We start from the raw sequence: 72,089 nt of genomic DNA, 5'->3' as shown, positions 1-72,089 counted from the left end.
CCAAAACCAGCATCCCAGTTTCTGTTGGGGTCAGTTCCAATGCAGGAAGAGCCAGGGTTGGGCTTCCTGGTCTTACGCCACATACGGTTCTGTGGAACACGAAAGGTTGATGATGTCAGAGCGAAGTCAAATGACAAAACAGGATACAACACTGAGGTTTGTGAAAGTTAGATTCGATAGTTGATATTCGGTACAGATGTAGGATCTTCATTTGATCATCCTGTAGCAGGAGAACTTTCCTGCAACGCAGGAAATTAAAAATGTGCAGAGTATTTGAGGTTTGAAAAGACTTCTGAAGTTTCTAATTTCCACTTTGACATTTCAGATTTCATTTTCAATTGCAAAAAACATATCAACCCTTACAAAAATCTCCATTAATTATAATCCACATAATTATTCAAATGTCCTGTTGCTGCAGGATTATTTTCATGCTGTAGCAAACTGGCTCAAATTAAGATCCTACATATGTATAAGAGATTCAGATCACGCACACGTGTAACATGTAGTTAATAATCAAAGAGGTGGAGCGATATAACATGATGTAAACAAAATCTGACATTTAGTAATCATAGCGATCAAGTACGGAACATTAACCTAAAATGTACCGTAAATGACACATTTTCTGTTGTGAGCGACTCACACTAGTGTGCGTGTAGTAGTAGCCGTCAGGGTTGGTCACAATCTCCAGGAAGATGTCCATCTTGTCCAGGATGGCGGTGAGGGCGGCGTCACTTCCGTAGTCGGTCACAATCTGGACATTGAAACAGAAAAATTATATCATAAATCTTCAATCATGACTGCCCATACATAGTGAGTAATAGTGAGAGTGATACAGTGGTTTGGTGAACAGATGCATAGATGAAGAGAGGGGAAAGGTTTAAAGACTGTCAGGGAGTTAGTGCTGATGCACCTTCTTAGCGAACCAGGTGCCGCAAGCCTGTGTGACCCATTCCCTGGAGTGGATTCCAATGTCAAGCCAGATACCAGGTTTGTTAGTTCCACCAGTGCTGAACTAGAAAAGAGAGAAGGAGGGGGGTGTAAAGAACATCTACCGTAATCCTCAAATACTGTAAACTTGAGACATTTAACATACAACCAAGCACTTAATTAACATGTACCAAAAAATGGTGTCTCATCCAGGATCAGGCAAAAACTAGGCTTGTATGTCTCTATTAGATGTATATTTCACGTGTAAAGAGTACTAGTTAGTAATATGACAAGGCCCACTGTGGTCAGGAACTTACCTTGAGCACATTCAAGGGGCGTCCCTGGTAGCTCTGGCCAATCACGATCTTGCTGACCAGGTTGGGATTCTCAGCCACCAGCATGTCCTGGAAAGCGTAGATCTGGAGAGAGGGAAAGAGAGAGAGAGAGAGAGAGAGATGTTACAGTCAACTCAAACAATTCTCTAGGTGTCATGTCAGACCATGTCACTGTCATGTCACTCTTATGTGGATCTTATAATAACAGTTAATAGTGTCTGCCTGAATGTGTGCTGCTCTGAGTGGTCATGTGAAATGGGCTGTCCCATTTCTCCTTGCCGCTTGCGTTTCGGGATACAGAATTTACGTCGGCTATGGTGTGGTAGTTGGAGTAGTCGTAGTCATCACTTGTTCTGGGGGCAGTGGCACGGGCAGAACTCAGCATCTGCTCCTTCTCCTCATCCAGCATAACCTGTGGGCAAAAGGGCGGTCAAAAGTCACTACAAGGCTTATTCAACCATCTTATTTATTTACTGTAAGTCATGACATGGATTTACACATTTCAAGATCAGCCAAGATGAAGTAAGACTGAAGTAATCACCCTGACCTCAGTCACTTTCTCCCTGACTCAGAAAGCAGTCCTACCTGCAGGTCCTTGATCATGATGAAGTACTCAATGTCCTCGGTCTCCAGGAAGGCCTTTACGGTCTGCAGGCTGGTGAAGGGAACTCTGATGTCCACTGAAGTGGAGAGGTCAGTGGTCTCCATCCACACATCCAACTGGGACAGAGGAGAGGAATGACACGTTAGGTCAACAAACCAACACAATGGTCTGGTCTCCCAGACACAGATTCAGCCTAGTCCTGGACTCAAATGTATGCCGATATAAGTGTTTTGAGCAGCTGTAGTGAAAGGGAAATGGCCTGGTCAAGGCTCTACAGTGGTGATGATCATGTCACACACCTGGAGATATTCCATCTCAGACAGATCCTTCAGAAGAGTGAGCTGGACCTCATCCCTCGCAGTGATACGAAGGACCTGGTCCCTACAAAGACAGGAGAAACATTCAACTTTCAACAACTATGCTTGGAGTTGAGAAAGGGAGAGAAAAATGTTACCCAACAAAGACTGTGGCTAAACGCCTGCTTACAGCATCACTTACGGTTTTATTCAACATTAACCATAAGCTTTGCTTCCTCTTTACAGTTATGATTGAAGATATCTGTCCGTTCCTCCCCATGAGTAGTAATTTCTAATGATTCCGTTGAAGTGATGATTGTAAAGTAATAAAGCCTGACTGTCGTTCAGTCTAAAGAAGCAACTCATGTCTCCAGAATTACAGGGGCAAGCATGACATATGGCATTACTACCCTTCCTATGGTTCCTCAATCTTTACATAGCAACTACTGGTGATATATCAAACATGACACCAAATATTGGTGTGTCCACTCACCCCTCAAAAGTCTCCTTGCCGAAAACGGCCGCAAACAGTGCAGTCAAAACAAGCAGCCCCGTCATCGTGTAAATCACCAACTGCTAACAGTCAGTATCTGGATAACGTGTGAAAAGCTTGATAATGTATGTGATATCAACAGAGAGGTATATTTTCTGGGTGATTTAAATATTGACTGTATTTCATCATGCTGCCCAGTCAAGAGGAAGCTTCAAACTGTAACTAGTGCCTGCAACCTGGTTCAGGTTATCAATCAATCTACCAGGATAGTTACAAACAGCACAGAAATGAAATCATCAACATGTATTGATCACATCTTTACTAATGCTGCAGAAATGAGCTTGAAAGCAGTATCTAAATCCATTGGATGTAGTGATGACAATATAGTAGTCAAATCTAGGAAAACCAAAGATCCAAAGCCTGGGCCTAATTAGACAACAGGTGTAGACTAACAGTGAAATGCTTACTTATGGGTCCTTTTCCATCAATGCAGAGTTAAAGATGAGGTAAAAAAAAGAAATAGTGACACTAGGAATAAATACACAGTGAATAACTAATAAAAATACACATTTAAAATAACAGGGCTATATACAGGAAGTACAAGTACCGAGTCGATGTGCAGGGGTACGAGGTAATTGAGGTAACTATGTACAACACATATAGGTAGGGGTAAAGTGACTAGGCAACAGGCTAGATAACAGTTGCAGCACCGTACATGGTGAGTGTGAAATTGTGTGTGTGTGTGTGTGTGTGTGTGTGTGTGTGTGTGTGTGTGTGTGTGTGTGTGTGTGTGCGGCGTCGGTATGCAAGTGTGTGCATGTTATGTGTAAGTGTTTGTATGTATGCATGTACTGTGTGTGTGTGTTGTGCATCCACACACATCCAGTGTGAAAGTTTGTGTGTCTGTGTGGCGTCAGTATGCATGTGTGTGCATGTTATGTTGTGTGTGTGTGTGTGTGTGTGTGTTGTGCATCCACACACATCCAGACTGAAAGTTTGTGTGTCTGTGTGGCGTCAGTATGCATGTGTGTGCATGTTATGTGTGTGTGTGTGTGTGTGTTGTGCATCCACACACATCCAGACTGAAAGTTTGTGTGTCTGTGTGGCGTCAGTATTCATGTGTGTGTATGTTATGTATGTGTGTGTGTGTTGTGCATCCACACACATCCAGACTGAAAGTTTATGTGTCTGTGTGGCGTCAGTATTCATGTGTGTGTATGTTATGTATGTGTGTGTGTGTGTTGTGCATCCACACACATCCAGCTGGCAAAGAAGAGAGGAGAGGAACATGCAGATTAATTTAAAGCAAAACAAGGGAAAAGAGAAAATGGAGTGAACATTTATTATGAGACGAGGAATAAGTGAACTCAATGACTTACATCAAAGAGCATTTTGTTTGTTTGTTTGTTTGATTGTGTTTGAATGTGTTTATAAACTGAACAAAAATATAAACGCAACAATTTTTATGATTTTACTGAGTTACAGTTCATATAAGATAATCAGTCAATTTAAATAAATTTGGCCCTGATCTATGGATTTCACATGACTGGAAAGGCGCAGCCTTGGGTCGGGCTGGGAGGGCATAGGCCCACCCACTTGGGAGCCAGGCCCACCCACTAGGGAGCCAGGCCCAGCCAATCAGAATTAGTTTTTCCCCACAAAAGGGCTTTATTACAGACAGAAATACTCCTGTTTCATCAGCTGTCCGGGTGTCTGGTGTCAGATGATCCTGCAGATGAAGAAGCCGGAAGAGGAGGTCCTTGGCTGTCGTGGTTACATGTGTTTTGCGGTTGTGAGGCCAGTTAGACGTACTGCAAAATTCACTAAAACGACATTGGAGGTGGCATATGGTAGAGAAATTAACATTCAATTCTCTGACAACAGCTTTTGTGGACATTCCTCCAGTCAGCATATACATTTGAGACTCCCTCAAAACTTGAGATATCAGTGGCATTGTGCTGTGTGAGCTTTTATTGTCCCCAGCACAAGGTGCACCTGTGTAATGATCATGCTGTTTAATCAGATTCTTGATATGCCACACCTATAATGGCACAAGGTTAGACCCAGATGCAGACACAGGAGGCAGATGGTTAGAGTCTTTGTTTATTAATATCCAAAAGGAGTATGAAAGAGAATGGTCGTGGACAGGCAAAAGGTCAAAACCAGATTCTTAATCCAAGAGGTAAAGAGTGGCAGACAGGCTCAATGTCAGGGCAGGCAGAAGGATCAGGCAGGCGGGTACAGAGTCCAGAAAGGCAAGGGTCAAAAGCGGGAAGACAAGAAAAAGAGAATAGAAAACAGGAGCACGGTAAAAACCACGCTGGTTGACTTGAAAACATACAAGACGAACTTGCACTGAGAGAGAGGAAACACAGGGATAAATACACTGGGGAAAATAAGCGACACCTGGAGGGGGTGAAGACAATCACAAGAACAGGTGAAACAGATCTGAGCGTGACACATGTCTGGTGGGTGGATTATCTTGGCAAAAGAGTAATACTCTCTAACAGGGTTGTAAACTAATTTGTGCGCAACATTTGAGAGAGATAAGCTTGTTGTGCATATAGAACATTTCTGGGATCTTTTATTTCAGCTCATGAAACATCGGACCAACACTTTACATGCCCTGCACATCTCCTTTAAAGACATTCATGTCAGAGATTATTTGCAGTTTAACAATCTAACTAATTCAAACCAACATATGTGTACATTAAACCAGGTGAAATGATCCAATGGGTTTATCACACCCATTACCCTTCTAAACCACATGACCTGGGAAACCTTGCTGAACGTCTTTAGACATGTGTTAGGCCACAAACCTTGGAGACAGAGAGACACCAAAACTGCTTTAGAAGCCACATGACTCCCTAGAAATATTTGTCAGGTCCATATTTCCCACCCCCACAGGGGACTTCTTTTCATTTAGAAGACATTTTAAAACAACACGTTTTTGCATTTTCTCATTTTGTTATGTTACTGAAGTCCTTTAGTTTTGACATACAATTTCAAATTCACTACATGACCAAAGGTATGTGGACACCTGCTCGTCGAATATCTCCTTCCAAAATCATGGGCATTAATACAGAGTTGGTCCCCCGTTTGCTGCTATAACAGCCTACACTCTTCTAGGAAGGCTTTCCACTAGATGTTGGAACATGTCTGCGGGGGCTTCCATTCAGCCACAAGAGCATTAGTGAGGTCAGGCACTGATGTTGGGCAATTAGGCCTGGCTCGCAGTTGGCGTTCCAATTCATCCCAGAGATTTTCGATGGGTTTGAGGTCAGGGCTCTGTGCAGACCAGTCAAATTCTTCCACACTGATCTCGACAAACCCTTTCTGTATGGACCTCGCTTTGTGCACGGGGGCATTGTCATGCTGAAACAGGAAAAGGCCTTCCCCAAACTGTTGCCACAAAGTTGGAAGCAAGAATCGTCTAGAATGTCATTGTGTGCTGTAGTGTTAAGATTTCCCTTCGCTGGAACTAAGGGGCCTAGGCCGAACCATGAAAAACAACCCCAGACCATTAGTCCATCTCCACCAAACTTTACAGTTGGCACTATGCATTTGGGCAGATGGCGTTCTCCTGGCATCTGCCAAACCTAGATTTGTCCATCGGACTTCAGCACTCGGGTGTTCCGTTCTGTGATCTTGTGTGGCCTACCACTTTGTGGCTGAGCCGTTGTTGCTCCTAGACATTTTCACTTCACAATAACAGCACTTACATTTGACCGGGGCAACTCTAGCAGGGAAGAAATTTGACGAACTGACTTGTTGCAAAGGTGGCATCCTAGGTGGCCATTCTACTGCCAATGTTTTTGTCTATGGAGATTGCATGGCTGTGTGCCTGATTTTATACACCTGTCAGCAACGGTTGTGGCTAAACTAGCCAAATCCAATTTGAACAGAACTGATTTGAAGGGGTGTCCACATACTTTTGTATATACTGTGTAGTGTATATAGCTAATAATCTTGTGTATGCGGTACGGCATCAGAATTAAAATAAAAACACTTCATACCTTTTTGTAGTTAATAAATGTAATGTGAAACTATAATATTCTTAACTAGCATTGAAAAGGTTAATCCATTAAATTTATTAAAAATTGAATTTCTGAATCAGTAGACTAGACTATACTTTGGGGGGGAGGGGCGGGTTTTCAGCTGGCAGAGGCAGAGTGAGCACTTTGCATTGGCGCTTTGTTGCGTTTTTTTTTTGTGGAACTGGAAAGAAAGAACGTTATTAACCGGTACCCATGCTTTTAAAATAACGGTTCTATTCCGGAACAGTAAAGATAACTTTCATTTGCGGTTCTGATTCTGTTCCTTTGAAATATGTTATTTTCCGTTTTTTTGGTTCTGTTCCCTGAATCGGTTCCAACCCCTGGCTGGCTACTCAATTCTGTTGATAATTCATGTCACACATGTTAATGTATTAATATCTTAAGTATTATCCACAACACGTGTTATTCAGATGGGTCTTTACATATTTTTTGTCTCATATTGACTCCATACATTATGTATGGTGTTGATACACTACATAAACAGCTACATTGAAAATAGTGTTGATCAATCCACAAGCTTCTTAATGGGCATGTATTCACAAGACATAGAAAGCAAAACCAAGCAATAAATCCATCATGCCCACCCTCACACCTTTCCGCTTTGATTCTTCCGCCATGAATCCAGTCCTGTACTGTTTCATAGGTCAGAGCTTTATTGGCGCCTCCGTAATGGCCAATCTCTTTAATGCAGGCTATTGGACAGTGACAATGTCTATGCAATACAAAGACAATACATATATAGTCTATGCCAGATTTAAATTTGCTCTGGTCAACAATTAATGTCCTATTTTAAGTAAGGACATTGAAGGAGAAAATATTATACAAAATAATATGTAAACTCAGCAAAAAAAGAAACGTCCCTCTCACTGTCAACTGTGTCTATTTTCAGCAAACTTAACATGTGTAAATATTTGTATGAACATAACAAGATCCAACAACTGAGACATAAACTGAACAAGATCCACAGACATGTGACTAACAGAAATGGAATAATGTGTCCCTGAACAAAGGGGGGGGGGGGGGGGGGGGGGGGGGGTTCAAAATCTAAAGTAACAGTCAGAATCTGGTGTGGCCACCAGCTTAAGTACTGCAGTGCATCTCCTCCTCATGGACTGCACCAGATTTGTCGGTTCTTGCTGTGAGATGTTACCCCACTCTTCCACTAAGGCACCTGCAAGTTCCCAGACATTTCTGGGGGGAATGGCCCTAGCCCTCACCCTCCGATCCAACAGGTCCCAGACATGCTCAATGGAATTGAGAGCTGGGCTCTTCACTGGCCATGGCAGAACACTGACATTCCTGTCTTGCAGGAAATCACACACAGAACGAGCAGTATGGCTGGTGGCATTGTCATGCTGGAGGGTCATGTCAGGATGAGCCTGCAGGAAGGGTACCACATGAGGGAGGAGAATGTCTTCCCTGTAACGCACAGCGTTGAGATTGCCTGCAATGACAACAAGCTCAGTCCGATGATGCTGTGACACACCGCCCCAGACCAAGTTGGACCCTCCACCTCCAAATCGATCCAGCTCCAGAGTACAGGCCTCGGTGTAACACTCACTCCCTCGACGATAAATACGAATCCGACCATCACCCCTGGTGAGACAAAACCGCGACTCGCTAGTGAAGAGCACTTTTTGCCAGTCCTGTCTGATCCAGCGACGGTGGGTTTGTGCCCATAGGCAACGTTGTTGCCGGTGATGTCTGGTGAGGACCTGCCTTGCAACAGGCCTACAAGCCCTCAGTCCAGCCTCTCTCAGCCTATTGCGGATAGTCTGAGCACTGATGGAGGGATTGTGCGTTCCTGGTGTAACTCGGGCAGTTGTTGTTGCCATCCTGTACCTGTCGCGCAGGTGTGATGTTCGGATGTACCAATCCTGTGCAGGTGTTGTTACACGTGGTCTGCCACTGCAAGGACAATCAGCTGTCCGTCCTGTCGCCCTGTAGCGCTGTCTTACGCCTCTCACAGTAGGGACATTGTAATGTATTGCCCTGGCCACATCTGCAGTCCTCATGCCTCCTTGCAGCATGCCTAAGGCACGTTCATGCAGATGAGCAGGGACCCTGGGCATCTTTCTTTTGGTGTTTTTCAGTGTCAATAGAAAGGCCTCTTTAGTGTCCTAAGTTTGCATAACTGTGACCTTAATTGCCTACCATCTGTAGCTGTTAGTGTCTTAACGACCGTTCCACAGGTGCATGTTCATTAATTGTTTATGGTTCATTGAACAAGCATGGGAAACAGTGTTTAAACCCTTTACAATGAATATCTGTGAAGTTATTTGGATTTTTACGAATTATCTTTGAAAGACAGGGTCCTGAAAAAGAGACGTTTCTTTTTTTGCTTAGTTTATAATAATATCACTTATGATTCCATTGGGAAGTCAAATAGATATTGTCCAACTAAGACTAAATGAGATAGAATATACACTACCATTCAAAAGTTTGGGGTCACTTAGAATTGTCCTTGTTTTTGAAAGAAAATCAAAAAATGTTGTCCAATAAAATAACATCAAATTGATCAGAAATACAGTGTAGATATTGTTAATGTTGTAAAGAACTATTGTAGCTGGAAACTGCAGATGAGGATGTGCAAGTAGAAATACTGGTGTGCAAAAGAGCAGAAAAACGTCTATTGGTTCCTGACGTGTCTGCCTTCATCGCCACATGCACGGTGTGTGCCCAGAACAAGACTCCACGGCAAGCTCCTTCTGGCCTTCTTCAGCCACTACCGGCCCCTCATCGTCCCTGGTCCCATATCTCTCTGGACTTTGTCACTGGGATTCCCCCGTCTGATGGCAACACTGTCATTCTGGCGGTGATGGATCGGTTTTCTAAGGCCGCTCATTTCATCCCTCTCCCTAAACTACCCTCTGCCAAAGAAACGGCCCAGCTCATGGTGCAGCACATTTTCCGGATCCATGGTCTCCCGGTGGATATGGTTTCCGACCGGGGTCCTCAATTCTCATGTCAGTTTTGGAAGGCGTTCTGCACCCTTATTGGGGCATCGGCCAATCTATCCTCCGGATTCCATCCCCAATCAAACGGCCAGTCAGAGCGAGCTAATCAGGACCTGAAGACCACCTTAAGATGCCTGGTCTCAACCAACCCCACTACCTGGAGCCGTCAACTGGTCTGGATGGAGTATCCCCGGAACCTTCCCTGTTCTGCCATGGGACTCTCCCCTTTCGAGTGCTCCATGGGGTATCAGCCTCCGCTCTTCCCGGAACAAGAGCAGGAGGTCAGCATACCGTTGGTCCAGTTGTTTGTCCGCCGCTGTCGATGTACCTGGAGAAGAGCCACTGTCACACCCTGATCTGTTTCACCTGTCCTTGTTATTGTCTCCACCCCCTCCAGGTGTCGCTTGTTTTCCCCAGTGTATTTATCCCTGTGTTTCCTGTCTCTCTATGCCAGTTCGTCTTGTATGTTCCAAGTCAACCAGCATTTTTTCCCGTTCTCCTGCCTTTGCTATTCTCCTTTTCTAGTCCTCACAGTTTTGACGTTTGCCTGTTTCTGGACTCTGTACCCGCCTGCCTGACCATTCCTCATTCCCCTTGACCCCAAGCCTGTCTGCCACTCTGTACTTCCTGGACTCTGAACTGGTTTTGACCTTTTGCCTGTTCACGGCCATTCTCTTTCCTACTCCTTTTTGGATTATTAAACATCTTAAACTCCAACCATCTGCCTCCTGTGTCTTCATTTGGGTCTCGTCTTGTATCATGATAGATAGATGAGACACTTCTAAAGTATACATTCATAATTTGTCCTGGCCAGCGTGATAGGCAGTGGTGTAAAGTTTTTAAGTACAAATACTTTTAAGTACTACTTAAGTCATTTTTTAGGGTATCTGTACTTTACTTTACTATTCATATTTTTGACTACTTTACTTCTACTTCACTGCATTCCTGAAGAAAATATTGTACTTTTTACTCCATACATTCCCTGACAACCAAGTATACTCGTTACATTTTGAATGCAGGACAGAAAGTCAAATTCACAAACTAATCAAGAGAACACTGCCTCTGTCCTTGTCGACTCACTAAACACAAATGCATATTTTGTAAATATTTATTTAGTGTTGGAATGTGCCCCTGGCTATCCATACGTCTTAAAAACAAGAAAATGGTGCTTTGCTTAATATGAGGAATTTAAAATGATTTATACTTTTGATACTTAAGTATCAAAAGTAAATGTAATTGCTAAAATACACAAGTATATTTAAAACCAAATACTTTCAGACTTTTACTCAAGTAGTATTTTACTGGCTGACTTTCACTTTTACTTGAGTAACTTTCTATTAAGGTACATATACTTTTGCTCAAGTATGACAATTGTTCCACCACTGGTGATAGGCCTACCTCTTCTTTTTGTTTTTAAACCATAGGAAAGGAATAGGTTATCCCTCTCAGGGTCAATAATAAGAGAAAAACAACATAAAAAGCACTTGCCATCATTGTGTTAATTGAGAATAGATATAGTATTTGCCATAACATGCAGTTGCCAACATAACATTTCAGTTATTCCTTGACTTGTCAAGTTATTTTCTATTTAACAGGCATATTTTTTGTAAAGAAAGGGAATTCCAATACCTCACGGTCACCATACCAGAAATCAAGTCTGACAATGATTGATTTTTTTTTATATGGTTAATAAAACAGCTGTAACGTTTGATCGGTAGGACATATTTGTTTTCCAACTTCAGATTTGAATAGTAGAGAAGTAGATGAAGATGTCATACAATCTAACTTTTTGTCTGACTTGTTGGGAAAGTGGCCCAAATGTCAGTTGTTTATAAACAGTTAGAAAACGTTTTGTTAATGCGGTAACTTAAACAGCTGTAACGTTTGAAGTGGATTTAACAAGCCTTAAGACAATTAAAGCATGGATTGTTTATAAGTGCCATTCAGTGGTTGAATGGGCAAGACAAAATATTTAAGTGGCTTTGAACGGGGTATGGTGGTAGGTCCCAAGCACACCTGTTTGAGTGCGTCAAGAACTGCAAAGCTGCTGGGTTTTTCCACACTCAACAGTTTCCCGTGAGTATCAAGAATGGTTCACCACCCAAAGGACATCCAGCCAACATGATACAACTGTGGGAAGCATTGGAGTCAACATAAGCCAGCATCCCTGTGGAACGCATTTTGATGCCTTATAGAGTTCATGACCCGATGAATTGATGCTGTTCTGAGAGCAAATGGGTGGGCAACTCAATATTAGGAAGATGTTCCTAATATTTTGTACATAGTTGTTTTGATATAGTTTATAAAAGTTTGAAACAATTTGAAGTTAGGATAACCTGAACATGTGAAAGTTGGCTTGGTGTATCTAGCTTGAACGGTTCAAGAGTTACTGTTGTTGAGTTATTTTATGCAAATGTATGTGTATATTTACAATCGCTAAAATTTTTCAAGAACTTGATGTTAGTATAGCCTTAACATGTTAAAGTTGGTTTGGTGTGTCTAGCTTGAAGGCTTCAAAAGTTACTGTTGGTGAGTTATTTTATATGATCAGACCGAAACATGAGCTCAGAAGTGATCGGGTGAAATATGAAGCTAGTGGACGGAGACAGCTTCAATCAGAACAGCAGTATCAATTTATAGCCTGCCCTTCTCATTACAGACACACAAATATCATACATCGAAGACATGCTAAAGTTCACCATTACAAAAAAATGAAAGGGGAGGTTAGCATTGTCCTGGGGGTTATGATATTTCTGTGTCTAACTTTCTCACTCATTATTCACGATTCATTCAGGATTATCCGTGATCATGGTAGCATCCACATTAATGTAGAAGTGTTTAGAGACATATTATATTCCTATTTACAATAAAAGTGACTCCAAAATGACACAATACATTATTTACCATACATTTGTATTGGGCACAAAATAATCTGAAACACAACCAAAACAAACAGAAAATGCATCCAACAAGTGTGTGGAGTCACAAGCTTGTTGTGGTCATTGTGTGCTATGAATATGGGCCCACATACTTTACATTTTACTACTTGAATACACATACTATACACTGTTGGGCTCCCGAGTGGCACAGCGGTCTAAGGCACTGCATCTCAGTGCAAGAGAGGTCACTGCAGTCCCTGGTTCAAATCCAGGCTGCATTACATCTGGCTGTGATTGGGAGTCCTATAGGGTGGCACACAATTGGCCCAGTGTCACTGGGGTAGGTCATTGGAAATAAGAATTTGTTTTTAACTGACATGCCTAGTAAAAAAATAAAATAAATTAGAAGGGAATTAGTCCCAAAACTTTTGCTCCCCTAAAATGTGGAGACTATGTATAAAAAGTGCTGCAATTTCTAAACTGTTCACCTGATATGGATGAAAATACCTTAAAATTAAAGCTGACAGTGCACTTTAAACCACATTGTCATTGTATCTGGAGTACAGAGCCAAAATAAAAATAAAAATTGTCACTCTCCCAATACTTTTGGAGCACACTGTATATATAAAAAAAATTGGGGGTCAGGGGCCCCCTAGCGGTCAGGGGCTCTAAGTGATCATTATGTTGCTTATGTCTGGAACCGGCCCTGAAACTATATATGTTTGTTTCAGATTTATTCATAAAGACATGTATAAATGTATAAAACTGCTGGCAGAACTGATGCAAAAGGTGCAGAAACCAGCCGTCTGATACTTCCAAATATCTCCGAGCTAGCGTGGGAAGGAAAGCAGCAGGCATAACACGTAAGTACCCTTAAGCAAGGTCGTGGTTAGGTCATGTGATCTGGCGTGTAGCATAAAAGGTGGAGGCTACTGCCTGTGGCTCTACTCCATTGGTAATGATGAAGAGGCTGCTCGTTTTGACTGCGCTGTTTGTGGCCGTTTTCGGCAAGGAGACTTTTGAGGGGTGAGTGGACACACCAATATTTGGTGTCATGTTTGATATATCACCAGTAGTTGCTATGTAAAGATTGAGGAGCCATAGGAAGGGTAATAATGCCATATGTCATGCTTGCCCCTGTGATTCTGGAGACATGAGTTGCTTCTTTAGACTGAACGACAGTCAGGCCTTATTACTTTACAATCATCACTTCAACTGAATCATTAGAAATGACTACTCATGGGGGGAACGGACAGATATCTTCAATGATTACTGTAAAGAGGAAGCAAAGCTTATGGTTAATGTTGAATAAAACCGTAAGTGATGCTGTAAGCAGACGTTTAGCCACAGTCTTTGTTGGGTAACATTTTTCTCTCCCTTTCTCAACTCCAAGCATAGTTGTTGAAAGCTGAATGTTTCTCCTGTCTTTGTAGGGACCAGGTCCTTCGTATCACTGCGAGGGATGAGGTCCAGCTCACTCTTCTGAAGGATCTGTCTGAGATGGAATATCTCCAGGTGTGTGACATGATCATCACCACTGTAGAGCCTTGACCAGAACATTTCCCTTTCACTATAGCTGCTCAAAACACTTATATCGGCATACATTTTAGTCCAGGACTAGGCTGAATCTGTGTCTGGGCCGGTCTGGCCCATTGTGTTGGTTTGTTGACCTAACGTGTCATTCCTCTCCTCTGTCCCAGTTGGATGTGTGGATGGAGACCACTGACCTCCCCACTTCAGTGGACATCAGAGTTCCCTTCACCAGCCTGCAGACCGTAAAGGCCTTCCTGGAGACCGAGGACATTGAGTACTTCATCATGATCAAGGACCTGCAGGTAGGACTGCTTTCTGAGTCAGGGAGAAAGTGACTGAGGTCAGGGTGATTACTTCAGTCTTACATCATCTTGGCTGATCTTTAAATGTGTAAATCCATGTCATGACTTACAGTAAATAAATAAGATGGTTGAATAAGCCTTGTAGTGACTTTTGACCGCCCTTTTGCCCACAGGTTATGCTGGATGAGGAGAAGGAGCAGATGCTGAGTTCTGCCCGTGCCACTGCCCCCAGAACCAGTGATGACTACGACTACTCCAACTACCACACCATAGCCGACGTAAGTTCTGCATCCCGAAACGCAAGCGGCAAGGAGAAATGGGACAGCCCATTTCACATGACCACTCAGAGCAGCACACATTCAGGCAGACACTATTAACTGTTATCATAAGATCCACATAAGAGTGACATGACAGTGACATGGTCTGACATGACACCTAGAGAATTGTTTGAGTTGACTGTAACATCTCTCTCTCTCTCTCTCTCTTTCCCTCTCTCCAGATCTACGCTTTCCAGGACATGCTGGTGGCTGAGAATCCCAACCTGGTCAGCAAGATCGTGATTGGCCAGAGCTACCAGGGACGCCCCTTGAATGTGCTCAAGGTAAGTTCCTGACCACAGTGGGCCTTGTCATATTACTAACTAGTACTCTTTACACGTGAAATATACATCTAATAGAGACATACAAGCCTAGTTTTTGCCTGATCCTGGATGAGACACCATTTTTTGGTACATGTTAATTAAGTGCTTGGTTGTATGTTAAATGTCTCACGTTTACAGTATTTGAGGATTACGGTAGATGTTCTTTACACCCCCCTCCTTCTCTCTTTTCTAGTTCAGCACTGGTGGAACCAACAAACCTGGTATCTGGCTTGACACTGGAATCCACTCCAGGGAATGGGTCACACAGGCTAGCGGCACCTGGTTCGCCAAGAAGGTGCATCAGCGCTAACTCCCTGACAGTCTTTAAACCTTTCCCCTCTCTTCATCTACGCATCTGTTCACCAAACCACTGTATCACTCTCACTATTACTCACTATGTATGGGCAGTCATGATTGAAGATTTATGATATCATTTTTCTGTTTCAATGTCCAGATTGTGACCGACTACGGACGTGACGCCGCCCTCACCGCCATCCTGGACAAGATGGACATCTTCCTGGAGATTGTGACCAACCCTGACGGCTACTACTACACGCACACTAGCGTGAGTCGCTCACAACAGAAAATGTGTCATTTACGGTACATTTTAGGTTAATGTTCCGTACTTGATCGCTATGATTACTAAATGTCAGATTTTGTTTACATCATGTTATATCGCTCCACCTCTTTGATTATTAACTACATGTTACACGTGTGCGTGATCTGAATCTCTTATACATATGTAAGATCTTAATTTGAGCCAGTTTCCTACAGCATGAAAATAATCCTGCAGCAACAGGAAATTTGAATAATTGTGTGGATTATAATTAATGGAGATTTTTGTAAGGGTTGATATGTTTTTTGCAATCGAAAATTAAATCTGAAATGTCAAAGTGGAAATTAGAAACTTCAGAAGTCTTTTCAAACCTCAAATACACTGCACATTTTAAATTTCCTGCGTTGCAGGAAAGTTCTCCTGCTACAGGGTGATAAAATGAAGATCCTACATCTGTACCGAATATCAACTATCGAATCTAACTTTCACAAATCTCAGTGTTGTATCCTGTTTTGTCATTTGACTTCGCTCTGACATCATCAACCTTTCATGTTCCACAGAACCGTATGTGGCGTAAGACCAGGAAGCCCAACCCTGGTTCTTCCTGCATTGGAACTGACCCCAACAGAAACTGGGATGCTGGTTTTGGAGGTATATTTTCCAGTTCACTTGAATGTTGACTCAAATACAAAAGAGTCAGATGTCACAAACACAAATCTTAATTTTTTGTCAAATAAAGAGGTATCTCCTTGCAACTGGTGAGACAGTATTTTACTGTGGAAAATGTGCATTGTTATTTTTTAGTCTGGCACTAATCTTTTTTTATCCTGTTGTCTATCTCCTCTGTTATCTTTGGTAGGTCCCGGTGCCAGTGACAGCCCCTGCTCTGAGACTTACCGTGGACCCAAGGCTAACTCTGAGTCTGAGGTCAAGTCCATCGTGGACTTTGTCAAGTCTCATGGCAACCTGAAGGCTTTCGTGTCCATCCATTCCTATTCCCAGATGCTCCTCTACCCCTATGGTTACACCAGGACCCCCTGCAAGGACGAGAGCGAACTGGTGAGTTCAGCATCCATCAACTAGTTGTCTTTGACATGTTTGGTAACAACTTGTGGCATCCGTGCCTATAGGCAGCACCCTGCCTGCATTCTCCACTACATGTGGCCTCAGCTGGGGAAGTGTGGCTCCAACAGGGTACTTTAACATTACGTTACTTGTATTATCTGCCCACAGCACAACCTGGCCAGGAAGGCTATCACTGATCTGGCTTCCCTGTACGGAACCTCCTACAGATACGGCAGCATAATCAACACCATCTGTAAGTGTCAAAACCCGGCTTAACCTATTCATTGCTTTAAATGGATCCCATCGCATGCCATTCCAGTCCACTCTAGTCCACCACGGTCTATCAACATGAGCACACGCCATCTGAATAATATAAACAATGCTGTTATATACTCTGTGACATTAATACAGAAACTATTGTCAATTCCCTTTTTTCTTGTCAATTCCAGATCAGGCTAGTGGTGGTACCATTGATTGGACCTACAACCAGGGCATCAAGTACTCCTACACATTTGAGCTGAGAGACACCGGTCGCTATGGTTTCATCCTGCCAGCTAATCAGATCCTTCCTACTGCCAAGGAGACTTGGCTGGCTCTGATGGCCATCATGGAGCATACCAAGGACAACACCAACTAGATGGGTCACCACGACAACCTACAGGACACTGTGTCATTGTACTGTTGTACATATATAGGAAAAGTTACCATTAAGTCTACCATGGCTCTTTCCAGGGCACAATGAGATCAATAAATGTCAACCGTTATACCTGATTTTGTCTATTTCATTTTTCATACTCTGCCAAGCTCTTTGGGTGATGCCAAAATGAAGCAGAGAGAAAGGTTGTTATGGTTGAAGTAATCTCTCTTGGAGAGGTACAAACTGTATACGAAAAAACATATTTGAACTTGTATGTCAAAAATAAAGGACTTTAGTAACATAAGAAAATGCAAAAACATGTTGTTTTAAAATGACTTCTAAACAAAAAGAAGTCCCCTGTGGGGGTGGGAAATATGGACCTGACAAATATTTCTAGGGAGTGATGTGGCTTCTAAAGCAGTTTTGGTGTCTCTCTGTCTCCAAGGTTTGTGGCCTAACACATGTCTAAAGAGGTTCAGCAAGGTTTCCCAGGTCATGTGGTTTAGAAGGGTAATGGGTGTGATAAACCCATTGGATCATTTCACCTGGTTTAATGTACACATATGTTGGTTTGAATTAGTTAGATTGTTAAACTGCAAATAATCTCTGACATGAATGTCTTTAAAGGAGATGTGCAGGGCATGCAAAGTGTTGGTCCGATGTTTCATGAGCTGAAATAAAAGATCCCAGAAATGTTCTATATGCACAACAAGCTTATTTCTCTCAAATGTTGTGCGCAAATTAGGTTACAACCCTGTTAGAGAGCATTACTCTTTTGCCAAGATAATCCATCCACCAGACATGTGTCACGCTCAGATCTGTTTCACCTGTTCTTGTGATTGTCTTCACCCCCTCCAGGTGTCGCTTATTTTCCCCAGTGTATTTATCCCTGTGTTTCCTGTCTCTCAGTGCAAGTTCGACTTGTATGTTTTCAAGTCAACCAGCGTGGTTTTTACCGTGCTCCTGTTTTCTATTCTCTTTTTCTAGTCTTCCCGCTTTTGACCCTTGCCTGTTTTTCTGGACTCTGTACCCGCCTGCCTGACCCTTCTGCCTGCCTTGACATCGAGCCTGTCTGCCACTCTTTACCTCTTGGACAAAGAATCTGATTTTGACCTTTTGCCTGTCCACGACCATTCTCTTTCATACTCCTTTTGGATATTAATAAACAAAGACTCTAACCATCTGCCTCTTGTGTCTGCATCTGGGTCTAACCTTGTGCCCTTATAGGTGTGGCATATCAAGAATCTGATTAAACAGCATGCTAATTACACAGGTTCACCTTGTGCTGGGGACAATAAAAGGTCACACAGCACAATGCCACTGATATTTCAAGTTTTGAGGGAGTGTCAAATGTATATGCTGACTGGAGGAATGTCCACCAAAGCTGTAGTCAGAGAATTGAATGTTAATTTCTCTACCATATGCCACCTCCAATGTCGTTTTAGAGAATTTTGCAGTACGTCCAACTGGCCTCACACCCGCAAACCACATGTAACCACGACAGCCAAGGACCTCCTCTTCCGGCTTCTTCATCTGCGGGATCATCATATCTCAATTACCTCGTACCCCTGCACATCGACTCGGTACTGGTATTCCCTGTACATAGCCATGTTAGTTTAAATGTGTATTTTTATTAGTTATTCACTGTGTATTTATTCCTAGTGTCACTATTTCTTTTTTTTACCTCATCTTTAACTCTGCATTGATGGAAAATGACCCGTAAGTAAGCATTTCACTGTTAGTCTACACCTGTTCTCTAATTAGGCCCAGCCTTTGGATCTTTGGTTTTCCTAGATTTGACTACTATATTGTCATCACTACATCCAATGGATTTAGATACTGCTTTCAAGCTTATTTCTGCAGCATTAGTAAAGATGTGATCAATACATGTTGATGATTTCATTTCTGTGCTGTTTGTAACTATCCTGGTAGATTGATTGATAACCTGAACCAGGTTGCAGGCACTAGTTACAGTTTGAAGCTTCCTCTTGACTGGGCAGCATGATGAAAGCCAGTCAATATTTAAATCACCCAGAAAATATACCTCTCTGTTGATATCACATACATTATCAAGCTTTTCACAAGCTTTTTTAGCAGTTGGTGGTCTATAGCAGCAGCCCTATTACTTCAGCAGTATTAACATGAGATCCTCTGTAAGCTTTACAGGAATGTGGTTCTGAATATAAACGTCCACACCTCCACATTTGGCATTTCTGTAAATCTTATAACCATGTATTGTTACCATTGTATCATCAAAGGTATAATCTAAGTGAGTTTCAGAGATTGTCAGAATATGAATGTCATCCGTACTAGCAAATCATTGATTTCATGAAGCTTGCTTCTTAAGCTACATATGTTAATGTGGGCTATTTGTTAGCACTTTTCTGTGATGCCTGATTGCTAAGCTTCCCAGTAAAGCAATAAAAACAGAGGTGGACATGCTCCGGTTATTTACGTTAGTGCAGGGTGAGCTGCACACGGTGGACTTTCTGCTAGGGCACACTGTCTTAGTGCTAACAGTATAACTCTGCTTTATAGGCACATGATTACTGCATACAATACCTGTAGGATCAGCAGAGGCATTCAGGGCAGTAAGAGGGACATAAATTAGGTTACTTACATTGTGTTTTCCGGCGCCCCTAGATGATGTAAATGTTTTAAAGCATTATGACAACTCAGCGACACAATGGTAGGGATTAAATGGGCTGGGCATGCGGCCATAAAAGGGCAGGTAACTCCCACGAGCCTATTTCCAGATGGCTGCGACTCATGGTCCGTTAGAGTGGAGAAGTGAAAACTATATGAATCTTTAACAATGTTGATATGTGGTGAAAGCGAAAACTCCACAGATGATAAGGATATGCTATTTGTTGGCCTATGACATTATCGATTCACAGCCCAGAAAATCAAGAATTTCATTTTATATATTGTTTTCACTAAATAACAAACATCTTACATGGTAGGCTAAGCTTCGATTTGGCCTGTGACTGAGCTAAGTTTTATCCACATTTCTGCAAAACCACCCAGCCAGTTACACCATTCCTCAAGAGCCAGCTTAACTGCCAGGAGTTCCCGGTTACCGATGTCAACATTTTTCTCTGCAGGTGAGAGCTTACGGGAAAAGAATGCACATGGGTGGAGCTTCTGATCACAGGGGGAACGTTGAGACAGAACAGCACCTACCCTGGTGTCGGAGGCGTCCACCTCCACGGTGAACTTGAGTTCTGAGTCTGGCTGAGTGAGGACCAAGAAATGAAGCGGCGCTTGAGTTCCAGGAATGCTGCCTCTGACTCAGGGGTCCAGTGGAACCGAGTGGAGGTGAGAGTGGTTAGAGGTGCTGCCAGATGGCTGTAGTTGCGAATGAAACATCTGTATAAATTGGCAAACCCCAGGAAACGCTGTAGCTGCTTCAGGTTAGAGGGTGCACCTCTACATAGCCTCGTGCTCGGGGCGAGCGAGGTTATACAACCAGATACTGGGGAGAGGAGCTCCAGGCTGGAAGTCAATGGCGCAGTCGTACTGCCGAGCAGGCGGCAGAGACAGGGCATGGTGCTTGCTGAACACAGGATCGTGATACTCGAGAGGAACTGATGACAGGTCCGGAGGATCTGTAATGGACTGGTGCACAGACAAGGCAGGGGCAAGGGCAGAATGTAGACAATCTGAGGGACAAAATTAACTCCAAGTGGTTTACCTTTCCGGCAGTCCAGTCGATCTGTGGGTTGTGCAGCTTTAACTATGGATGGCCACGAACCAGGGGAGAGTGAGGGCAGTTGATTATGAGGAAACTCATCCTTTCCTGGTGGTTTCCAGAGAGATGCAGGATGACAGGGATGGTTCTCTAACAGACACGGGCGAGGAGCTGTCCGTTGAGAGCGTTGGCATCGATGGGGGAATCGAGTGGAACAGTGTCCAGGACCAACTGGTTAACGACACCACGGTCCAGGAAACACTCGTCGGCTCTCGATGAGATCAGGCAGAGGCAAAGCCTAGCTCTGCCACACGAGTGTGCCGTCAAGCAGGGGTCTGGGGGGAGAGGGGCAGGCGATTTGGCTCCACAGTATATCCCCCACTGCTGCCGAGCCACCTGTTTTGCTGGACGCAGGGAGCAAGGGGAGACAAAGTAACCAACCTGGCCACAGTATAGGCAGCTCCTAGTGCTGATTCACCGCTGCCTCTCCTCTGGAGAGAGACGAGCCCGGCCGAGCTGCATCGGTTCAGGTTCAGGAAAAGACATGAGAAGGGAGGCAGTCGGGGAAGGAGAACAAGGCAAGGAAGCAGATGTTATTATAGGGCATGCACGGAGAAGGTTGTCGATGAGGATGGCAAGAGGGATGAACTCATTGAGTCCATCAGGCTCATCCCTGGACACCAACTAATCCTAGATAGTCTCAGTGAGAGCGTTTTGGAATGCTCCCTGAAGAGCCTCCTCATTTCAGTCGCTCTCAGCGGCGAGGGTGCGAAACTCAATTGCCATTTCATCGATACTTTCGGAGCCTTGACAGAGGGACAGGAGTCGTTTAGGGCATCCTTACCGCAGACAGGGTGATCGAAGACTCTCTTCATCTCCTCTGTAAAGCTGGAGTAGGAGAAGAAGACGGGGGACTGTTTCTCCCATACCGCTGTGGCCCAGGAAAGTGCTGCAATCAGGAGTGAAATCTTGGCCCGTTCGCTAGCATAAGAGTAGGGCTGTTGCTTGAATACTAGTGAACATTGTACAAAAAAAGCTCCGCAAGCTCCGAGGTTACTATCATAACGCTCAGGAGCTGGAACAAACTGCTCACGGGGCGGAGGAGAAGGACTAGGGGCTGGTTGCAAGCTCTGGGCGAAGGTTCGACCCTTCAGGTTAGAAAGTCTCCATGAAAACTCCTTGACGTGCTCCAGAAGGGTTTTCTGGGCTTGGTCATGTTGCATCGAGCAGTGCTCCCTGGCCGGCGAGGATTTGGTGGAGAGGATCTAAGTCAGCTGGGTTCATATCTATGGCCAGTTCGTACTGTTACGTGGGGCGGAGCAGGTGAACCCAAATGCAGACTCAGATGAGGAGACAGAGATAAGGTAACTAAGGTATTTATTGAAAAGTGGGGGGGGTGTGCAGGCCAGAGGAAGCTCGGGTGGGTAGCATGGAACCAGGAACTGCGTCTGGGGAAAAGGGAGTAGGGGCAGGGTAAGCAGGTCCGGAGCGGAATCCAAGGAAGCAGTAGAGCGGGGGTCCAGGGCAGGGAAGCAGAACTGACGAGACAAGGGACTGGAGACAGGGACCAGAGTCAGCACGGACGGAATGAGCAGAACCTACGAGCTGGCAGTGTGGAAGTGACAGGGCTGAGTATTTGTAGAGGCCTTGATTGTGGAACAGGTTGCAGCTGGTGGGGATCTGCTCTGCCTCCAGCACACCTGTCTCCACTCACACAATCACATACACACACAGAGAGAGGGGGAGAGAGCACTGGGGGAGTGGCAGCAGGTTAGGGAGACACAGGATGAGAAGTTGAGGGTGTGGCAGGAGCAGATGTAACAAGCCATCTGATGTGTTTCCAGCTCTTCTCATCAATAATTGACTTATAGCTTGTCCATGAAAGATGACTTTCAAAATATATATATATATTTTTAAACAGGACATTTATTTTGTGTGTGTTGATCTTCTGAACTATGCCATTGCTATTTAGCTGAACAGACATATTACCTTTTGCATTGAAGTGTGTATGGCTATCACTGTAAGTAGACAATGTCTCAGAATTCAGGCAGTGCAGCATAGGTTAGATAAAAAGTAAAGGCCCCTTTAAATTCAAACTGTGTTTTTACAGGTCCACAGCAATTTGCAATTGTTGTTGTCTTTTCTAAACTTTTTGTCTGTCAGATAGCCTAGGCCTACAGCAAATGTCACTGCAAAAGTTTAACATTCTGCCATCACCTACAAAGACATTTGATCGAGTTCGCTATTGCTAATTTCCTTTAGAACACTGCCTCGGCCTAATTCGAATACATCCAAAATATACAGCAAATAAGGGCATTATTGTCACCATAAAAAGTGAATGGTGTGTGATGGGTGTTTTTCAGGGTGAGTTTTTTAATGCTCGTTCACGCTCGCACAGTTTCAGGACGGATCTGATTTATAAAGTATAAAGGGGACACATGGGTATGTATGGCGTGCGCTAAGTTTATAAATCTCAATATTTTTGTAAGTGCGCAGTCTCTTCAGAAATAGCGCACTCAGATATTTCGAGTGGAATTTACGCAACAGTTATAAATGAGGCCCCAGGTCATTTGAAATGAAATCGGTATGTACTTCCAGTCTCCACATGGTGCATGTTATAAAAAGGGTGACTGCAGTTTGTCTTATGCAATCAAGCTGAAGACAACAATGACAGAGTAAAGATTTTTTTTTTCTCCAGAAATAGAAGTATATACAGTCTGTCTTGTAGAGCAGGGATCTGAATGTGCAACTCTATGTTGTATTTGTATTTATTATGGCCCCCGATGCAGCTACTCTCCTGGAGTCCAGCAAAAGTAAGGCAGTTATACATTACAATACATTAACAACAGATTTAACAACATATTAAATGTCTGCCCTCAGGCCCCTACTCTACTACCACATATCTACAACACAAAACACAAGACTTTAGTATGTTGTGTTTGCTCTATTTGCAACATTCTACATTTTTCACTGAATTCACTCAGGTCACTAAAGTAAACTTAAAAATCCATAAACTTAAAAATCCTCAAATGATGATTACTGTTAACTGTTTTTTTTATACAGTTACCGAGGTACCCGCCTACTGTTTGTCTGTAGCACAGTTACACAAGGTCACAAGTTTTGTGAAACACCCAATGCTTCCTTTGAAAAAGACAGCAAAGCAGATGCACAGGCAGGAAGTCTCTAACCAAATGATTACTACACACTTCCTGCATCTGCATGATAATGAAAACAAGTCGCAGTATGTGTGGGCTTTAGATAGGGAATGGAGGACATATAGTAAATACAGCTGTACATGACTGTATCAAGACTCACCCAATCAGCCCAAGAGGGTCTATGAATCAGCTGTGTGGCAGACATATTGTTCATCTCCATAACAAATGTGAAATGTGTTGCACATGACAGATACATTTAATCAATTTGATATGCCAAGAAGTTGCTGCTCCTCTGTCTGGCATATGATAATATCCCATACAAAATATGAATATTATTGTCAATATTTATTGTCTAATCTTAATTATTTTTATATAAGCCTATAAAAGGACATTTTTATTCAACATATGTAAATTGACTGTAAACACACAAAAAAATGCCTATAATATTTGCTTCACCACACCAGAACCTCAGATAATGCAGCAACAGCCAACAAAAAATATTGAAATGTTCTCAAAGTTAAATGGTCTACTGTAATTTACAGGTTCATTCATTTTATTTTCATTGTTGAGGAGGCCCCCTTCGCTAAATGGTGATTGCCTGTCCTTCACTTTATTGGTTGCTCACTCAATTCCTATTGATCCAGAGTTGGGGAACTGTAGACTCCCGAGTGGCGCAGCGTCCTAAGGCACTGCATCTCAGTGCTAGAGGCATCACTACAGACCCTAGTTTGATTCCAGGCAGTATCACAACCAGCCGTGATTGGGAGTCCCATAGGGCGGCGCACAATTGGCCCAGCGTCATCCGGGTTAGGGTTTGGCTGGGGTAGGCTGTCATAGTAAATAAGAATTTGTTCTTAACTGACTTGCCTAGCTAAACAAAGGTTAAATAAATAGATAGCTGATGTCTTTCAAAGTAACAGTGGGCAGATTTGATTACGCTGAACCGTGTTGCACTGGTCTATGAGTGGTGAGGGAGAAACGCACTTCTCAAATCGAACAGTTGGCTAATCTGAACCGCTCAGTCATTTTGTCAACAAGGCAGCATGGTGCATCGTCCAGAAACATCCATTTTGTTTCCATAAAAAATATTTTGTTTAATTTTCTAACTAGTTTTCATTGGGAAATCACTTTTGCATGTGAAAACAGAATCCTACTCATTACTTCACATGCTTAATTGTGCAGTTGTGTAAAGTACTTAAGTAGTACTTGAAAGTATTTTTACTTAAGTAGTTTTGTTTGGTATCTGTACTTTACTATTTTTTATTTTTGACTACTTTTACTTCACTACATTCCTAAAGAAAATAATGTACTTTTTACTCCATACATTTTCCTTGACACCTAAATGTACTTGTTACATTTTGAATGCTTAGCAGGACAGGAAAATGGTCCAATTCATGTACTTATCAAGACAATATCCCTGGTCATCTTACTGCTCTGATCTAGCAGAATCACTAAACACAAATGCGTCATTTGTAAATTATGTCTGAGTGTTGGAGTGTGTCCCTGCCTATCCGTAAATAAATAAAAAACAAGAAAATGGTGACGTCTGGTTTGCTTAATATAAGGAATTAGAAATTATTTATACTTTTACTTTTGTTAGTTAAGTACATTTTATCAATTACATTTACTTTTGATACTTAAGTATGTTTACAACCAAATAGTTTTAGACTTTTACTCAAGTAGTATTTTACTGGGTGACTTTCACTTGAGTCATTTTCTATTAACGTATCTTTACTTTTACTCAAGTATGACAATTAGGTACTTTTTCCACCACTGTAATTGTGTCACTTTTGTTTTAAACAGACTTTGCAATGGGATTTGAACAGGGAACCTGGCTCACACCTGGGAGGCCAACCTGCTCTCAGAGCATTTAGTAGTATTTTGTACTGAAATCTGAGACCCTCCAAATAGTATGATGTTACATTTCATATGGTATGTATTAATTTGTGGATGTCCATCACTCATTTCGTATGATATGTTATAAAATTACAAATCTTATTATATGTTACGATTTTTCAAAACATACAATAAGTTAAGAATTTTCTAAATGTTTATGATGCGTCACAATTCTAGCTAGGTGGCTAATGTTATCTAGCTCTCTAACGTTAGCTAGGCTAGGGGTTAGGGTTAAGGTTAAGTTTAGGAGTTAGGTTAAAGGGTTAAGGTTAAAGGGTTAGCTAAAAGGGTTAAGGTTAGGGGAAGGGTTAGCTAACATGCTAAATAGTTGAAAAATAGCTAAAAAGTAGTAAGTTGTTGAAAAGTTGCTAATTAGGTAAAATGCTAAAGTTGTCCGTGATGACATTCAAACTCACAACCTTTGGGTTTTTAGATGTTTGCGTTATGTGCCCATCCATCTTCCCACTCTGACAAACCACCATCCTTTTGTTTTTTTGCCAAGTACATCGGTCTTACAGTGCATTCGGAAAGTATTCAAACCCATTGACTTTTTACACAGTTACGTTACAGTCTTATTCTTAAATGTATTAAATCGTTTTTTCCCCCTCAATCTACACACACTACCCCATAATGACAAAGCAAAAACAGGTTTTTAGAAATTTTTGCAAATGTATTAAATTTAAAATGGAAATATCACATTTACATAAGTATTCAGACCCTTTACTCAGTACTTTGTTAAAGCACCTTTGGCAGCATTTACAGCCTCGAGTCTTCTTGGGCCGTACGCTAAAAGCTTGGCACACCTGTATTTGGGGAGTTTCTTCTATTCTTCTCTGCAGATCCTCTCAAACTCTGTCAGGTTGGATATGGAGCGTCGCTGCACAGTTATTTTCAGGTCTCTCCAGAGATGTTCGATAGGGTTCAAGTACGGCCTCTGGCTTCGCCAATCAAGGACATTCAATTCTTGCATTGGCTGTGTGCGTCGGGTCATTATCCTGCTGGAAGGTGAACCTTCACCCAGTCTGAGGTCCTAAGCGCTCTGGAGCAGGTTTTCATCAAGGATCTCTCTGTACTTTGCTCAGTTCTTCTTTCCCTCGATCCTGACTAGTCTCCCAGTCCCTGCCACTGATAAACATGGTGCCAGGTTTCCTCCAGATGTGACGCTTGGCATTCAGGCCAAAGAGTTCAATCTTGGTTTCATCAGACCAGTGAATCTTGTTTCTCATTATCTCAGAGTCCTTTAGGTGCCTTTTCGCAAACTCCAAGCGGGCTATCATGTTTATTTTATTCAGTAGTGGCTTCCGTCTGGCCATTCTACAACAAAGGCCTGATAGGTGGAGTGCTGCAGAGATGGTTGTCCTTCTGGAATGTTCTCCCATCTCCACAGAGGAAATCCGGAGCTCTGTCAGAGCGACCATCGGGTTCTTGGTCATCTCCCTGACCAAGGCCCTTCTCCCCCGATTGCTTAGTTTGGCCAGGAGTCCAGCTCTAGGAAGAGCCTTGGTGGTTCCAAACGTATTCCATTTAAGAATGATGGAGGCCACTGTGTTCTTGGTGACCTTCAATTCTGCAGACATTTTTTGGTACCTTTCCCCATATCTGTGCCTCGACACGATCCTGCCTCGGAGCTCTACGGACAATTCCTTCGACCTCATGGCTTGGTTTTTTATCTGACATGCACTGTCAACTGTGGGACCTTATATAGACAGGTGTGTGCCTTTCCGAATCATGTCCAATCAATTGAATTTAGCACAGCTGGATTCCAATCAAGTTGAAGAAACGTCTCAAGCATGATCAACGGAAACAGGATGAACCTGAGCTGAATTTCGGTTTGTATGCTCATGTAAAGTATTTTGCAAAAAATTGTTTTTGCTTTGTCATTATAGGGTATTGTGTGTAGATTGATGAGGATTTTTATTTAATACATTTTTTAATAAGGCTGTAACATAACAAAATGTGGAAAAGGGAAGGGGTCTGAATACCTTCCTAATGCACTGTATTTAACCATACCAAACATAACATATCATACTAAATAGCTAGTGAGTCAGAGTTATGTACAGAATAATACGAAATGCTATGAGACCATGTTGCAACTGCAGCCCTGTTCCAAAAAGAATGTGATCAACTTTCACCCGGTGCAAAAACGCCTACCCGGGACAGATTATACGAATCCCATCAATGCAATGAACGGGACAGCGGTGCTTTAAGAAGTGGTGGGCGAGTAAAATCGATAAACTCTCGGTTTAGTTTCTGAAGATTGGTGTCAACGTAAAGTCAGTCCAAGTTTTTGGTGTTTATTTGCAAGTTACGGCGGGACTCAAACAACATACGGAGGGGAATTGAAAATGGAGGTAGAAAAGGAAATAAAGAAGGTAAGTCTTCATGCTTGTATAGTTCCAGATAAGACATAACGCCCGAAAAGGTGTATCCTACCAGGTAGCAAAGTCAGCAAGGAAGGTGCCTGCCTAGTCCTGTCAACGTGTAGCCAGCTACAGACTGCTTTTGATACTTTAAAAAATAGATTAGTATGAGCTATATAACCTTTCACATCTTTCTTTGTGTTAGTTATGACATACAAAACTAACAAACCCGGGGTTGTCTTAATATGCATTGACATTATTCGCTTCGTTGGTAGACTACCCTTTTCACAATATTTTCATATTTGAAGGAGGACAGACGTTCCGTCTTGTCTCACACTAGTGATGGGTCGTTCGCGAACGAACGGCTCTTTTTGAACGGATCTTTTGTATCGGTGAAACAGCCGTTCATTTGGCTCCCTGATTTGCATACTGCTGCTACTGCTTTTTGCGTTCAAAATAACGATTATCTGCAGATAAATTACAAACGAATTCTCTAAGAGCTTGAATCCTCACTGCAGAAACAATACTTAGTGGGGAGAGCCCGTAGATTCTGTGCTTAAAAAGAAACACTTTTTTTTTGCAGGTGAGCTAATAATTTGACCAGGTTAACATGCATTTGAACACGTATTTCATGATCTGACATAATTGTAGCCTACTTTTTGTCTTTACATTGGAAATTGGTTCTAGGTTGTTCTAAAAAATCATGGTTCTATGTCGATTTTTTAGCATTTTGAACGAAGAGCAGTTTGGGAGCAAAATGAGCCAACTCTTTTAAGTGAACGGAGCCAAATGAGCCTGCTCACCGAAAAGCCTCGGAATGCCAATTACTATCTTCCACTCGCGAGCACTCAGCAGCAATACCACAATCTCCATTAGCTGCCTGCTGCAGCAGAGAACAATGCAGCATATTTTTTACACAAAAAAAACCATCATCCACACACTGAGTCACTCACATGCATCATCATTTAAATAACATGACTATGATAACTGTTGTTAAGACAAACAGAGCTCTTCTCCACTCAAGGGGATTCATTTCTGCTGTCAAGTCTGGTGGGGTGGGGGGGCTTTATGATTCCAGACAGCCCGTCTGTCAGCTGTCATCAAGGTCCAAGCTCTTGCACAAAGGGATTGCGCCTCGGTTAGTGCAATCCAGGTTCCTTGGCATGTCCCTAACTTTAACCCTTACCTAACCTTAACTTCAATTGGGTGAACGTTATTGGAGAAGTGGGCATACTAAAATTTTGCCCAACATTTCCCAAATGGCCCGCCCGGCGAAGGAAAGTTGCCCTGTGTGAAAAAGTATATGAAAAAGAGTGACATACACTTTGAATGACCTAAAATGATCAATCTCAAATTGGTCTTTCACCTGCAGGTCAGCCCAAGCTGTACTGCAAGTTGTACTGTGCAAGTAGGCTAATTGTAGGCCTACTATTGAAATAGATAAATGAGATTGCCAACTGAGTAATAAATTCACAGGTTTTCGCTCTCAGAGTAACACTTTAATAGAAAAATAACAAAATTGGTTAAACCACACCAGGAGACCACTTTTGAGGTCTGTGAAAAATGTAGTTACCCTTTAATTCAACTGAGCAGGGACTTAGCACTGTTGTTTGGTCAGCAGTATTTCTGAACTGCACATGAGATTGAGTTTGCAAAACAAATGGCCACTGACTCAACCCAGCCCAAAATGGCAAGGATTCTATGGTGTTCCCAAGTGGTTTAAGGAAACAATTCACAAATATTTATATTTTCAGAAGTGATGAACCGTCAGCTGGATATTCTGTTGAATACACAAACAATGAGCTGGACACTTTGGAGAGACTCATGGCTGGCTCAGACCAATATCTAGACCAAAGCCGTTACATTGTAGACCATCTCTGGCTATTCTCCCCGTTCATTATTAACCTAGACAGATATAGTTGGAAACACGTCTATTGTTGGTAAGTGGAGAAGAGGGAGTTGATAGTTAACGTAAATATTATTTACTGAGTCATGCTCTAGTCTGGCTTTAGTTTTGCGTTCCTCCGTGTACATGCCGGCTGCACATTCCCTGAGGCCGAGGGGGGCTCACTGCTTCACATTTAGTGCTCCTCCTGAGCCAAAATAAACAGCTTCTCCAAACAGCAGTGTGTGCTGGAGTCCTGAGGGGCTCTCAGCATCGTGGAATACTTGACCATATAAGGGCGCAGACAGCGTTGACGGGGCAAGACAGACAACACTGGTGTTTGAAGTCCGTCTGAGAAGTGAGGCAGGACTGAATGATGCGAATGTGAGGGAGGAAAGAGTGCTACAGTATGGGCTGTGACTACAAACTCTGGAATTAGCCTCGGCACGCATCCCAAATGACACTCTATTCCCTATGGGCCCTGGTCAAAAGTTGCACACTCTATAGGGAGTATGGTGCCATTTGAGACGCAGGCCTAGTCTAGTGAGTCTGGTTTGATTCGAAAAGGTAGCAAGACAGAATTTTAGAGCTGCTTTATATTTGACCAAAATAGGCACTGAAGTAAAAGAAGTAGAAGAAGAGAATGCATGCAGATGGTTGAGAAAAGTAGGCTTTATATGTTGCTTGAAGTATCAAATCTGGAATATATCCGAGGGGGAGTTTAGGGATTAATGGGACATCAGATTCCGTATTTGAATTTAGTAAGATGTTTTCCCTCTCACATCTCTGTTAGGCATGTTTATACGCAAATGTCAAGCTGTACAGTAATGCCGGTTGTACACTACACGACTTTCAAAATCCTAACATCTCTGAGCCTCTCACCTTAAACAACCATCTTTCCTGTAGTTGTTTGTCTTGCCAATGTAGTGGTACGCACACTAAACAATATGGCAGAGACGGTGTGTCACCCGCTACTAGATTCTTCACTTGGTCGTGAGGATTCTCCATACCACCCCGCAGTCTCGCGAAAACAATGATGCGATTAGATCGTTAACGTAGCTAGAAAAAAAGCAGCCTCCTTGACGTTTTCAGTAACACATTCACACCTGCCATAAAGAGTTGAAATATCTAGCTTGAATAACATTGCTTGTGAAATTCAGAGATGTAACGATTTGACACTTTGGCTTTGGTGAAAGGCAAGTACAAACGTATGCTAGTAGTAGTCATCGCTCCTGCTCGATCGTCTACACATTCCGGGTGATGCGAAACAACGTCATCATCTCACTGGCTTCTTCTCTGCTGAGCTCTCATTGGCTAATGTTGATCACCTTTCTCAAAACGTTTCATTGCACATCTCACACTTAGAAGATCATTGCAGATTTTGTGCCAATGAAATCAAACATGTTTGAAAATATTGGGACGTCTGGGACTGCTCAAAGACGGGATTGGTAGATTGCATCTCTGACCCGCTCACATTAAACAAATGTTGGTGACGGCCACACGCCCTGAGGAAACGACATGGGGATTTTGTCTCTGATCTAAAAAACTTGTCTGGGACAGCTAAATCGGGGCCAAAATTGTGTAGTGTACACCCGGCTTAACAGAACATTGTAGATTCTGCTAACTAGGGTATTTAAAGAGGCCACTCCAAAACAACTAGGCCTAAGTAAGTACTGACTCCACCATATGAACTACAGTAAATACACTACATGACCAAAAGTATGTGGACACCTCGTTGAACATCTCATTCCAAAATCATGGGCATTAATATGGAGTTGGTCTCCCCTTTGCTGCTATAACAGCCTCCACTCTTCTGGGATGGCTTTCCACTAGATGTTGGAACATTACTGCGGGGATTTGTTTCGATTCAGCCACAAGAGCATTAGTGAGGTTGGACACTGATGTTGGGCGATTACAGCGGTTCGTCCTTTAAAAGTTGCAGCATACTACAGCACAGCTTGCATGGTGCCGCAGAATTCTATGGCATGTTACTTAAGTGTCAGCCATTGTAACCATTAAAGCTAGTTAGTGCTAGTTTGACCACCAGAGGGCATCTTTGAGAAGCATTTGATAACCTTCAATAGTGGCTTAATTAATTTGATTAATATTATGGTGTTTCTATTCCAAGAAAAACGAAAAACCCTCAGGGTTTCCGTTAGGATGGAACGGAAAATATGGCGCTGTACAACGTGACGGTCGGGAGTAGGCTACAGTACTAATAGCATAACATTTCCACACCCTACTAGCCAATACCCAAATGGAGATTGTGAAAATAAAAATCTCATTGATTTATCAAGACCAGTCCCCATGCTTGTCTCAGAGCAGCGCGAAACGTTGATAAAATAGTTGACCACAGCATTGCTTCAAATAGGCTATTGCTTTAAATCCTATTACTTCTAACTCCAATATGCTATTTAAATAAATAACATCTACACCACATTACTCAACATTAGTGAGCCTCATGTCGCCTACGGTAGGCCTACAGTATATCAGATTATTTTTTTCTTCCAATGATTACATATGGGTTTCCCGGTGGCGGCCGGCACGGGTATCGAACCTGCATCTGTAGCAACGCATTTTGCACTGCAACGCAGTGTCTTAGACTGGTTCGCCAATCGAGAGGCCCCATCCACAAAGTATCAAAATACAGAGAGGTGTTGGTAAAGGTATATTGTCCTGCTAACAGCCCATAGTGGGCTATTATAATACTGTACATGGTGTCCAGGTCAGGATAACCAAAACATTTCTTTATTAAAGACTATCAGAAAGAATGTTGGTACTTATTTATTTTGATCCAAAGCCATGAATAAGTGAGTCACTCAGCTATATGACTGTGCCATCAACATGATAATATATAAAGATATTTTGGAGGTTATTCCATTTAAAAAAAAAAAAGTGAGCGATTGTAATATGAATAAAGGTCAATATAATATTTGTAAAGGCCAAAACATTTATTTCTGTTTTTAGAGGGAGAGAAACGCTGGGCCAGTTGTGGGAATCCCAGTCATGGGTTGGATGTGATACATAATAATAATAATAACACTTTTTGTTGTATTATTTGTTTTGTCTTTTCTGGTGGATTAAACTGAAATTACAACCAATCACGGCCGGTTGTGATACAGCCAACCTAACTAAGAAATACATTTGACGATAGAATTCTCCCCCTACCCTCCTAGGCAATTCTATTGTCCAGCTAATAGCCATAATGGCGCTGTACAACGTGACCGTGTGTGTTTGAAAGAGTATTCTCCAGTAAACAACAATTTGTTTACCTTCATTAGACAACTTTGTTCCAATACTTCTGTAATTCAGTGATATTTATTCCCATAGTAATTCATTATGGATCCATAACTAAATTAACATCTGCCTTTTGAAAGAGTATTTTTATCAGTATTTTATTAACAAAAGCATAAAGATGCTGATGAAGAAATACAGTACTGTACAGTATATGCTTTTACATTTGGATAATAAAGCATTTTGAAGATATCAGCCACCTGCATTTGTTTGTTAGGCTACTGTGCAGTCTGACAAGTAAACATAGCCTACAGTACATACTGTAGTTAACATGGGAAAGTGCCTAATTCCTTACATAAGAGAGAGCAGGCCATATCCAGACTTTCTCGGTGACCTCAAGTACTCATTAACTCTGACTTGAATGCTTTTTCGGGTTGTACCAGTAATGGTCAGAAACTTCTGAGACACAGTATTAATGGTAATCCATCTCAGTTGGTATTCTGTTCCCATTCGTGGTATCTCCAATGGTGCCGAGCTTTACACCACTCCAGCCGACGCTTGGGATTGCGCATGGTGAATTTAGGCTGTTTTGCGGCTGTTCGGTCATGGGAACCCATTTCATGAAGCTATTGATAAACAGTTATTTGGAACTCGGTAGTGAGTGTTGCAACCGAGGACATATGATTTTAGCACTCGGTCGTCCCGTTCTGTGAGCTTGTGTGGCCTACCACTTCGCGGCTGAGCCGTTGTTGCTCCTAGACATTTACACTTCACAATAACAGCACTTACAGTTGACTGGGGCAGAAATTTTGTAAACTGACTTGTTGGGAAGGTGGCATCCTATGACGGTGCCACGTTGAAAGTCACTGTGCTCTTCAGTATGTCCATTCTGCTGCCAATGTTTATCTATGGTGATTTCATGGCTGCGTGCTTGATTTTACACATCTGTCCATAATGGGTGTGGCTGAAATAGTGGAATCCACTAATTTGAAGGGGTGTCCACATACTTTTGTATATATAGTGTATCAAACCCTGGCCTGAAACTTTCTACTGTATGAAATCATTTCCAGAGACAGTATAAGTATGTTAATCTCATTGATGTGCTGTGTCTGTTGGCAGATGACCCTGGGCCACGAGATTGGTGCCGGAGCCGCGTGCCTGAAATGCAAGGACAAATGCGAGGGGTTCGAGCTGCACTTCTGGAGGTTTGTACTGCTCTCTACTCTGTTGACCCAGCATGGTCAGCACAGGCGGAAACATGTTTTTGCATATTTTTCAGTGCACATGCAAAAAAATATAATTCTATCCGGTGCACATGCAAAAATATTTTTTTTTCTTCTTACTTTTCAATAATATTAAATTCCATATGAACCAGACCCAGTTTGGCAAAAAACAACACTTATTTTCTCTTTGCTACACAACAGGGAAAGCCACAGGCCCCCAAAGCATGTAGCACCGAGCCTTGTTGTGTTTAGTTCAGTTTCCTGTCCTCTTATGTTTGGATTACTGTAGAACTGAAGTGGCCTACATTCCTTTGACTTCCTGTCTGATTCCAGACTTACGATGCAGTCATTATGTGGACCAATGACTCATTAAAATAGTTGTGTCCCCCACTGTCCCCTCTCGCCAATTAAGCCAGCATTCCTGTTTCCCGCTTACCCAGACAATTATCCACACCCGGCTAGCTTTCCTGAGACATCACAACAGGTCATGCCTACTGCAGTGGCCGGTCGCTATGGCAACACCTAACCGCCACACAGACCACTGGGCACAACCTGGTTGAATCAACATTGTTTCAATGTAATTTATCAACGTATTGTGACGTGACATGTACGTGAAAAATACATAGAATTTTCAAAAACAGTTGTTTTGAGGGTTAAATTTCAACACAGGATTATGGCATCATTATAGCCAATTTGAAACAACGTCAGATCTTCAACATTATTACCACTATCATAAGAAATACATAGGCTGGCTAGCACCTCCTACTGGAAAGTTCAACTTTCTACAGCTATCCATTTGGTCTCCCATCCAGGGTTTTAACCAAGCCCAGCTTTGGTAGGTAGTCAGTGACAAATATCAAACCTATGTGCTATCATGAGAATGATTGAGAGATATCTTAATAAGTAAATAGATTTACAGTTGCTATTGAAGTCATTCCAAATTATATGTTTAACACAGCAAATGAAATGTGACCATACTTTATAAGTCATATATCATAAAATGATGATATTTAGGTCGATATAGCATTTGCGAAGTCATCAACAGCTATTGTTTCAAATCAACCCAGGGTTCAACTAAAAATAGAGAATACAAACTTTGGTTGATTTCAAATATGATCTTCAAGTTAATAATTAGTATGTTGGATTCACATCTCCATCTCAACCAAAAATCTAAGTTAAAGAATAGGACTAGGCCTATATCAAATCAAAATTGAAATGTACTATACAATAATACAATAATAGGCCTAAGGTTCAAGCTCTGGTTGGTTTTCAAATGTAAGGACATTTAGTGATATTGAATTTGAAGGAGATGCTACTTGGATAGTTCCATCTGTGCCACTGACTTAGTCTGGCTTTAATTCCAGTTTGTCTACAAATTAATAATTGATATGTTGGATTCACATCTCAATCTCAACCAAAATAAAGAATGGGACTAAATCAAATCAGACTTTATTTAAAGTGCATTTAAAGTTTGATTTGATTTAGCTTTATTCTTTTACTTAGATTTTTGGTTGACACTTGATTGCATTGACACTTTTGTAATACAATAAATAGCCTTAAGTCTTCCAAACTAATGTAACAGTATTTATTCAACCATAAAATGAGTAACACATCCATGGCCACATTTTTGAGTTTACATTGGTCCCCGATTTCAAATATTTTAAGATGGTCTGCGGACCCCAAACTGATCCAAAATTGCATTGGTCAGAAAAGCGATTCCAACATTACGAATCGCCGGTTCACCATTTTTTTCCGATCTTCCAAAAATACCTCATCTTTTGTGACAACTGACGCGTCCTCTCCTTCAGTGTCAAACTAAGCATGTAACTGTGTTGACAGTCATCGATCTACAAAGCATTTTGCATGCCGAACAACCTCAAACTGCACACTGTTCCCAGCTTCATGCGCTGACCAACGCGAGGTAGGCGGCCTGTTCCCGATCTTGCACATCTGCACGGCACCTTCAGCATTCAAATGCTAAAATGGCTTGAACGATACTAGGCTTTATTCGTTAATGGAAGCCTATGTAATTTGCTAGGTTATTGTTATCTACTGTATGCACTGTTGAAAATTGTGTTTTACCGGAATAAAAATAAGCTAACGGAAACACAACTCTCATCTGGCTATGCAGGGCTTAAAATAGATTGTATTTTGATTACTCAGGTTCACCATCAGCAATAGTTTTGGTAGATTTGTTTTAAACAATCAGTGTTTAACATCTGTAGATGTTACTGTAACTATAAATGTCTTATGTAAATCATAGAAAGTGTAAATGTTCAAGATAGCATGCAAAGTTAACAGGTCTGTGGAGATCTTCACATTTGCTATAATCATCTGCAGAATCTCAAACAGCATTGATCACTTGCACTATGTACACTGAACGAAAAATATAAACGCAACATGTAAAGTCCTGGTCCTATGTTTCATGAGCTGAAATAAAAGATCCCAGAGAAATGTTCCCTACTCACAAAGGCTTATTTCTTTCAAATTTTGTTCACAAATTCGTTTACATCCATGTTAGTGAGCATTTCTCATTTGCAAAGATAATCCATCCACCTGATAGGTGTGGCATATCAAGAAAGAAGCGCAGTGACAAGACATTAAGTTTCTTGTATAAATACAAAATATCGGACTGTCACGCCCTGACCTTAGAGATCCTTATTATTCTCTATGTTTGGTTAGGTCAGGGTGTGACTCGGGTGGGAAATTCAATGTTTTCTGTTTCTTTGTTTTTGGCCGAGTGTGGTTCCCAATCAGCGGCAGGTGTCTATCGTTGTCTCTGATTGGAGATCATACTTAGGCAGCCCTGTTTTTCACCTGAGTTTGTGGGATCTTGTTTTCTGTTTAGAGACTATTGCCTGACAGAACTGCGTTTTCGATTTTGTTTGAGTGTTTTTTTTTTATTAAAATCATGAACACTTTCCACTACTCTTTCTACCACCAACGAGAGCCGTTACACTGACATTGTATTCCCATGTGAACTTTGTTGTGCTTTTAAATGGTTGATGAAGACAGCTATTGCATCGTAGCTCCTAGAGTGTGCAGCTTTTCTTTTTCTTTTGAATGCGCAGTGATAACACATAGTCAGACATTGTTTTTCCATTGGAATTTGATTGTGCTTTTAGATTGTTGAAGCATGGCGATAACACATTGGGAATTCAACAAACGTCTGGGTGCCTTTTTGAGTGGGTGAATAAGGGTTGAAATCTCATTGATCAATGCCTCAACCAAATATTACCCACATTTCCATGTTGAAATGACTTGATGTGTCCAATGGGAAGGGTCTTTGGTCTTGGTCATGGTCAGACATGTCTGTGGCAATAAGAACGGAACTGGAAAGCTATTCTGTGTGATTTATTTGTTTTGTACATTTGTTTGGGGGTGTTACAGGTACACTATCCATTTCAAATTATATGTTTAAAAAACATGTAGGCTGCTACTAAATTCATTAAATGTAAGAAATACATACTGAGTTTAAAGCTGCAATATGTAACTTCTTGGGCGATCCAACCAAATTCACATAGAAATGTGAGTTTTCGATCTGTCATTTTCATTGAAAGCAAGTCTAAGAAACAGATCTGTTCTATGTGCGCTATATCTATGCTTCCCGTTCTTATGTTTTCGTTTTTGTGTCTTTTACTTTTGGTTTTGTACACCAGCTTCAAACAGCTGAAAATACAATATTTTTTGCTTATGGAAAATATATTTCACAGCGGTTTAGATGATACAATGAAGCTATACACTATACTTGCTTGTTTTGTCACATAAACTGAAATTAGGTGAACTATTAGCATTTTAGCAACCAGGAAATGGCGGCGCGATTTCTGCATAGTGCATCTTTAAGTGATAATACATTCAATATCAACAGGAAATGAAAATAAAGAAGTGGGCCTCCCACCCAGCCAACATGTCTCCATCTACAAGGCCGCCCTCCAGATCGAAATGCGTTATTATGGAATATGGGCATGCCATTTTGATTCCCATTTACATTGTTTTTCAATTTTGTGCCAAATAGAAATAGTGTGAGCAATAATAGGACTAAAGTGTAGTTTACGTTGTTTAAGGGATACATCAGTGAAGACCACCTCTTCCAGGGAAATAGGAGACACCATATTTCTCTCTCTACTCAGCCAGAGGGCTGAGTATTGTTTAATGGTATCATGTCTAAACCAATGTAGTATGGGACAAAATGCTAGTGCCTGGAAATATAATTTATTGTCTTTCCCTTTGCAAGTGTGTTAATTTTATCCGGTCTCGCGTTACCTTGCCATATACTTTTTGAAGCTGCACTATGGATTTTATTCCAGTAGACAGAAGGGGGAGACAAAGGAAGCAGAAATTCAGCCGTGGCAATATATTCATTTTGACAAATATTCTGTCAGTTAAAGCAACTGGGATATTAGTTCATCTACTGAGGTTGTGTTGAATTTATTTGAGCATTCTGTTAAAGTGTCTGGCAATGGTTTTATCTAAGGAAGGATATCTATTCCAATATATATAAAATGGGAAACGATTGGGATTCCATAAGTAGAGATGGAGTCCTCTATCAGGGTCTTGAGAAGCAGTAGGCCAGATTTGGTGAGATTTATTTTATAACTTGAGATGGAGCTGAATTTGTCTATGATCTTCAAAGCTTTTGGGAGGGATTGTCATTGTCTAGATAAAGTAAGACATCGTCAGCGTATAATGAAATGACGTGATCTGTAGAATTGTGAAATATTGGTGTAATTTCTTTCGATTGTCGAATTACCTGGGCCTGGGGCTCCAGAGACAATACAAATAGAAGAGGTGAGACAAGATCACCTTGCCTGCTACTTCTAGTTATTCTGAACGGAACAGAGCAATCTATTGCCTGTTATTACTATGCCTGAGGGATTGACGTATAGTATTTTAATCATATGAATGAAATTGGAGCCAAGTCCCATATGTTCCAAAACCGACCAAAGATATGACCATTCTAGTTTATAAAAGTCTATCAAAAGCTTTGCGTTGAGAGGTAGAACTGCCCAAGTAGCTTTGGATTCTGCCTAACCCTTTAGGACACATAGCGGCCGTCAACGGCCTTTCTTTAAATTACTATAGCGGCCAGGAACGGCCTTGTTTTTTTTAACAATAATGTCTGTGTCAAGATCTCAAAATTGACTTGCTAACAACCTGTTGTCGTATTCGCGTGGCTGTTGTCATCAACCAAAAACAGGGTATGCTGTTATTTGACCTTTTAAAAAAAAAATATATACTTAATCACTCAAAATGACTGCGCCGAAGCGGCCACCGCATTTCACTGTGGAAGAGGCTGTATCTATGTACACTACCATTTAAAGGTTTGAGGTCAGTTAGAAATGTCCTTATTTTCCATGAAAACATACATGAAATTAGTTGCAAAATGAATAGGAAATATAGGCAAGATGTTGACAAGGTTATAAATAATGTTTTTTTTTTATTGAAATAATAATTGTGTCCTTCAAACTTTGCTTTCGTCAAAGAATCTTCAGCAATTACAGCCTTGCAGACCTTTGGCATTCTTTGTCAATTTGTTGAGGTAATCTGAAGAGATTTCACCTCATGCTTCCTGAAGCACCTCCCACAAGTTGGATTGGCTTGATGGGCACTTCTTACATACCATACGGTCTAGCTTCTCCCACAACAGCTAAATAGGGTTGAGATCCAGTGACTGTGCTGGCCACACCATTATAGACAGAATACCAGCTGACTAGTTCTTGCATAGTTTGGAGCTGTGCTTTGGGTCATTGTCCTGTTGTTGGAGGAAATTGGCTCCAGTTAATCGCCGTCCACAGGGTATGGCATAGTGTTGCAAAATGGAGTGATAGATAGTCTTCCTTCTTCAAGATCCCTTTTACCCTGTACAAATCTCCCACGTTATCTCCACCAAAACACCCCCAGACCATCACATTGCCTCCACCATGCTTGACAGATGGCGTCAAGCACTCCTCCAGCATCTTTTAATTTTTTTTGCGTCTCACGATTGTTCTTCTTTGTGATCCGAACACCTCAAACTTAGATTCGTCTGTCCATAACACATTTTTTCCGATCGTCTTCTGTCCAGTGTCTGTGTTTTTTTGTCCATCTTAATCTTTTCTTTTTTTGGGCCAGTCTGAGATATGGCTTTTTCTTTGCAACTCTGCCTAGAAGGCATCCCGGAGTTGCCTCTTCACTGTTGACGTTGAGACTGGTGTTTTGCGGGTACTATTTAATGAAACTGCCAGTTGAGGACTTGTGAGGTGTCTTTCTCAAACTAGACACTCTAATGTACTTGTCCTCTTTCTCAGTGTTGCACCGGGGCCTCCCACTCCTCTTTCTATTCTGGTTAGAGCCAGTTTGCGCTGTTCTGTGATGGGAGTAGTACACAGAGTTGTACGAGATCTTCAGTTTCTTTGCAATTTCTCGCATTGAAAAGCCCTCATTTTTCAGAACAAGAATAGACTGACGAGTTTCAGAAGAAAGTTGTATGTTTCTGTTATCGAACCTGTAATCGAACCCACAAATGCTGATGCTCCAGATACTCAACTAGTCTAAAGAATGCCAGTTTTATTGCTTCTTTAATCATAACAACAGTTTTCAGCTGTGCTAACATAATTGCCCAAGGGTTTTCTAATGATCAATTAGCCTTTTAAAATGATGAACTTGGATTAGCTAACAGAACATGCCATTGGAACACAGGAGTGATGGTTGCTGATAATGTGCCTCTCCATAAAAAATGATCAGTTTCCAGCTACAATAGGCATTTACAGCATTAACAATGTCTACACTGTATTCCTGATCAATTTTATGTTATTTTAATGGACAAAAAAATAGCTTTCCTTTCAAAAACAAGGACATTTCTAAGTGACCCCAAACTTTTGAACGGTAGTGTATGTTGGTTGGTGACATGGATTTGGACGCGTCGTTGCACTTTGAAAGTGATGATGACGAGGTGAGTGAAATAAGTAAATAGCAGTGGTGTTGTTGATGTTTGATGCTGTGAAAATTGGGAAATAGCTGTGATGATGATCACTTGGTTGGTATAGGTGAACACATCAGCAGTGGAGCAGGAGCTCAAATGATTGCTCTCTGTCTCATGGAAATAGTTGCAATGTTTAGCTGTTTATAGTCAGCTAACTAGTTGGTAATTTTGTCTTATTTCTACCAATGTAATTTAAATGAAAATGGCCCATGCTGCTTGCTATAGGTAGCTAATCTGTCAGGCAAGAAAAGTCGCATGTTGTGGTAAATTTGGCCTGCATTTGCAAAGCGTCAACTTCAGCTGTCACTTTCACTACAGACAACAATCTAACTAGCCACCGAAATGGAGATTAAAGTAATTAGTGTTTATCTGTTGGGCTTGGTCATGGTTTGTCATGTTTGCTAGGTACAGATATTCATTGGCTATACAGTTGAAGTTGGAAGTTTACATACACTTAGATTGGAGTCATTAAAACTCGTTTTTCAACCACTCCTCAAATGTCTTGTTAACAAACTATCGTTTTGGCAAGTCGGTTAGGACATCTACTTTGTGCATGACAAGAATTTTTTCCAACAATTGTTGACAGACAGATTATTTTACTTAGAATTCACTGTATCACAATTCCAGTGGGTCAGAAGTTTACATACACTAAGTTGACTGTGCCTTTAAACAGCTTGGAAAATTCCAGAAAATGATATCATGGCTTTAGAAGCTTCTGACATCATTTGAGTCAATTGGAGGTGTACCTGTGGATGTATTTCAAGGCCTACCTTCAGACTCAGTGCCTCTTTGCTTGACATCATGGGAAAATCAAAATAAATCAGCAAAGACCTCAGAAAGAATATTGTAGACCTCCACAAATCTGGTTCATCCACCTGAAGGTACCACGTTCATCTGTACAAACAATAGTACGCAAGTATAAACACCATGGGACCACGCAGCTGTCATACCGCTCTGGAAGGGGACGCATTCTGTCTCCTAGAGATGAATGTACTTTGGTGCAAAAAGTGCAAATCAATCCCAGAACAACAGCAAAGGACCTTGTGAATATGCTGGAGGAAACAGGTACAAAAGTATCTATATCCTCAGTAAAACGAGTCCTATATCGACATAACCTGAAAGGCCGCTCAGCAAAGAAGAAGCCACTGCTCCAAAACCGCCATGAAAAAGCCAGACTACAGTTTGCAACTGCACATGGGACAAAGATCGTACTTTTTGGAGAATTGTCCTCTGGTCTGATGAAACAAAAATAGAACTGTTTGGAGGAAAAAGGGGGAGGCTTGCTAGACAAAGAACACCATCCCAATTGTGAAGCACAGGGGTGGCAGCATCATGTTGTGGGTGTGCTTTGCTGCAGAAGGGACTGGTGCACTTCACAAAATAGATGGCATCATGAGGCAGGAAAATTATCTGGATATATTGAAGCAACATCTCAAGACTTCAGTCAGGAAGTTAATTACCGCCTCTCAACCCCGGATCCGGGATCACCCCCCACCCCCCCCACACTGATTAGCATCGCTAGCATAGCGTCACAATTAAATAGTAGCATCTAAATATCATTAAATCACAAGTCCAAGACACCAAATGAAAGATACAGATCTTGTGAATAAAGCCACCATTTCAGATTTTTAAAATGTTTTACAGGGAAGACAAAATATGTAAATCTATTAGCTAACCACGTTAGCAAAAGACACCACTTTTCTGACTCCATCAGTTTCTTACTCCATCAGGTGCTATCACCAATTCGGCCAAATAAAGATATTGATAGCCACTAACCAAGAAAAGACCTCATCAGATGACAGTCTGATAACATATTTATTGTATAGGATAGGTTTTGTTAGAAAAATGTGCATATTTCAGGTATAAATCATAGTTTACAATTGCACCCACCATCACAACTCGACTAGAATAAATACAGAGAGCAACGTGTATTACCTAATTACTAATCATAAAACATTTCTTAAAAATACACAGCTCACAGCAATGGAAAGACACAGATCTTGTGAATTCAGACAATATTTCAGATGTTCTAAGTGTTTTACAGCGAAAACACAATAAATCGTTATATTAGCATACCACATGTGCAAACGTTACCAGAGCATTGATTCAAGCCAAAGAGAGCGATAACGTAATCATCGCCAAAATATATTAATTTTTTCACTAACCTTCTCAGAATTCTTCCGATGACACTCCTGTAACATCATATTACAACATACATATAGAGTTTGTTCGAAAATGTGCATATTTAGCCACAAAAAAACGTGGTTATACAATGACAATACTAGCAAAACTAGCCTGAAAATGTCGGGCGCCATATTTGACAGTGATCTTGTCTCATGAAAAACTATTCATAAACTTGACTAAAAAAATATAAGTTGGACAGCTATCGAAAGACAAATTAGTTCTTAATGCAATCGCTGAATTACATTTCTAAAATTATCCTTACTGTGCAATACAGGGTTCGCCAAGCGAAGCTATACCAAAGAAAATGGCGGAATATGCGTTTAACATTTTTCGACAGAACAACGATTTATCATCTTAAATATTTCTTACTATGAGGTGATCTTCCATCAGAATCTTGGGCAATGTATCCTTTCTTGGGTCTAATCTTCTTTTGGTCGAAAGATGTCCTCTTGCCCCGTCGAAATGGCCAATTACGTTCACCATGCACTCAAAGTGCCCAGCTCCTCAAAGTGCATCACACAGAAATGCCATAAAATCGCCCTAAACGGATATAAATTGCTATAAAACGGTTCAAATTAACTACCTTATGATGTTTTTAACACCTATAACGAGTAAAAACATGACCGGAGAAATATTACTGGCTAAACAACAGCTTGGAAGGAGGCAAGTCCGATGTCCATCGTGCGTCAGGCGCAGGCAGGAAAAGAAAGCTACTTCCGGTCTTTGGTGTTTTATAGAGGCCCTGATTGCGCAATCGAATCAAAGCGTCACCACGTACTGACATCCAGAGGAAGACGTAGGCAGTGTTTGTTTCTCCATAGCATTTACAGGGACTTTACAACCGACCTGGGAACAGGGGCCAAGATTTCTGAAATCTCACTCCCTGTCATGAAAAGTGCTGTAGAAGGAGTTCTGTTTCACTCAGAGACAAAATTCCAACGGCTATAGAAACTAGAGAGTGTTTTCTATCCAATAATAACAATAATATGCATATTGTACGAGCAAGAATTGAGTACTAGGCAGTTTAATCTGTAGAGCAAATTATGCTAATGCGAAACAGCACCCCCTATAGTGGCAAGAAGTTAAAGCTTGGTCGCAAATGGGTCTTCCAAATGGACAATGACCCCAAGTATACTTCCAAAGTTGTGGCAAAATGGCTTAAGGACAACAAAGTCAATGTATTGGAGTGGCCATCACAAAGCCCTGACGTCAATCCTATGGAAAATGTGTGGGCAGAACTGAAAAAGTGTGTGCGAGCAAGGAGGCCTACAAACCTGACTCAGTTACACCAGCTCTGTCAGGAGGAATGGGCCAACATTCACCCAACTTATTCTGGGAAGCTTGTGGAAGATTACCTGAAACGTTTGACTAATTGACTGTATGTAAACTTCTGACCCACTGGGAATGTGATGAAAGAAATAAAAGCTGAAATAAATAATTCTCAACTATTATTCAAACATTTCAGTCTTAAAATAAAGTGGTGATCCTAACTGACCTAAGACAGGGAATATTTACTTGTATTACATGTCAGGAATTGTGAAAAACTGAGTTTAAATGTATTTGGCTGAGGTGTACAGTATGTAATCCTCCAACTTCAACTGTACATTGCCTTGTTTTCCTTTTTTTTTTACAGCTTCGCTGTCTTATTAGGTTTTGTGCTCACGCAGTGGAGCTTATATGATATTGAGTTGCATTGATATTTGTTTACATAGACGGCTAAGAAGTTGCTTGTTTTGTCCCGTTTCTACCGATGCAATTCATTTGGATACTTTCCTAGCTACGTAACTAATCAGCTAACATTGGCAAACTCTGTAGTTAGTTGGTCAGGCAAAAAATAGAGAGGAAGCAGGGGGAGAGGAGGAAGCAGAGGGAGAGCACACCCGAGAGGGGAGCCTACGTTTCCATGAAGTGTGTCTGCCCCAAGTCCCACCATTCACCGATGTACCACATAGCCTGGAACTAAAGTGACAGTAGCAAGGGTTTTGGAGTCGTTTTTGAAAGTGGTAGGAGTCTGTTGTTTAACACCAACATGTCCTCCACCACATCCACTGAATCCACATCCACAGTTACTGAATTGTTGTCAAGGTAGCCTACTCTTTCCACATTTTGTGTCTGGCCTAGTTTGTACCTAATCGTATTGAGAGAGGTTATATACATTTTTAAATAGTATCTGAATAGTTGTTTGCATTTTTACATTGTTACGGAAGTAAGAATCGTTGTCAATCAAATAGCCTACTTTGTGTGGGTTTTGAAATACTTTCTGAATATTGTCCACTGGTCACATTTTGGATAATTTTTAACATATTTATATGTAAATAATATTTATAAGTAGAATGTATTTTTCTTGGTACATTTTTGCGTGAGTAATTTAGTCATTTAATACAATTTAAATACTCTAGGGTTTTTTGTTGTTTTGAGTGTTAATGGTTTTTTGATAATGTCTTTACACAATGTCTTTACACGTGACAAAATTACATGAATGTGGTGTCATATTCATTAAAGGTTGAGGTTGTGCTTTTTAAAACTAAGTTAACTTGTAATTGTTCTTTGTTTGTTTGTTTATCTTGAATATTCTCAGTAATCTATAGCGGGGGTTCCCAAACCTTTTCACTCAGGCCCCCCTTCCAGCATTGGGGAACATTCATGGCATAAACTGTTCACACCACTCTTGTTGGCGGAAATAACATTTTGCAGTTTTAAAGCAAATTTTCTTGCAATTGTATAGATTTTGCCATATCTAATGTGTATTCATGTGATATTTGAGTGACTCAAACATTACGACAAAATCTATGGGCAAAAAAACCTAGCTAAAAAAACATTGCTAGAATATCAGGACCTCTGGAATGCTTGATAGGAATATTAAGGCCTTTCAAATTCCACGAGAGAACAGCTAGTGTTGACATTGTTTTTCTAAAATGTAATTGTTATCTTTAGTATTGATAAGCCAATAGATGTCAAATAAAAAGCAGGACCACAGGGAAACCCAACCATTGGTCACTCCCCACCCAGAAGACCCTTTCTATAAATCGTTCCCCCTTACCCAGCCCCCCTCCTCCCTAGCCCTTAGCCCTCCAACCGGGGTTTACCCCACCCTGCACTGTAATTACAGGGTTGTGGCATAACGCCGAGTGGCAGCCTGAGATCTCCTAAGCAACATATTTTTGGTCTTTGAGTAGGTACTGTATATATAATAATATTATTAAAGTAAAACTAAATAAGTAACCAATTTAGACCTTTACAATTAAATTAGCAGACATGAGGATTAGGAGTGGGTAATGAAAAAAAACAACAAGGTATGACAGATATGCAAGCCTGAATGTCTGAACAGTAACACAAAAAATAGGATAGCTGTAGGATCCATATATTGTCCATTGTTCATTAATTGGCATCAATGCTCAGCAATGCTGAGCAATAATAGGAATATTGTTCCTTGTACCCTAACATGAGGGGTATCCTCATCATTCTCTTATGCTTCGTGCAGCATCATAGCCATAGGCTAAGCTGCATGATTGTACATGGAAAGCATACCTGAATAATGAGCCAGTAATGGGGTTCCATCTGGCGGCTTGTCCCCTTGTGGGTTGGGTTTGATGTGCTTCTTGAAGAAGTCTTGAGCTTCATTGGCAGTGGAAAACGTGTGTGTTGTGTTTCTGGAAGGTCAAAATGAGTTTTGCCGGGTGGATGAAGCCACATCTCAGGTTTAGCTGGCATAGCTGGGATCTCACCTCGTTTTAGGTCTCCCTTTGTTTTAGCAGTTCGGACCTCAAGGGGTGCACATTTTGGTTTTTGCCCTAGCACTACACAGCTCATTCAAGTAATCAACTACTCATCAAGCTGTGTAGTGCTAGGGCAAAAAACAAAACCTGCACCCCTTGGTGTCCCGAGGACCGAGTTTGGGAAACGCTGCTAAAGGGCCTACTGTTTTTCCTGGTCAGATGATCATTAAGGAAACCTATACATTTGAGAGTGCTTAGGCACAACCAAAAATATATTCTAACCTAACCCATTCCCTTTCCTTATTGATTTTCCCCTCCACAGAAAAATCTGCCGGAACTGTAAGTGTGGCCTGATGGACCACGATGTTCAGATGAACTCTGAGGATAACAGGAAGGTTGGCAAGCTGTTTGAGGACACCAAGTACACGGGTCTCGTCGCCAAGCTCAAGACAGACGGCGACCCCACATACAAGGGCAACCAGGTCACCTTCTCCATCTCCTCCAGCCCCATGTCAGCCACCGCTGTACCATACAGTCCCCACACTGTGCCAGCCAATGCTGGGGCTGGGGCCGGTGCTGGATCTTGGGGCGAAGTTGGGGCGGGGGCCGTAGCTGGGTCTGGTGCTAGGAATGGTGCTGGAGCTGGTGCCGGTTATGGGGCCAGTGCTGGGGCTGGTGCTGGGCCCGCTACCATGTCTAAACCAGGGGCAATCAGACCTAATGCTGTGTCAGTCAATGTCGTGCCAGTCAGGAAGGATGCCGTGATGTCTGTCACCTACGAGTGGGCACCACCAGGGGTCAAACAGTATATGGTAAGGGTATAACTACTGTATCATAGGATTTTAAATACCTAGGAATCCCAAGAGTAGTGTACACGGGTCTGAATCTGAAAGAATCTGGTGCTGTTCCCTTGGCATGATGCTATTCATTCTAGAAGCAAAGTCATCATAATGTGCTGTACAATGAAATATTATTAAAATCTTGAGGTTGCAATATAATATACTTATGGGTCTGTAGTTGGTCTGGTTCAGTTCACTAAACAAGGCATTGGTGTATTGTAATGGAAGATATTGTCCACTAGAGGTCACTGACTTGAAGTTCTGTGCCACCAGTGCTCATGATCTCTTTGTATCCCTCAACAAGCAAATATGTGTTCTTTAGGGAGAGGTTGTAAGTTGTCCTCTAATAGCTGGCTGCCTCTCCCCAATTCTCCCTTAACTACATCAGTTCATTAACACAGCTTAATTTTAGTCTGTTCCTTTCTGCCTCTTTATCTCTGTATCTCTATCATTTTTGTTTTCACTCTCTCTCTATTTGTGCCTATGACTCTTCCTTCCTCCCTTTTTATGTCCTTTCTGCCCCTCCTCTCATTGTCTCTCTCCCTCTCTTCTCCTATCTTCCCCTCCCTCTCTCTTCTCCTCCCATCTCCTTTACAAAGTCCTGATATCCTCTCTCTCCTCTCCACTTTGCCCTCATCAGGCGGTCCGCTACATTGAGCTCCTGCCCCCAGAGAGGCGTCCCATAGCGGGCACGGAGGGTGCAGCCTACCGCCGGCAACAGATGGCAGTGCAGCTACCGGAGCACGACCAGGACCCGGCCAAGTGCCACGAGCTGACCCCCGCAGAGGTCAAACAGATGCAGCAGTTCGTCCGCAAGTACAAGGACGAGGCCCTGGGAGTGGGAGACATCAAGCTGCCCGAGGAGATGATGGGACAGGGTCTGGGTCAGGAGAGAGGACCAGGACAGGGAGCACCAGGCATGGGAGCACCAGGGATGGGAGCACCAGGGATGGGAGCACCAGGCATGGGAGCACCAGGCATGGGAGCACCAGGGATGGGAGGACCAGGACAGGGAGGACCAGGGATGAGAGGACCAGGGATGAGAGGACCAGGGATGGGAGGACCAGGGATGGGAGCACCAGGCATGGGAGCACCAGGCATGGGAGCACCAGGGATGGGAGGACCAGGACAGGGAGGACCAGGACAGGGAGGACCAGGACAGGGAGGACCAGGCATGGGAGGACCAGGCATGGGAGGACCAGGCATGGGAGGACCAGGGATGGGAGGACCAGGACAGGGAGGACCAGGACAGGGAGGACCAGGACAGGGAGGACCAGGACAGGGAGGACCAGGGATGGGAGGACCAGGACAGGGAGGACCAGGGATGGCAGAACACCCAGGGATGGCAACAGCTGGGGGAGCCTTTGGGCCTGCAGGTCCTGGTCTTCGGACTAGACCCGGGGCTGGGGGTGCACTTGGGCCAGCCGGACCAGTTCAGCCTGGGATGTGGGCTGGGGGTTACCCTGGGGCAGGAAAGGGTGCACCAGAAGACATGGGTACTGCTGCCACCACTACCGCTGGGTCAATGGGCACTCCGGGAGCCCCTGGACCTCATCTGGCTGGGCCCTGTGGACAATACGTAAGTGAGTGAGTGTGAGAGAGAGAGAGAGAATTGTGAATGACTGTGCTGGTTGTAACTTCCCCATCGTGGATTTAAAAGCACTGGCTAGGTTTAATCAATGTGACACCCACCTAGGGCTGGACCGGTTTGGGTTTTTACCTTACCTTCTATAACGGTATTTCAATGTTTTGTTTGTTAAATAAGATACGCAACTCCAGCGCGTGTAATGTCAGTTTATATAGTTTACTCCATTTGTTACTTGCAAGTCGTCGCTCTCCATTTCCTGCATGCCACTTCCCACAACAAGCCCTGCCCCTGAAGGAGAGCAGTTGTTGGTGTTGCTCGACCATGGAGTCATGAGCACTTCACTTGCCGTTCATTCTGCATGGTCAGACGCAACAAGATGTTGGTGACAATGATGCTGCTTTCAAAGCTTTCTATAACTGCACTTCATTTGTGTATCTTACTGTCTGAAAACAGCTAGTTTGTCTTTTCTTAGCAAGTTGTGGCTAAAATAAATTGTGTTAGCTGCTAAAGCTAATTGCTAGTTAGTTGGCTAGCTAGCTAGTTTGTAATCAGAGTCAGAGCAAACCTAACTAGCTAATACAGCCTGATACCAGTGCTGGTGTACCCATACAGAAAAGTAATAAATGGCCTTATACATGTATATCAAAGAACGTGACATATATTTTAAAATATATTCTCATATATTTTAAAACATATATAAATCTCATACAAAACAATATCATATGGATATGTATTTTCATCATGAAAAATTTACTCAGAATATTCCTTTTTATTTGTTCGATGCATTTAATTGCTTTGAAATGTGTTCCAGAAATGTTTTTATTTTTTACATGGCATATAATCTCACATGTGGGATGAATTATTTTCTAATTTAGTGTTAGGCAACCTTGTGACTAATTTGTCGTATCTTTGTATCTACTGTAAATGTTGCCATCTCATTTTGAGATTAGTTTGAGATGGTGTAGACTATTGTAGGTTTATAGTTTCTGTTTTGAAAACGCACAGAAACCTATCTAAGTATGAATGTTTATTTTCATTCACTATAGTTGTGGTTGCCCATAAGGTTATGGAATCACATTGTGTTCATAACACGTGGTTTAGGTATTGTTGTAATCAATGACTGTATATTGTTGTAATCCACTATTATTTTGGGCTGAGTCCTCCAAGGATTTCCATTGGGAATTTTTTATGCCTGTTGCCACCAGCAGGGGGTGAGGAAGCACAGCGGTTTGCGTCTCCCCTCCCCTCAACAACACTTGAAGAAGACGCCTGTGACAACTTTTACTGTTTCTCCTACTCTTAAAAAAAAAAAAATTATCTTAAACAGGTATGTAGTGTACACAAGCACATTGTCTACAGAAAATGTTAGTCAAAATGGTTATCTGAGTGATACTTACCTTTTATGTTGAAATTGTAAAGTTTTTAAATCTGTAAATTGATTGAGGGAAAACTGTTAGCGATCTTGACATAGAGATGACTGGGTTTGTGGTTGCTAAGCAAGGCTAGCCCATAGAATAACATAAGAAAAAATGGCGCCAGATAATATTCTGTTTTGAATTTATTGATTTAGCTATAGCTCCTCTGAGGTAATATTGTAGTTTGATTTCTACTCGTTTGTATGGTCTAGGCCCTGACATCTCCCCATCCAAGTGTTATATATTACAGAGTTGTATTTTTTTGTTTAAACTCTATACACTAACTACGCTAACGCTAGCCTGTTAAGCCTATACGGTATTAGCTTAGCGGCTAACGTAAACTCACCCCATTCCGTACAAATGTGCGCAACCGCAACATTCAAACGAGGCTACAAAGAAAACTAATGGGACTGTAGCGACTGTGTTGACTTCAAAATCGGGGGTGTGAACTAGGTTTCTATTCAAGCATTGATCGACATGGTAATGGCTCTATAGTATTGGAGAAAAGTTGATAACGGACCCTCCGTTACATCGTGACGTGTCATGTCGTAACGTACAGCACGCATAAAGCAACTATTTCTGTCTTACAATCTCTCTCCACCAGGTGTAGCACTTCTCTCATCGTTTAAAAACAAGAAATGGACAGTGACGGGGGTAAGGGGGGATACCTAGTAATTTTTTGCATCATCATTGCATGCGATCATCATTCTCAAAGCCGCTGTTTACTTCTAAGATCACTTTAGCACCGCCCTAAAAACCCGATTCAAATTTGACACAAACCTTCAAATAGGTATGTAATGACACATTATATAAACTCTTTATAGTGTTTTATTTACATTTTAGAGGCGATAAGGTGATAAGTTGGACAGATCGAGTAGAAAAAAAGCAATTTTCCCACACAACATCTCTCCTTCTCACTATCACGCATTAGTTTCGCTTCCCCACCCGCCATTTTTAAAAGACCCGACGGGGCTCATTGCCTGCTTGAATTATGCAGAAACGGGCAGCGTTTAGGTCATGTAATTGATCATGTTGGAAAGGGGAGAAATTGTGCTTTACAATGGTATTGACATTACAGTTGATCTGGAAGTATTACGTTTTTGGGGCGCTAAAATAAGAGCAATTGTACGGACCAAGGCGATGTACGAGTTTACGTGAGTTTACGTTAACGTTAGCTGGCTCAGTATTGAGATGACTACTGGTTTATGGTTCATTTAGCTATTTAAAGGCATTTTTATTGAAACATAGTACATGAGATTAAGATAAATACTGAGAAGGTTTATTTTTTAATACAAGTCAATGTATTAGCTAGTATGACTTTTTAAATACAGAGGATATATTATGTTACAATACTTTTTAGTCTTTTACAACATCTGACTGAATTATTGATGTTTTGCAGATGGAAATTCACCCTGGCTCAAACGTTACAGTCCTAAAGAACGTCTGGAGGGCAGCCATGCAACCAGGCCAACAGTTCCACTACAATGGCAACAGCACTTTTGTGTGGTTTAGATCGGGTTTCCCCAAACTTTTTGCCCAAGCACTACACAGCTGATTCAAATAACTAACTCATAATCGAGCTTTGATTATTTGAATCAGCTGTGTAGTGCTAAGGCAAAAACCAAAGCGTGCACCCAGGGGGGGCCGGGCCCCAGGACCGAGTTTGGGAAACACTGCTTTAGATGTTGACATGTTGCTGAAAAACAACCTGAGAGGTATGTACATATATTATATAGACTGCAGAATTAGAATGATTAGAAGGGGAATAAGCCCTTAGATCATGGCTAGGAGGGGCTCTGCCTTGGAGGTGAGGGAGGAGCTTTCTCAGGCTCAATAGTTTGAAGAAGATAATTTCAGATCATTTTTTGGGGGGGGGTCTCTATCTCAGAATACACATATAAGGATAACAGGTGTTGTGTCAGAGATACATCGCCTATGAAAAGAGGCTACTTACTGTTCACCCAAACCAATGCTGTTTTGGATGGGAATGTCCGCTCCACTCGTTGTAATTCTATGCGACAATGGCTATGGTCCAGTATGTTCAGTGCCTTTGGGAAAATTATTCAGACCCCTTTTTCCACATTTTGTTACATTACAGCCTTATTCTAAAATCAATCTAAACACAATACCCCATAATGATGAATCAAAAACAGGTTTTTAGAAATGTTTGCAAATGTATTACGAATATAAAACTGAAATAGTACATTTACATAAGTATTCAGACCCTTTACTCAGTACTATGTTGAAGCACTTTTGGCAGCGATAACAGCATCGAGTCTTCTTGGGTATGACGCTACAAGCTTGGTACACCTGTATTTGGGGAGTTTCTCCCATTCTCTGCAGATCTTCTCATGCTCTGTCAGGTTGGATGGGGAGCGTTGCTGCACAGCTATTTTCAGGTCTCTCCAGAGATGTTTGATTGGGTTCAAGTCCGGGCTCTAGCTGGGCCACTCAAGGACATTCAGAGACTTGTTCGGAAGCCACTCCTGGGTTGTCTTGGCTGTGTGGTTATGGTCGTTCTCCTGTTGGAAGGTGAACCTTCGCCCCAGTCTGAGGTCCTGAGCACTCTGGAGCAGATTTTCATCAAGGATCTCTCTGTACTTTGGTCTGTTCATCTTTGCCTCGATCCTGACTAGTCTCCCAGTCCTTCCCGCTGAAAAACATCCCCACAGCATGGTGCTGCCACCACCATGCTTCACCGTAGGGATGGTGACCAGGCTTCTCCCAGATGTGACGCTTGGCATTCAGGCCAAAGAGTTCAATCTTGGTTTCATCAGACCAGAGAATCTTGTCCTTTTAGGTGCATTTTGGCAAACTCCAAGTGGCCTGTCATGTGCCTTTTACTGAGGAGTGGCTTCCGTCTGGCCACACTACCATAATGGCCTGATTGATGGAGTGCTACAGAGATGGTTGTCCTTCTGGAAACTTCTGGAAGTTTCTCCCATCTCCACAGAGGAACTCTAGAGCTCTGTCAGAGTGACCATCGGGGTTTTTGGTCACCTCCCTGACCAAGGCTCTTCTCCACTGATTGCTCAGTTCGGCCGGGCGGCCAGCTCTAGGAAGAGCCTTGGTGGTTCCAAACTGCTTCCATTTAAGAATGATGTAGGCCACTGTGTTCTTGGGGACCTTCAGACATGTTTTGGTAACCTTCCCCAGATCTGTGCCTCGACACAATCCTGTCTCGGAGCTGTACGGACAATTCCTTCGACCTCATGGCTTAGTTTTTGCTCTGACATGCACTTTCAACTGTGGGACATTTACATTTAAGTCATTTAGCAGACGCTCTTATCCAGAGCGACTTACAAATTGGAAAGTTCATACATATTCATCCTGGTCCCCCCGTGGGAATTGAACCCTGGTCCCCCCGTGGGAAATGAACCCACAACCCTGGCGTTGCAAGCGCCATGCTCTACCAACTGAGCCACACGGTTTGGGACCTTATATAGACAGATGTGTGCCTTTCCAAATCATGACAAATCAATTGAATTTACCACAGGTGGACTCGAATCAAGTTGTAGAAACATCTCAAGGGTGATCAACGGAAACAGGATGAACTTGAGCTGATTTTCGGTTTGAATACTCATGTAAAGTATTTTGCACCTGAGCTCAATTTCGAGTCTCTTAGCAAAGGATCTAAATAAGGTAATTTTTTTATATACATTTGAAAAAATATGTCAAAAAAATAATTATAATAATTCGCTCTGTCATTATGGAGTATTGTGTGTAGATTGCTGCGTATTTTTTTTCTTCATGTTTTCGAATAAGGCTGTAACGTAACAAAATGTGGAAAAAGTCAACGGTCTGAATACTTTCTGAACGCACTGTATATGTATGTATTATTTGTAGCGTTGTACACATAAGCCAGAGTCATTATCTTCAGACCTAACTAAAATTGTAATATCTGGCTGTGTCATTATACATAACGATGGTATTTATGAGATCATCTGACTCTGGGTAATTAGAAAAACAACCAATAATCTCCAAATCTCTCAGTATCACTTTAAAAATGAATTGCCCATTTAATAAATTGAAGATGATAAAGGGATAGTTAACTAATTTTTACACCTTATAGTCAGTTTTTTTGTTAGCCATCTATGTGGGTGATGGGGGCAATTAGACAAAGTTCAATGTTTGTGGCCAAATCCCCTCAAGTTCAAAGTGGCTATTTGAACAACTCTGAAACATGGATTACAGTTTCTGCTGGCCCATAGACTACTTTCAGGGTAAGGAACCATCTGACTGGCTATGAGCTGTAAAAAAAATAATTACTATCCCTTAATTTAATTTACAATTCAATCATTGCACATAGGGCATTAATGGTCAAGGATTTCTTATTAAACTGAATCTGATAATCTTTTCACAAAATTGTTTCCATAAAAAAATAATATGCATTCATGACCCCAAACCTAACCCCTAACTGTTCTATGTACTCTTTATCTTGTATTTGTTGCTTTCTTTCCACAGATGCTGTCATGAAGCGATTCCCTGGTGCAACAAAGTGGGAACGGCTTAAAACAGTAAAATGGCTGAATTGAGAAGCGAAGAGAACATTTTTAAATGAATAGGATTAAATGTTGTTTTTGTGTCATTTGTTCTAATGTTTTATTACCATCACTACAAGTATCACTGAAATAATTATCCCCTAACATACGGTGCGTTCGGAAGGTATTCAGACCCCTGGACTTTTTCTTCAACGAAGTACTGCATAAAGGGTCTGAATACTTATGTCAAATTGTAGTGTGTCACCATACATGTTAACAATATGTGTTAACATTTACAGTGAATTTTTCCACATTTTGTTACGTTACCCCTTTGCTATGAGACTTGAAACCTGTTTTTACTTTGTCATTATGGGGTATTGTGTGTAAATTGATGAGGAATAAAACAATTCAATCAATTTTAGAATAAGTCTATAACGTAACAAAATGTGGAAAAAGTCAAGGGGCCTGAATTCTTCCCAAATTCACTGTATATGCTAACACATATTGTTAACATGTATTGTGACATACACTACATGGCCAAAAGTATGTGGATACTCCTTCAATGTAGTGGATTAGGCTATTTCAGCAACACCCGTTGCTGACATGTGTATAAAATCAAGCACACAGCCATGCAATGTCCATAGAGAAACATTGACTGTAGAATGGCCTGTGCTGAAGAGCTCTGTGACTTTCAACGTGGCACCATCATAGGATAACACCTTTCCAACAAGTCAGTTCGTCAAATTTCAGCACTAATCAACTGTAAGTGCTGTTATTGTGAAGTTGAAACATCTAGGAGCAACAACGGCTCAGCTGAAAGCCACACAAGCTCACAGAACGGGATCGCCGAGTGCTGAAGTGAGTAAAAATAGTCTGTCCTTGGATGCACCACTCACTACTGAGTTCCAAACTGCCTCTGGAAGCAACGTCAGCACAATAACTGTTTGTCGGGAGCTTCATGAAATGGGTTTCCATGGCCGAGCAACCGTACGCAAGTCTAAGATCACCATGCACAATGCCAAGCTTCGGCTGGAGTGATGTAAAGCTCGCCGCCATTGGACTTTGGAGCAGCGGAAACGCGTTCTCTGGAGCGATGAATCACGCTTCACGATGCGGCAGTCAATTCTGGGTTTGACAGATGCCAAGATAACGCTACCTGCACGAATGCATATTGCCAACTGTAAAGTTTGGTGGAGGAGGAATAATTGTCTGGGGTTGTTTTTCATGGTTCGGGCTAGGCCCCTTAGTTCCAGTGGAGGGAAATCTTAACGCTACAACATACAATGACATTCTAGACAACTTTTTTACTTCGTGGCAACAGTTTTGGGAAGGCCCTTTAATGTTTCAACATAACAATGGCTCTGTGCACAAAGCGAGGTCCATACAACATACAATACAACACCCCATCAAACACCTTTGGGATGAATTGGAACGCTGACTGCGAGCCAGGCCTAATCGTCCAACATCGTTGCCTGACCTCACTAATACTCTTGTGGCTGATTGGTAGCAAGTGCCCGCAGCAGTGTTCTAACATCTAGTGGAAAGTCTTCCCAGAAGACTGTAGGCTGTTAGATCAACAAAGGGGACCAACTCCATTTTTGGGAATGAAACGATATATAACAATATATATATATATCCTTTCCATATATAATATGTTGTAACCAGAAAAGTGATAAACAAATCAAAATCTATTTGAGATTCTTCAAAGTAGCCATCCTTTGCCTTAATGACAGCTTTGCACACTCTTGGCATTCTCTCAACCAGCATCATGAGGTAGTCACCTAGAATGCATTTCAGTTAACAGGTGTGCCTTGTTAAAAGTTAATTTGTGGAATTTCTTTCTTCATGCGTTTGAGACAATCAGTTGTGTTGTGACAAGGTAGGGGTGGTATACAGAAGATAGCCCTATTTGGTAAAAGACCAAGTCCATATTACGGCAAGAACAGCTCAAATAAGCAAAGAGAAATGACAGTCCATCATTACTTTAAGACATGAAGGTCAGTCAATGTGGAAAATTTCAAGAACTTTGAAAGTTTCTTCAAGTGCTGTCACAAAAACCATCAAGCGCTATGATGAAACTGGCTCTCATCAGGACCGCCACAGGAAAGGAAAACCCAGAATTACCTCTGCTGCAGAGGATAAGTTAATTAGAGTTACCAGCCTCAGAAATTGCAGCCCAAATAAATGCTTCACGTAGTTCAAGTAACAGACACATCTCAACATCAAATGTTCAGAGGAGACTGCGCGAGTCAGGCCTTCATGGTCGAATTGCTGCAAAGAAACCACTACTGAAGGACACCAATAATAAGAAGAGACTTGCTTTTACCAAGAAAAACGAGCAATCGACATTAGACCAGTCTAAATCTGTAATTTGGTCTGATGAGTCTAAATTTGAGACTTTTGGATCCAACTGCACGCAGTGTCTTTGTGAAACGCAGATGGATGATCTCCGCATGTGTAGTTCCCACAGTGAAGCATGGAGGAGGTGTGATGGTGTGCGGGTGCTTTGCTGGTGATACTGTCAGTGATTTATGTAGAATTCAAGGCACACTTAACCAGTATGGCTACCACAGCATTCTGCAGTGATATGCCATCCCATCTGGTTTGCGCTCAGTGGGACTATTATTTATTTTTCAACAGAACAATGACACAACACACCTACAGGCTGTGTAAGAGCTATTTAACCAAGAAGGAGAGTGATGGAGTGCTGCATCAGATGACCTGGCCTCCACAATCACCCGAACGTAACCCAATTGAGATGGTTTGGGATGATTTGGACCGCAGAGTGAAGGAGAAGCAGCCAACAAGTGCTCAGCATATGTCGGAATTCCTTCAAGACTGTTGGAAAAGTATTCCAGGTGAAGCTGGTTGAGAGAATGCCAAGAGTGTGCAAAGTTGTCATCAAGGCAAAGGGTGGCTTCTTTGAAGAATCTAAAATATAACATGTTTTTTATTTGTTTAACACTTTTTTGGGTTACTACATGATTCCATATGTGTTATTTCATAGTTTTGATGTCTTCACTATTATTCTACAATGTAGAAAATAGTAAAAATAAAGAAAACCTCTTGAATGAGTAGGTGTGTCCAAACTTTTGACTGGTACTCTATGTGTAGTCACCTTAGGGCCATGAACTACATAAAGCATTTAGAACTTTTATAATTCAAAAACGTCAAATACTGTCATACCCTCAAAAATGTAAACAATATGGTGATATGATATTTTGGCCATATTTCCCAGCCCTACCCCTGAGCCATTTGATAAATGAGGGGTAATTTCTAAGATTGTTTTCCGCCATCCAATGCTTTTAAATCTATGAGTGGGGAATGAGGGAGTGTACGTAGAGTGGACTTAATCAAAGAGCCGGTATGCACTTCCTCAAAATAGTCCAAATGAATCTAAGATAAATCAAGAAATCTGTCATTTTTGACATTTTGCCAAGGAGGTCTTAGTTACGCAATTTTACATCTATGTTTGGTGAAGTATTTGTCAAGTAAAAAAATGTGCATGAAAAATAGTCGTCTCCCATTGAATCACAACAAACACTTAATGGAAGAATCCCGTCATAATATATACGCTAACCATTTCTACTGGGAAGAATGCGACGGGCTTAATTCCCAGCAGAGAATAGTATCTGGTATTTTAGATATAGAACGTAAATTCAACAGGCCACAAGATGGAGCCAGGAGTAAAAATATCAATCACTTTTTGGCGGAAAGTTTTGTACACTTTTACATGGTGATTTGTTTATCGTGGTTTTAATGTACCATTTTTCCATCTAACAGAGATTTGGCTCATGCAAACCCCTGTCTGTCTGTCTCTACTCGTCTCTCCCCATATGCAGTTAGTTATTCAAACTGAATGATTTTTTAAAAATGTATGGGCATTGTCAGGCAGTGTCTTAAACTGCATAATGATAACAATGATTATGATTTAAGTGTATAATGGCAATTGCATAAAATAATAGGATGGGTCTATGCTACAGAGCCATTGTTTTTGTGAGGGCATTGCTAATGAAGGTCTCCTTCCTCCTTTTTATCTCCTCTCCTTCCCTCTCCTCCTTCCTTCCCACTCTCTCCTTCCTCCCCTCTGTTCCTCATACCCCTCTGCCCCTCCTCCAGTCGTGCCACCAGTGCCAACTGCCCATGCGTCAGGGCGAGCCTGCGGTGTACGCAGAGCGTGCTGGCTACGACAAGCTGTGGCACCCAGCCTGCTTTGTATGCTGTACCTGCTCAGAGCTCCTGGTGGACATGATCTACTTCTGGAAGAAGGGACAGCTCTACTGCGGACGCCACTATGGAGACAGCGAGAAGCCCCGCTGTGGAGGCTGTGACGAGGTGAGGGATTTGAGGGGGAGGCAGGGAGGAGAGAGGTGAGGGGGGAGGCAGGGAGAAGAGGGGTGAGGGACGAAGGGACAGGTGCACTAGGATGTCACTACGGAGACAGCGAGAAGGGGGAAGGTGTGACAAGGTGAGGAGGGATGGGGAAGACAGGGGTGTTAAAGGAAGAGAGGTCAACAGGAGAGTAAGATTGTTATTCACACACTTTATGTAGATTCAGGTGTGTAGAGAGGAAAAAACTGCAACGCAAACAAAAATAGATGTACTGTAGGGAAGAGTGGGGTAATTGAACCAAAGTGGTATGTTGAGCCACCCTTGTTTCTAGGAAATCATACACAAAATTCATAATTTGACCACATATTTAGGAAGAGGTCATTGTTTGATGGAGTCTGAAGTTAGAAACCACATGGAAAAAGTGGTAAGCAAGTTAGGTTAAAAAAAACAAATGGATTTTCACCAAGTCAAATGAATGTATTGTTTGAGGTTGCATGATCCTTGTATCTAAACCAATGTAGATCATTTTAAGATTGTACTATACATCAGTTGGAGTCTCTATAAACTTCAGTGTGTGGTTCTAAACCTAGCGTGAATGTGCATCCTTGTAGCTGTATGGGCTAATATAGTCAAAATGTTTACCTTTGGGTAAGTTGGGCCAATGGTTGAGCCAATAGCATGTTGAACAAATTGAAGTATTTTCTTCTCAGGTGTAATGCAAGGCATTATCGCTGGGATATGATGTAAAAACAGGGCCTTGTCTATGTTAAAAGTGTTTTAAAAAAAGTACAAAGCCTGTGATAAAAGATACTTAAAATGATTAAAATACAAACTATTTTGATTCTGTTGAATTGTGTTTGGGAAATAAAGATTGACGTGTTTTAAAAAGTAGTAGTGGTAATATTTAATTCAGTACAGAAATGTGTAGGCGGCTTTACTTAACCTGTCCTGCGGCTCAACCAAACCCCTACCCCATTTTTTGGAAAAGCAATGTTTTCAAAACTTTTAAGTGTTTACATGAATTCTGATTTATTTCCAGGGATACACAACATCCTGAAATATATGTAGATATTGTTTGAAAGAATACTATATTTCCCTTCACGGAGTGATGCTGAATGTAAAAATAAAATGGCTCAACCTGTTTATTGCTCTTCAATGTGTTGAATTAACTGTATCATGATGTGTGTGTGTCTCTACAGCTGATCTTCAGTAATGAGTACACACAGGCCGAGGACCAGAACTGGCACCTGAAACACTTCTGCTGCTTCGACTGTGACTGTGTTCTGGCTGGAGAGACCTACGTTATGGAGAACAACAAGCCTGTCTGCAAGCCCTGCTACATGAAGAGCCACGCAGTAGTAAGGACAGAGAGGGAGAGTGTGTGTGTGTGTGTCTGTGTCAAATCAAATGAAAGTTTATTGGTCGGGCACACAGATTTGCAGATGTTAGCGCAGATGCAGCGAAGACCTTATGTTTCTAGCTCCAACAGTGTAGTAACATCTAGCAATACAACAACAATACACACATAATCCAAAGAGTAAAAAAATATATCAGAACGAGCAATGTCAGAATCCAGAGTATAAATATATACACAGAGTGTACAAAACATTAAGAAGACATGCTCTTTCCATGACATAGACTAACCAGGTGAATCCGGGTGAAAGCTATGATCCCTTATTGATGGAAATTGTTAAATACACTTCAATAAATGTAGATGAATGGGAGGGGATAGGTTAAAGAAGGATTTTTAAGCCTTGAGATAAGCCTGGGATATCTGGAAGGTGTTCCTAATGTTTGGTATACTCACGATGCGTGTATATATACAGTACCAGTCAAAAGTTTGCTGGGTTTTTCCTGGGTTTTTCTTTATTTTTACTATTTTCTACATTGTAGAATAATAGTGAAGACATCAAATCTATGATATAACACATATGGAGTCATGTAGTAACCAAAAAAGTGTTAACCAAATCAAAATATATTTTATATTTGAGATTCTTCAAAGTAGCCACCTTTTGCCTTGATGACAGCTTTGCACACTCTTGGCATTCTCTCAACCAGCTTTATGAGGAATGCTTTTCCAACAGTCTTGAAGGAGTTCCCACATATGCTGAGCACTTGTTGGCTGCTTCTCCTTCACTCTGCGGTCCAACTCATCCCAAACCATCTCAATTGGGTTGAGGTCGGGTGATTGTGGAGGCCAGGTCATCTGATGCAGTACTCCATCACTGTCCTTCTTGGTCAAATAGCCCTTACACAGCCTGGAGGTGTGTTGGGTCATGGTCCTGTTGAAAAACAAATGATTGTCCCACTAAGTGCAAACCAGATGGGATGGCGTATCGCTGCAGAATGCTATGGTAGCCATGCTGGTTGTGTGTCTTGAATTCTAAATAAATCACTGAGTGTCACCAGCAAAGCACACCCACATCATCACACCTTATCCTCCATGCTTCATGGTGAGAACCACACATGCAGAGATCATCCATTCACCTTCTCTGCGTCTCACAGAGACACGGCGGTTGGAACCAAAATATGTGTAATTTCATAGTTTGATGTCTTCACTATTATTCTACAATGTGGAAAATGGTAAAAATAAAGAAAAACCCTTGAATGAGTAGGTGTGTCCAAAATGAAAATGTTGACTGGTACTGTGTGAATATATACAAATATTATACATATATACAAATATTTACACATGTTAAGTTTGCTGAAAATAAACGCAGTTGACTGTTAGAGGACGTTTCTTTTTTTGCTGAGTTTTATATATATATATAATATAACTCAGCAATATACACTGCTCAAAAAAATAAAGGGAACACTTAAACAACACAATGTAACTCCAAGTCAATCACACTTCTGTGAAATTAAACTGTCCACTTAGGAAGCAACACTGATTGACAATAAATTTCACATGCTGTTGTGCAAATGGAATAGACAACAGGTGGAAATTATAGGCAATTAGCAAGACACCCCCAATAAAGGAGTGGTTCTGCAGGTGGTGACCACAGACCACTTCTCAGTTCCTATGCTTCCTGGCTGATGTTTTGGTCACTTTTGAATGCTGGCGGTGCTTTCACTCTAGTGGTAGCATGAGACGGAGTCTACAACCCACACAAGTGGCTCAGGTAGTGCAGCTCATCCAGGATGGCACATCAATGCGAGCTGTGGCAAGAAGGTTTGCTGTGTCTGTCAGCGTAGTGTCCAGAGCATGGAGGCGCTACCAGGAGACAGGCCAGTACATCAGGAGACGTGGAGGAGGCCGTAGGAGGGCAACAACCCAGCAGCAGGACCGCTACCTCCGCCTTTGTGCAAGGAGGAGCAGGAGGAGCACTGCCAGAGCCCTGCAAAATGACATCCAGCAGGCCACAAATGTGCATGTGTCTGCTCAAACGGTCAGAAACAGACTCCATGAGGGTGGTATGAGGGCCCGACGTCCACAGGTGGGGGTTGTGCTTACAGCCCAACACCGTGCAGGACTTTTGGCATTTGCCAGAGAACACCAAGATTGGCAAATTCGCCACTGGTGCCCTGTGCTCTTCACAGATGAAAGCAGGTTCACACTGAGCACATGTGACAGACGTGACAGAGTCTGGAGACGCCGTGGAGAACGTTCTGCTGCCTGCAACATCCTCCAGCATGAACGGTTTGGCGGTGGGTCAGTCATGGTGTGGGGTGGCATTTCTTTGGGGGGCCGCACAGCCCTCCATGTGCTCGCCAGAGGTAGCCTGACTGCCATTAGGTACCTAGATGAGATCCTCAGACCCCTTGTGAGACCATATGCTGGTGCGGTTGGCCCTGGGTTCCTCCTAATGCAAGACAATGCTAGACCTCATGTGGCTGGAGTGTGTCAGCAGTTCCTGCAAGAGGAAGGCATTGATGCTATGGACTGGCCCGCCCGTTCCCCAGACCTGAATCCAATTGAGCACATCTGGGACATCATGTCTCGCTCCATCCACCAACGCCACGTTGCACCACAGACTGTCCAGGAGTTGGCGGATGCTTTAGTCCAGCTCTGGGAGGAGATCCCTCAGGAGACCATCCGCCACCTCATCAGGAGCATGCCCAGGCGTTGTAGGGAGGTCATACAGGCACGTGGAGGCCACACACACTACTGAGCCTCATTTTGACTTGTTTTAAGGACATTACATCAAAGTTGGATCAGCCTGTAGTGTGGTTTTCCACTTTAATTTTGAGTGTGACTCCAAATCCAGACCTCCATGGGTTGATAAATTTGATTTCCATTGATAATTTTTGTGTGATTTTGTTGTCAGCACATTCAACTATGTAAAGAAAAAAGTATTTAATAAGAATATTTCATTCATTCAGATCTAGGATGTGTTATTTTAGTGTTCCCTTTATTTTTTTGAGCAGTGTAATTCAAGGACTACCTTCAAACTCAGTGCCTCTTTGCTTGATATCATGGGAAAATCAAAAGAAATCAGCCAAGGCCTCAGAAAACAATTGTAGACCTCCACAAGTCTGGTTGATCCTTGGCAGCAATTTCCAAATGCCTGAAGGTATCACGTTCATCTGTGCAAACAATAGTACGCAAGTATCAACACCATGAAACCATGCAGTCGTCATACCGCTCAGGAAGGAGACGAGTTCTGTCTCCTAGAGATGAACGTACTTTGGTGCGAAAAGTGCAAATCAGTCCCAGAACAACAGCAAAGGACCCTGTGAAGATGCTGGAGGAAACGGGTACAAAAGTATCTATATATCCACAGTAAAACGAGTACTATATCGACATAACCTGAAAGGCCGCTCAGCAAGGAAGAAGCCACTGCTCCAAAACCACCATAAAAAAGCCAGACTACAGTTTGCAACTGCACATTGGGACAAAGATCGTACTTTCTGGAGAAATGTCCTCTGGTCTGATGAAACAAAAATGGCCATAAAGACCATCATTATGTTTGGAGGAAAAAGGGGGAGGCTTGCAAGCCGAAGAACACCATCCCAACCGTGAAGCACGGGGGTGGCAACATCATGTTGTGGGGGTTCTTTGCTGCAGGAGGGCCTGGTGCACTTCACAAAATAGATGGCATCATGAGGTAGGAAAATGATGTGTATATATTGAAACAACATCTCAAGACATCAGTCAGGAAGTTAAAGCTTGGTCGCAAATGGGTCTTCCAAATGGACAATGACCCCAAGCATACTTCCAAAGTTGTGGCAAAATGGCTTAAGGACAAAAAAGTCAAGGTATTGGAGTGGCCAACACAAAGCCCTGACCTCAATCCTATAGAAAATGTGTGGGCAGAACTGAAAAAGCGTGTGCGAGCAAGGAGGCCTACAAACCTGACTCAGTTACACCAGCTCTGTCAGGAGGAATGGGCCACAATTCACCCAACTTATTGTGGGAAGTTTGTGGAAGGCTACCTGAGACAATTTAAAGGCAATGCTACCAAATAGTAATTGACCCACTGGGAATGTGATGAAAGAAATAAAAGCTGAAATAAATCATTCTCTCTACTATTATTCTGACATTTCACATTCTTAAAACAAAGTGGTGATCCTAACTGACCTAAAACAGGGAATGTTCACTAGGATTTAATGTCAGGAATTGTGAAAAACTGAGTTTAAATGCGCTGTTGTCCCTTCTTCACCTTGGGTGTCGGTGTGGTGGGACCATTTCTGGTCCTTGGTGATGTGAACAGCGTTTGACCCCCTCCACTGCGGCACCATCGATGTGGATGGGCTTGTGCTCTCTATGCTGTCTCCTGTTGTCCCATTCAGCTCCTTTGTTTGAGGGAGAGGTTATTTCCCCGGCACCACTCCTTTCTGTAGGCTGTCTCGTTGGTGATCAGGCAAACTTGATGATCGAGTTGGTGCGTAGCCACGAGGATCAGCGTGGTGTAGGTGTTGTTGCCTACCCTCACCCCCTGGGGGCGACCCGTCAGGAAGTCTAGGACCCAGTTGCACAGGGAGGGGTTCAGTCCCAGGGCCATGAACTTAGTAATGAGCTTGGGCGCACTATGGTGTTGAAAGTCGAGCTGTAGTCGACGAACAGCATTCTCAAATAGGTATTCCTCTTCTCCAGGTGGGATAGGGCGTTGTGCAGTGTAGTGGCTATTGTGCGTGTGCATGCATGTGTACCTGCGCGTGTGTGTGATATGATACCCTGTATTAAATGTGTACAATGTATATTGTATACATGAGATACAACTCTCTGCTACATACTTTTGTCTACGTTGAATATGTGTGTGTGATTTAAACACACATCCTCTCCTCACTCTACAGGTATGTACAGCCTGTCAGAACCCAGTGGAGCCCGAGGCCCAGCGTGTCTCCTACGGGGAGTTCTGCTGGCACGCTGAGCCCCAGTGCTTCCAGTGCTCCTGCTGTGCTAAGTGTCTCATTGGAGAGCGCTTTATGGCCATACAGGGCATGCTCTTCTGCTCTGTCGAGTGCAAGAAGAAGACCATGACCTAAGAAGACTATGGCCCAGAGCAGTGCACCGCAGCTCAACCTGATGACAAAATTATTCAAGTCTGGTCTAGAATGCGAACAATGGTCATTTCCCTTGAGCCTCAAACAACGTGGCTCAGTCTGCAACTGATTATTGCCCAGATCACAATCAACTCTGCTCCTGATGACAACCAACCCCAGTCCTGAACTCAGCTAATTTTAGTTTTCACTCTGCTTATTTCCGCTCAAGACTGCAACCAATCATCTGAATAACAGTTGGGAATAACCTCAATATTGTCTGTTTCTCACTTGACATGCACTGTTTTCTTCTACTGTGTCTCAATGAAACTACTCTAGTTTTATTGAGATACATTTTGTTGAAGTCTTGTTTCAGCACACTTGTAATTTCACAGTCACTTATTCATCCGAGTGTAAATCGGCTTTGGGTTCACTACTCTGTCTAGTACCAAAATAACTACCTTGGGTTGTTCTCATAACATTCGGCCTGTTGCTTTCTCTAGAATGTACGACTGATTACAGATATCCAACTCTAAGCAGCAGTACAATAGCAATAACCTTACAAGAAATGATGCTTTGTGTGCAGTGTTTCTTTTCCGCTAGAAGCAGCTCTTCATTGTTGTTACAGGCGGATAAGTATCTGACTATGCCAAGTGGCTGACTGATTCTCTCCAACACGGTCCTGGAGAACCCAGGGGAACGCAGGTTTTCACAAGTGACACTATTATGGAAAACATCACTGAAATGGGAAGGCAGGTGATGTCATATCTATGTGATCTACAGCGCATCTTCAAATTACGACGACTCTTGAGGACCAACGAAATGATAAGCAGAAATGAGAAAGTGCTGTTCTTTCTACTGTGGTGTCTAATTACCTGCGTCCTCCTTTCTTTCCTGCTGTATTTTATATATTATAATATTGTCTTCACAATAATTTGCCATTTGCTTTCTGTTGTTTCTTGCTCAATGAAAAGCACTTTATGATATTTTCTCCTCACGCTCTTACAACCTAATAAAGATTTTTGCCATGATTAACCCTGTTTGGTTCATACTGGCATACAGGACATAAGTCAACACTCCCACAGGTGTTAACGACATACCATTTAGAACGTAACCTGTGTACTTGTGAGCGCACGTGTGTGTGTGCATCTGTGTGTGATTCAGTTGCCAACATAGCTAGCGCACCCAGTGTCGCTAGCAGGCTAATGTGACGACTACTGTATTTCACACGGGTGGAGCAGCAGCTCCGCCACAGAACCGGACCCTCCTCTCCTGGGGGAAAAAAAGAGCTCAGAGAGTAGCCTTGTTGTGTTTAACCCACTCGGTGGAAGCGGTGCACAATTCAAGGAAGCCCCATTTTCTCTCAGGCCCCATTGTCTTTAGTGGCAGCCGGCCCAAAGCAACGCAGCGGCTTCCCTCGCCATACTGTATGTAGCCTCACCTCTACTAGGCTTATACTTCAATCATACCCTTTCCTTTGATGTCATACTCCTATTGGACTTTTCACTGTACTGCTTTCCATGCCTATGTCCCCCCCCTCTCCCCCGGTTGTACTGTATTTTCCTAGGACCTAGGTAGAGGAGAGGTTTTTATTTTCCCTGCGTTCTGACATGTAGAGATGATCTGTTGATTTGCCTTTGTTTCTCTCTACAATGAGAGCCAGGTGCATGGCACACTGCCCGCAGTGCTCTCTTGTGACTGCCCGCAGTGCTCTCTTGAGCTGGATGATCCCTCCTTCACATGTATGTAATCATTAGTTGGATTTACTTTATATTTCCATTTCGACATCTCTGGATTGTGCTGAGAATGCAGGCTCGTCACCATAGATCATAATCTCGTACATGATTGTATGTGATAGCCAGCCATGCACACTGGATTAACTATATGACTTGCGTAAACTAGCTATGAGTCAACGTCACATGAAGAACCAGGGAGATTAAATCTAAATTTAAAAAATGAAGCTAGCCTTCGAGTCTGCGTCTTGCATGGCAACAATCAGAGGCTCAGACCCAAATAATAGTCTCTTTTAAGATTGTATCTCGATTCTACTAGCTTTGATATTATCCACTATGTTATTCACCAGCATACGCCTATGGAATGCATAAACCACAGCCGAGGACTAACTGGAAATACCACGGCATAGACCTCAATGTGCTCTGTAATAGGAACGTGAGGCACATTCTTTGGTATACCATTGCTGTGACATGTCCCCACACTACCGTCAAAATGAACTTTTTGGATATGAAAAGGACTTATTGAGGGAAAGTTGGGCGTTGGTGGCATATCCATGTCGTCAGTATAAAAACAATCCAGTGAATCCCATGTGAAGTTCTTTAGGACAGTTTGGCTCAGTTCCTGCAGAGGGCACACTTTCCCATTCTATGGTGTTGGTCCATTAGCTCTAACTAACCAGTATGGCCACAGTACATTATCACTCACTTTTTAAGTATATTTAGCTAGCTTTGGCTATGACACTAAATTCTAATGGACACAAGGTCTGTGATGCTATACCATCTTGTCAGCTTCAGTTGTGTGAGAGGGATGCAATGTAGGCACTATAACATGCAGGGTAGATTTGGGGTCTGGTCCAGCTGTGCCAAGTCAAAGCCAGAGGTATGTGAAGGTCTAAACACTGATACTACGTGAGGAGAAACAGCAGCAGCCATCTCTGGATAAATATCAGCAGTCTGGAACCCAGATAACACTCCTCACACGCATTCCTTCACCCTGGAACGAAAGAGAGGTGGAGAACGAGAGAGATGGACAGTGGATGGGAGGGGAAGGAGAGAAGATACACCTTTTAGCAATGTTTTTATGGAAGGACGAGGCCTGGAATGATTATCTACAGTACGTGAATATTTGAAGATATCTTCAATGGGTTGTGATATGCTGAAGTCGGGATGTCTGTAACCTCTCTGTCAGTGTATGATTTAATGTTACTGTACTCTGGTTAAAGCTAGCCTTTGACCTCTTTGGCTTTGTGCTCAAATGCAAGTCATCATGATGTGAGCAATGTGTTCCCCTAAAATGGGTGCCGCAGGTAGTAAAAAACATCAGGGTACGAAAAATGAAACAAAATCATGGGGAATAGTGCGACAGCCCATCCTATGTTATGCAACCTGTACACCTACGGGTGGGGGACTTAGGTGGGGTATGGGAGTGAGGCAGCCCCTTAAAGTGATAGATCAAATAGTGACAGACAGTTGAATAGGTTGTCGTTAAAGATAATCATGATCGCTACAGTAAACTGTTTTTAAGTAGTTCCCCCCACCCAAAGAATACCCATTTCACCCCACTTTACATCACAATAACAAGATGGTTTGTGTACAAGATGGTTTGTGTACATCAGTATTATGACTTGAAACCGTTAGTAACTTTCTTTCTATATTTACTCCAATTACTTTCTCATTTTCTCTCCCTCTCTTTTTCTACCCTCCCTCTTTCTTTTCTATCTCACACCCTATCTTTGGAAGTTTGGTTCCAGGGTTTGGCTCAGTCCGATGTCCAGATGCAGCCAGTTAGTTTCAGTGTGTGACTCGGGCTCTGACGTTATATGGCATCCAGATTCCTCACATGGTTTATATAGAATCCAGGATAGAGAAGATAGAAAACTTAGGAGTCCTAAGCTAGGATATGCTGACCACACCTTACCATTGCATCTGGGAGTCTCTCACTCTCTCTCACTCTCTCACTCACTCACTCTCTATCGTAGGCCAGTAGGGGGCCCTGTATCCTGTGGACGAATTCACTTATACCAGTTGCCAAAGGACTGTGTTTTTGAGACCTGGTTGTAACAAAACACAGTGGTGGAAAAAGTACCCAATTGTCATACTTGAGTAAAAGTAAAGATACCTTGATAGAAAATGACTCAAGTGAAAGTCATTCAGTAAAATACTACTTGAGTAAAATGTCTAAAAGTATTTGGTTTTAAATATACTTAAGTATCAAAAGTAAATCTAATTGCAATAATATACTGCAAAAGTAAACGTATAAATCCTTTAAAATTGCAAACCAGAAGGCACAATTTTCATTTTGGGGGGGGGGGGGACCAAGGTCACAAAAATTATTTACAAAGGAAGCATTTGTGTTTAGTGAGTCTGCCATATCAGAGGCTGTAGGGATGACCAGGGATGTTCTCTTAAAAAGTTTGTGAATTGGACCATATTCCCGACCTGCTAAGCATAAAAATGCATGGATTAAAAAGTACATTATTTTCTTTAGGAATGTAGAGAAGTAAATGTAAAAGTTGTCAAAAATATCATTAGTGAAGTACAGATACCCCCAAAAAGTACTTAAGTAGTACTTTAAAGTAGTTTTACAACGGTACAACGGTCAGTTAATATATCATAGAGATATAGAACCCACAGTTTTATCTCTATGGTTTATGATATCAGCGGCAGTCGGTGCCGTTTAAGATTAGGGAGGACGCTTTTTTTTAGTGAGGATGGATATTTTTTTATTACAGCATATTGGATGACTGTCATTAATATTCCATTAACCCAGCTCAATATAACATCGATAGGTTTAGGCTGTAGCAACCCATCATGAGGTTGCTAAAATCTAGCCTACAAAGTTTATAACATACAGGTCGAGAGACAAATTGGAGTAATCAAGGTGACAGACAGTGACACATTCGATACCGCCTTGCACACTCTTGCCTGCATCAAGCTGGTCTAGGGTGTAATCATTAGGCTTGTCCAAAGGGTTGCAAAACGGAACGTTTAACGGAACGACTAAAACGAGAGTTACTGTTGGACTAGTTTAGGTAGGTCTATCCCGGTTTCGTTTAGTTTCTCTCTACTATTATTCAAACATTTCACATTCTTAAAATAAAGTGGTGATCCTAACTGACCTAAGATAGGGACTTCTTTCTAGGATTAAATTTCAGGAATTGTGAAAAAATGAGTTTAAATGCTTGGATTTGAACCAGTATCTGTGCGTTAGAGACCTCTCTAACGCCTAGAAAGCTCAGTGTCACGTTCTTCGTCCTCCTCGTCTGAGTAGGAGATATCGGACCAATACGCAGCGTGGTGAGTATTCATATTTATTAGGATACTTTCAAGAAAGAACAAAAACAATAAACTGACAAAATAAATGAAGACGCAACAGTCCCGAAATAGTGAACACTAAACACAGGAACAGGAACAATCACCCACAACCCACAATACAAAACAAGCTACCTAAATATGGTTCCCAATCAGAGACAAAAACAAACACCTGCCTCTGATTGAGAACCATATTAGGCCAAACAATAAACCCAACATAGAAACACAAAACATAGAATGCCCACCCAGCTCACGTCCTGACCAACTAAACAAAGACTAAACAAAGGAAATATGGTCAGGAACGTGACAGTAGCCCCCCCCCCCCCCCCCCCCAAGGTGCGGACTCCGGCCGCAAAACCTGAATCTATAGGGGAGGGTC

The 72,089-nt window shown here is 42.1% G+C and overlaps 3 protein-coding genes across 3 annotated transcripts in view; 2 read left to right on the top strand and 1 right to left on the bottom strand.

Moving 5' to 3' along the window:
• The window catches only part of LOC120053526 (carboxypeptidase A1-like), a 3,875-nt gene extending 1,155 nt beyond the window's left edge, over nt 1-2,720 (bottom strand). The window contains exons 1-8 of the mRNA XM_039000659.1: nt 2,656-2,720; nt 2,166-2,247; nt 1,848-1,982; nt 1,570-1,674; nt 1,245-1,346; nt 911-1,012; nt 641-751; nt 1-89 (exon numbers count right to left, since the gene is read on the bottom strand). The exon at nt 1-89 is cut by the window's left edge and continues 2 nt beyond it. Of these exons, the coding sequence (XP_038856587.1) occupies nt 1-89; nt 641-751; nt 911-1,012; nt 1,245-1,346; nt 1,570-1,674; nt 1,848-1,982; nt 2,166-2,247; nt 2,656-2,720 (791 nt within the window). The remainder of the gene's footprint in view (nt 90-640; nt 752-910; nt 1,013-1,244; nt 1,347-1,569; nt 1,675-1,847; nt 1,983-2,165; nt 2,248-2,655) is intronic.
• A 10,768-nt stretch (nt 2,721-13,488) lies between these two features.
• LOC120053524 (carboxypeptidase A1-like) lies at nt 13,489-17,416 on the top strand. The gene is made up of 11 exons (XM_039000658.1): nt 13,489-13,575; nt 13,983-14,064; nt 14,250-14,384; nt 14,558-14,662; nt 14,884-14,985; nt 15,218-15,319; nt 15,479-15,589; nt 16,141-16,231; nt 16,440-16,639; nt 16,814-16,898; nt 17,095-17,416. Exons 1-11 carry the CDS (start codon nt 13,508-13,510, stop codon nt 17,280-17,282), a joined length of 1,269 nt encoding a protein of 422 aa, XP_038856586.1. The 5' UTR covers nt 13,489-13,507; the 3' UTR covers nt 17,283-17,416.
• Nucleotides 17,417-28,172: 10,756 nt separating this feature from the next.
• LOC120053303 (testin-like) lies at nt 28,173-67,700 on the top strand. The gene is made up of 7 exons (XM_039000434.1): nt 28,173-28,396; nt 34,623-34,708; nt 47,910-48,399; nt 49,067-50,005; nt 60,030-60,245; nt 61,442-61,600; nt 66,480-67,700. Exons 1-7 carry the CDS (start codon nt 28,370-28,372, stop codon nt 66,669-66,671), a joined length of 2,109 nt encoding a protein of 702 aa, XP_038856362.1. The 5' UTR covers nt 28,173-28,369; the 3' UTR covers nt 66,672-67,700.
• The last annotated feature ends 4,389 nt before the right edge of the window (nt 67,701-72,089 follow it).

The sequence above is a fragment of the Salvelinus namaycush genome, chromosome 9, assembly GCF_016432855.1.
Source record: "Salvelinus namaycush isolate Seneca chromosome 9, SaNama_1.0, whole genome shotgun sequence".
In the NCBI taxonomy this organism is placed as follows: Eukaryota; Metazoa; Chordata; class Actinopteri; order Salmoniformes; family Salmonidae; genus Salvelinus; species Salvelinus namaycush.
Note: the sequence above shows the minus strand (reverse complement) of the source record. Positions and strands in the feature narration are given on the sequence as shown.

Bases quoted from the DNA above. Each gene is read 5' to 3' on its own strand.
- LOC120053524 (XM_039000658.1), top strand. From the start codon at position 13,508: ATGATGAAGAGGCTGCTCGTTTTGACTGCGCTGTTTGTGGCCGTTTTC. The intron at 15,590-16,140 runs GTGAGTCGCTCA...CATGTTCCACAG, and splicing joins ACTACTACACGCACACTAGC to AACCGTATGTGGCGTAAGAC. The intron at 16,640-16,813 runs GTGAGTTCAGCA...ATCTGCCCACAG, and splicing joins GCAAGGACGAGAGCGAACTG to CACAACCTGGCCAGGAAGGC.
- LOC120053303 (XM_039000434.1), top strand. From the start codon at position 28,370: ATGGAGGTAGAAAAGGAAATAAAGAAG. The intron at 50,006-60,029 runs GTAAGTGAGTGA...CCCCTCCTCCAG, and splicing joins CTGGGCCCTGTGGACAATAC to TCGTGCCACCAGTGCCAACT. The intron at 60,246-61,441 runs GTGAGGGATTTG...GTGTCTCTACAG, and splicing joins GCTGTGGAGGCTGTGACGAG to CTGATCTTCAGTAATGAGTA.